At 31.6% G+C, this 61,027-nt stretch overlaps 1 protein-coding gene and 1 long non-coding RNA gene across 2 annotated transcripts; both read right to left on the bottom strand.

Annotated features, from left to right (window-relative positions):
• Positions 1 to 5,153: 5,153 nt before the first annotated feature.
• On the bottom strand, positions 5,154 to 18,645 carry LOC134243397 (uncharacterized). Its single transcript, XR_009987022.1, has 3 exons — positions 18,434 to 18,645; positions 9,337 to 9,493; positions 5,154 to 5,927 (listed from the first exon to the last, which is right to left on the bottom strand). It is a non-coding gene; the product is annotated as an uncharacterized LOC134243397 (long non-coding RNA).
• On the bottom strand, positions 12,288 to 15,496 carry LOC134243412 (silk gland factor 3-like). Its single transcript, XM_062725663.1, has one exon. The coding sequence runs from the start codon at positions 15,348 to 15,350 to the stop codon at positions 14,100 to 14,102; it is 1,251 nt and encodes a 416-aa protein (XP_062581647.1). The 5' UTR covers positions 15,351 to 15,496; the 3' UTR covers positions 12,288 to 14,099.
• Positions 18,646 to 61,027: the final 42,382 nt, after the last annotated feature.

Here is a 61,027-nt window from a genome sequence, read left to right as displayed (position 1 = left end):
AAATTATAATTCATATTTCGTGAAATATTTGTTGCAGTTATAAACCTCTTTATTTTAGTCTGCATGGTTGGCGTACACGACTCAAAACATTGTATAATTTTATGGATTTATGAAACCACTGATTTTGTAAAGGCTGATATTTAAAGTTATATTTTTTTCTGATTAATTATTGCTGTTTTGTCGAATCCATTGAGGATATTATTAGCACTTTCAGTTATCAGTAGATAGGTTTTTTCCGCAACGAAATACTATCAGTTGGTGCCATCTTTACAAATGCATAAATGAAGGCTACATTGCATTCAGTTCATTGTATAAGTTAAAGAAAAAATAAAAAAATTTCAAAAAAAAAAGTTTAGACCTTTAAATTATATTATGTCGATTGTATCAAAACAACCTGCTCAATCCAAAAATAATTATGTCATATCATTTTATTTTAATGTACATGTATGATGCATGTTTCAACTTGAAGCACAAGAGGGTTTTTTTTTTTAATTTCGCTATCAGCCTACACTAGATAACGTACAGAAAACACAAAGGTTTTCGTCACATTAAGATTACAGTTTGTTCCCCGATAATGAAGGGACCGTCGTTAATTTCTCGTCTGACATAATCGTTTAATTCGCTCAAAAACCCACTTAATAAAAATAAAAGTATTTATTTGATATCAACATCGAGAAATCATGCTCAAACAAGGAAATAAAACACACTGAAATAAATGGAAAGGGGGAAATTCCCTTCTTGATCATTTTACAGATCACCCAAATCAACGCTCTCTTTTAGATATTGCAAAGATATGTGCCACCTGCAAAGCTGAAGCAAAGAAACGAAGTGTTCATGGTGTTGCTTGCTCTCTCTCTCTCTCTCTCTCTCTCTCTCTCTCTCTCGTTTTAAGTGATAATCTGAAAAAAAATCTCAAGGTCGACGTAAACATTACGTATTTCGTTAATATTATTTTATACATGTAATAAAATCTAAAATAAGAATGATATACAATTTTATTTGATTTTGCGTTAGACACCTCTCTATTCCCCAACAACCTGATGTACGATCAAGACATGATTTTATGGACCGGTAAAAATTGAATTTATAAATAAACACATTTCTTATGATTGCGACCCAGATAATTGTCCTTTAAGATCCTTAAAGATGTAGTAACTTTGAAGTGATTTATACAATGTTTATTTTGCCTCCTCGTTACAAACTAGAATTGATGTATACTTTGAATTTGCATATCAAAATATCTTACGGTAAATTTAAAGGCTTGTATCAAAGAAGGCTCCTTTAGTTATGTTAATCTCACACTACCGAATAGCTTAATGATTATTTTAGCATTTTGAATCCCATGAAACTAACTAGGCTTGTTACGACTTAGCGCTATTGAAAATTTATCGATGTCAAAGAGTCTGTAAGATGAATAGGATATACAGAGAACATAAAGCAGTACAACTCAACTTCTAATTTGATTGTTTAATTGCAGGTCTGGAATACCATATGAAACGTAGATGCTCCAAAGCGCAACTTATATGTACAATGTACTTAATAAATTCATGTACATGAACAAAGATAGAGACTTGTACGTACCTCTGAAGATGCATATACATTACAAAGATATATAAACAATTAACATTACACATATCAAACATTCTAAAGAAATTAACATGGCAAACAAGACGTTTGATCACATGCAAACAAATATATAAAACTAACAAAAAACATACCAATGATTTTATATTTATCAATATCTTTATATTTATTAATAATGTATCAAAAATTCTCTGGGAAAAAATCAAGGTTAACTCTAGAATTATCGGTCTTTTAGATTATCATAAAATTTGTCATACACAGGTATCTAACATGTTTTTCACATACAATGAAACTTTTTTTTTCATAAAAAAAAATGTACACGAACATCCCTTATAGACACACCTCTGTGGTATGACAGGTCACCTATTGGGGGAAGGGGTATTTATTTATTTTTTCATTTTTTTTAAAGACGATACTCATTATATACATTAATCCGAGATTCCTCTGACTCTAACCCCCGCTTTTATATTATGACTTGTCCCCCGCACAAGTCATAATATAAAAGCGGGGGTTAGAGTCAGAGGAATCTCGGATTATATTATACATGATTGTATGAACACCCAACAACTACAAGTGCAAAAGATAAATCAAAAATAACGAAAAGCGATCTTTTTTTTCCAAAAATGCATTATGGTCCATTTTATAGTGTGACATATGAAGGGGTGGGGTTTGTAGGCGGATGTCCCCGCACGTTACAATTTTAAAAGCGCGGAAAAATTAGAGGAATTTCGGACTATATGAATATGTATGCTTATCAAATGGACAGATGCATTAGATATAATACTTAAAACGATATGTAATGTCTACTTACCTTCTGTTTTAATTATGTAATATATCTTTTCTTATTCTATACTGTAATTTTTAAGTCTTCGCCAATTTGAATAACATTTTCTGCAAACCATTTCATCTTCTATGTACATATCGTACCTTCAGGCTTTAGAGAGTATTACAAGGGAGATTACTGGGAAGCAAACTATGCTTCACTATGAAGCAAAAAATAAATATCATCTTTGAACTTCTGTTACACCTATCAAATGCCTTTTTAATGTTTAATGAATATATAATTCAAATTTTGCAAACTTTCACATTACATTACAAGCCCGTAAAACGCCGGGGAAGGGGGGGGGCATGCTAAATAGTACATGTAAATTTTCTTTTGGATGCTGGATGCCCCACCCACAATTTTTGTCGGAGTAAGATTAATTACTGGCATATTCAAGCTGAACAGGCCTGGGGGCCATAAAACTTAGACGAGCTCACATTTGAGCTCAATCTCACTTTTTCCAAAGGAATTTATAGCCTAAAAGTGAGACTGAGATCAAAAGTGAGCTCGTCTAAGTTTTATGGCCCCCAGGCCAGAGCTAACTGTATTTCTAAATTTGTGTTGCATTACACAACATATTAACTATTTGCAAGTGAGAAATAAAAAAAAAATGCATGTATATGTAGACATGGAAAGTACACTGGGGAAAGTCTGCATCCCGTTTTCATGTCAACCAAAGTTTTATGTCAAAAACTACTTTTATATTTTACAATCACTGATATAAGACCGCAGAACATTAACTGGCAAAATTGGAAATTTACAGATTAAGTCATTTCTATCTGTTACAATCAAAACATTCAGTGATAGACAATGAAATGGGCGGGTACAATTCGACGCGGACGTGGGGAAAACATCGGATTGAAATTGCAGATCGAAATTCATTTTCAATCCACCTGAGCTATTTTCAAAAGTGAATGTATGATCCAAAAGTTTTAGCTTATGATTTTAAGAACGCAAAAGATCATAGAAGACAAAGATTATTTTTCAGGAGATATTTGATTCTAGAAGGGGGGGGGTAAAAATTTTCGAGTCAAGTAATGGCTTAACATGACAATATATTTTATTTCTAAGATTATAAGAGTGCATGAGTTTTATACTTATTCTCACTGAAAACTGTTGAACAACTTTATAATATTTAAAAATCGTTCAGCCCCCCCCCCCCACCTCCAACACAAAGATATACATATATTTACCAAACAGAAATGAAATATTTGTCCCTTAAATATTAATTTATTTAAAACACTGGACAAAAAAATTCAAACTGTACCAAAATTGTAATTATTTGTCTTCTGGGTCAATCAGTAATAATGTGCCTGCTAGCGTAGCTGAGGTGGATTGAAAATGAATTTCGATCTGCAGTTTCAATCCGATATTTTCCCCACGTCCGTGTCGAATTGTACCCGCCCATTTCATTGTCTATCACTGAATGTTTTGATTGTAACAGATAGAAATGACGTAAGCTGTAGATTTCCAATTTTGCCAGTTAATGTTTCGCGGTCTTATCTGTATCAAATTATTAATAAAATAGTTGTATCATACATTGTTTTTGATATACATGCAAGAGATGACAAAAATGCAATATGCCTTTCTATTGAAATTATTCATTTATTCTAATAAGTTCTGGTAAAACGATATTTCCATTGAGCACCTTTTTATTTGTTGGCATTGTGTGTAGAATATAGCTGCAAAACATCAACAGCTAACACATTTATATTTTGGTTGTTTTATTAAATAGCTTAAACTTTTGAAGTATATCATTGAGAGAATTAAGAAAAATTTCATTTCTTCAAAATAAACCCTACTTCAGTTCCCCTAGAGCAAGTCTATTTCTCTTGGTTTTGCCGTAAATTACACATTGACCATTGATTCCTTACAATAAAAGTGCAGTACATATCGGTTTGTTTGAAGAGAAGTTTGAAAGTTCAATTTTGTGGGTAAATAGCGTCACCCAAAATGACGGATTTTCTTCTTCCGCTGAAGTGTTCTCTCTGTCACTTTAGTAAGACTTCTTTTCCCTACAATGACAGCTCATTATCTGTTTGAACTACGAAGACAATACATCACCTCACCAAAACAAAAAACCTCCAGCAAGCTTCATCTCAAACAGAAGGCAATGGCTCTCTGATTTGGATAGGGCCACATTCCACAACAAAAACGCTGTCTTCTGATCGGGTTTGTATAAGCAGAGAAAGCAAATATTGGCTGTTTAGCTAACGTTCTAAACGAAAGCATACTGAAATCCTGACCTGTGATGTTATCCTTGCACATACAACTAACGACAGGATAACTTGAGAATTGATTGATTAACAAACAATAGTATGGGAGACTTGTTTGATTTGACGACAAAACGTTTGTTTAGTATCGGGGGTAAATGTTATTAGGGGCGTCTCCCCGATCAAAATATCATCACTGTACATCATCAGCTATAGTTCGCACTGCTGACCCGACATGCTTCTATTGCTGACAAGAGCATCATCAATGGTGGTATCGAACGTACTTAAGGTTAATTACTTTCAAACAATATGAAATCTTTATGTCTTGCTCTAGTTGGATTTTGCAACCGTTGCTGAAAACATTGTTTTTGCATGTTATTATTGTACTGTTATGAAAGTACCAAAAGCACGACTGATTCTTTTTACCAAATTGATAAATGTTTACTTTGCATGCTTTCAAGATGAAACAATCAAGTAACATTATACTAAAGTACCGATACAACTTTACGATAAAAAAGAAAAAAAACCTGTGGTGTTTATTAAATTTTAATGTAGAATACCAGAACATTTTAGCTGCACAATTATTGGTTAGAATAAAAGCTTCGTATGAAGTCATTTTTTTCTTAAATTGTAGACCGACATGCATGAAGCATTGCAAAGCCTCACAGTAACCATATATTGCTTGTGACAGAAAAGAACGAGTACTCTTTTTTTCTAACATGCTGCTTTCCCCGCCTTCTTATCTACAACAGAGTAATTTCGCAGGAAGATGGTTCCATGTTCATAATGTCTTTATTGTGGTTTCTAAGTAAATACTTGGTTATAATCGCGCTTTAATTCATAGCTCTTCGCAAACTTTTGATGTGCATCCCAACCAAAACAAGGGACAATAAACAACCAACTCTGAAGAACATCTTAAAGAGGGTGAAAAAAGTGATACCCTTTAGGTCAATTTTCAAAAAATTAATGACCAATGATTTCGTTAAGTTGACGATCAGATGAGTTTTGCTCCTACCAATAAACTTCCTATATGTATAGAACTGATTCACAGAATATATGCATATGTATTCTTAAACATCCTTCCCAATGTAGACTGTGATTTTATTGAGCTACGATGTCTTCTTTAAGAGGGCCTGGTTTTTGAAATTGGAGTCCTTCTTGCTTCAATAAATAGACATGCATTTTACATGAAATCTAGTGTTGAGTTGATGATAGACCCGCTGAGGTCTTCACTTTATCTGATTTCGCTATCAAATCCAGTGTCATTTTCTTTCCCTCTTCCTCCTTTTTTCCATCTTTTTTGTGTGCTATAAAGGAAAAAAACCACAAAGTTAAATGAACGTCGTATCTACAGACCATGGACCATAAAATGATACGACTCGTGAAATATTGTTACACAGGAAGTGAGCCGTGAATTCTATCCTTAACCGTCAAACGTCTCGCTCTAAAAACAAAACTGCAATTTCGGTACAAATCTCTTTTTTCCGTTGATTTTAAAATATATTGTCGTATCGTACCAAATTCAAGTAAGAAAAAAGTCCTTTAAACGTTTGTTCAAAGCAGCCTAGACCTATCAGAAACATTGATTTCTATGTCTAGCACGATATTTGGTCCTAATTCTGATCGGTCCGTTCCGATCCGGAGGAGATTGTTTATTTCTCTCGGGACTCGTCGGGTCAATTTCTAAACGAGTCGGTTGGCAGATCAAGGAATTTGTATGTCGCTAGTTCTTGCTAGTTGATCTGGACAAGTTAGATTAACGTGATACAGTTTCACTCATTAATTGGATATTAAACCCTCTTCTCTGAAATTTATGTTCTAAAATGTGTTCAGGAGTTTTGAAGCTAAATAAAAAGTTCTCTGCACAAACCGTTATTTATAATAACCTCCATTTTCGGCTCCTAAATACTGAAAAGTGAATTGGATTTGAGGGTAAATGGGTATTTTAATTTGATTTTGCATCCGATAAGGTGTGAAAATAGATTCTTATCGGGCATCAGTGTGTATTGAATGGATTCGGCAAAGAGAAATGTTGACTTTGTTTCACTTGGAAGAAAACGATAGTCTGATAACATTTGTGATTGTGGCTTAATGGCGATAATTAACGTGAATTAAAGGTTTAAGCCTTAATGAAAAATACAATTTAATCAACTGAATCTGTTTTTTCATGTGCATTTCCCTAATCTCGCCTAAAATAAACACAATTGTGTAACAACTAGCATTAAATAATGAAACACATTAGGATTAATAGTTTTTCATGTAAATAAGCAATTATTAACAATATCATTTTAATACAAACATATATCTTCATTAAAAAAAAAACTGCAGATGTATCATTTCAATGTCAAATAAATTTCATTGACTTACAATAAAATTAACAAAATTCAGTCATAAAAACAGCTTGCACGGGCACTGATCCGTTACCATGTAAACAAGGTAAAATACGGTAATTCAATTGCATTTATAATCAGAAAACAATTATGAATTCACATCAATTTACTTAAAGGGCAAAACACGCGGAAAGCGCCATTGGGTCATTCAAAAAGTGTAAACAAACACACGTGCTTGCCGGCGAAACCATGAAACATCACACGCTGAGAAATTTTACGCTATGAGCTATTTTGCATATATTTCTTTCAAAAATTGCATGTCATTTGCATGTTGTTAAGCTACGGATTATTATATTTAATTGTTACATATCTCACATTTATGATATATATTTGTTAAGATGTTTAAATGCAATTTTTGCTTTTTATGACTCACAAAAGTTGATAGCATAGATTAATGTTTTAATTATTTTTTCAAATAAGAAATGCTGAATTCTGAAAAATGAACAAAAGTATGAATTAATCAATAAAAATTGATTTCAATTCACTGCTAATTAATTTCATATTAACGGAAATCTAAAAATTGTATGTATTTCAATAAAAAAAACAAGCATTTTGTATATCTTCAATTCAAATACAATGTATCATATATTTGCATCAAAAATAGTTTCCTAACATTTTAATAACAATTAAATCACGGACTTATACGATTTTCACCGTCAAATTCAACTGAATTTGGAATAAAAGTTCTGTGTGTTCTCACGCAATAAATGTCTATAAATTTACTAGTATACTAAAAATATGCATGATCATTGTTCTCTAAGTCTCTCGCGTGTCCATCTTTGGAAAGTTTATTAATAAATCTTTTTTTTCTTATACTAGAAGCAGTAAAATTCAATATATTTTTGTTTCAAGTGTATTTTGATTTTTTTTTAAATTCCAGTAAAGGTAACAAAAATTTTATTTTTACATTTATTACTGAAACATGTAGATTTTAAATTGATTTGAAAATATTATACATGTCATATTTTAATGTATTATTTGCATAACATATTGTTATATTTATGGAGAGGAACTTGTAAGTTGCAAGAACTTGTTTCCAATCCATTTGACTCGTTCAATAAAATATGTTCCAAAATTTTTTTTTTTTACATAAGAACAATTCAAGGATTAATTTTTTGTATCAAGATTACAAAATCAATCTGTTTTTCACTTTTACTGCACTCATCTTACAGCAGTATTTTTTTTCTTTGAAAAAAAAAACATATACGTATTTTAGGGCATGATAAATTATAGGTATTTTATCTTAAGATCACTGTTAAGCCTGAGAAAATTATCTGCATTTGGTAATTTTACCCCGATCACGCCGTACTCAGTAAATTTGCAGAAGATGTTATGATCACTTGAAAAAACATATCACGGCTTCCGCTATACCAATGGAGAACTTCGATCAAAGCAGTTCTAGAGCTCTTCAGTTTTATTAGATTTTCAAATACGGTAAACAATAATAAAATTCCAAATAAACCCCCCGTCTGAAGAGCAGCCACCCCTTTCTTTCTTAATACTCTGCAAAAACACTCGGCTAAAAATTTTATTGTTTTTGTTGTAAAATTTCTGGGACAGTTTTCGGCAGTCGTTAGCAATGGGGACCGAGATCGAGAGGAAAAATCAAAGGCCTCTAGTCAAATATTTTTATGATTTCTCGCATTGTAAAAATCTGTGATGTTATAGTTTTCTCTCGGGACGGCGGAGAGTTTCTAACTCACCTTCGATATATAACAGCTAATAAGACTGTTGTTTTTCTTTCTTTGATGTTCAGATAAAATATTTCCATTAGAATTTTAGCGAGATAGAGATGCGATTAGACTAAGTGCATCCGATAGTTATGGAAGAAGTGCTATAAATATTTGATACCTTTTTTTGCATTGAATGCATAATTTTTTTTTCTCTCAATTTGATGCATATTGGCCTCAAGATTTCTAAACTTTTAATTTTATTTTTTTCATGGATTGGATGATAAAAAAGAATTCCTATACGCGTTTCCTATCTTTTAGTCTATAGTTTTTCAGCAACACCTGCATCTATCACGTGAGTTTAATTTTGGACCCTGGTCCAGTTTTTATCGACAGTTTTTAAAAAATCTCTATTTGAACTCGATATAAGGTGAGGGAGGAACAAGGTTCATGTTTACAAAAGCATCTTGTCAATTTTCACAGATTTCCAACAGCGATAAATGATTAGCTTCCGAACCCGAGGATTGGAGGCAGGTCCAGTCACGGCTATCTATACTACTACTGACAATCGCGAGCCCGAGGCGATAGACGGACGACCATAAACATCCTATAACTTGTGACCCAAATTAACGACACATTCATTGGTTTCAACTGACCTGATATGGCCTGAAATAGCCTTGTGGTTATTGATAGTTTGCTTGTAGGTGACCAACACAATCAGTACCCCAATAATTCACATTTCAAAGTAGGCAATTTTGTCTTCAACCTCATTGGCAAAACCACTAGCTGGACTTAGCTGGTGCTAAAGTGTTTCTGAGGAAAGAGAAAAGAAACTTTACTGAATGTTGAAAACAGAAAATTTAGGTTTTCATGCAGGATACCATATGGTAACTTAAAATGTCGAAAATGTTTTTGCAGAACAGTATACATGTATTTTCATGCTATACTTCATTGTAAACTTCATCTGTTGAATATTTCATTCGTATTATTCTTTTCTCTCTCTTTTTTTTCCCCTCAACTTTGGGGATGAAAACTTATTAAACCTTTTTTTCCGTGAAAATATCCTACATTCGTTGGGATGAACTAAAAATTAAACGCAGTAATAACCACAAACAAGATATGTTTTGCCTGGAGAGCCTTGTTCCTGGTCGATTGGTATAAGACCCGGGGTACAGCACACCTTTCTCCGTGTTATATAACATATGACAGGGGGTAAGAACCCGTATGAAACATTACACGACAAACCATTGAACTCTTTGTACGTGTAAAGCATGTTAATTGGTTCTCTGTCATTACAAATTAAGGGCATAATGTCAATTGGCACAAATATGTATACATGTATCATATTGATGTATATAACTTAAGTTTTCCTAAGTGCAATTAATGCATGTTTTATTTGTAGTGGGTGATTTCTGCACGTTGAAGGTGAAATACATGCATATGATTATTTTATTACTATATAATAAGTACAACTGTAGAGTATAACTTAGTCATAGTATTTAACAAGTCGGTATACCATGATAACGCAGTAAATTCAGGTAAATATATTTTTTATTGAAAGACACGTTTACTTTTATTTCTATTTCACCGTCAGATCATATACTATATATACAGATATTTTTATTCCGGTGCAGCTTTTTTTCTGGAAAAAAAATAAATTTCTACATAAGTATGAAATTCTATATGAGAAATCTTAATTGCAATTAGAGCATTAAAAATCTTCAAATATAAAAGCATCGGTGCAGGTTAAAATTGATTTAACATACATCATTTAGTTTATAATAAATTATATATGATTCACTTGTGGACATAATATTACATAGCGCTAGCCAATCGGAGCACAGTGAGCAATCCATCGTAAGATGAAGCTAAGCTAGAAGTGGGGTATTGATCTTTCGTATTTACGTAGTACAGACTATGGTAATCTATCTGCGTACTGTTTTATTACTATTTTGCAGATCAGAAAAAAGAAATATATAGTGAAATTTTCTTTGCTTGGAAATTGTTAGTCAATAGATATTAGTTTCTGATGAATGGAACTAAAATTTTGCATTGATATTTTGTATAATGTATTTTTGTTTTAACTGGCAACAAAAATATAAAATAAATCTTTCAAATTACTTAAAAGATTTAAAATGAAATGCATTTAAGAATTTAACTCATCCAATTCTTAGTGGATTTTAGAAAATGTAATTGCAATCATGCATAAGTAATAAAAATACGTAATATGTGGGTATTTGTTCCCTAATACATTAATAATTCGATAACATGTGTGCACTTTAAAACATTTTAAAATCTTGGTCAACTTGAAAAAAATATATTGATAAAAAAAAAGTAATTTATTGCAATTTTGTAACTAATTAGGTGGAACAGAACTAATTGCACATTAGGTAGATCGTCGTTGATATATCAACTGGATGGGGAAAATACAATTTCAAAATATATTAATTTTGTAATAGAAAGATATCCGTTTATTCGATTTTCTTCATTAAAGCACGCTAGTAATTGATACGAAACGAGAGTTAATAATATGTCATCAAACTCTAAATCTTTGCAATTAAGATTTTAAAAATATTTATTAATGTTAAAGTAGGTGAACAAAATCGGATTTAATTTAAAACTTACTTAGTAAATGCTTTGTCATTTTGCATGCATCAATGTGATATTGTGAAGGGGGAAATTAAACAAAATTACATCAATGATATACATTTGAAAAAGGAAGAATTTAAAAAGATTATAGGGGTTTGTAAAATAATCTTGGAGAAAATATGACACTTAAGCTTACCATAAAAATAAAATAAATTTTCAGAAAAAAAGTTTTAAATAACTTTATAGATGCATTACGTAATGTGTACTTTTAGTAGTTATCTATCCGTTATGTCAAGTCAAAACTCGAAAAAACAAAAAGAAATATCGTTTTGACATTAAAATAATCTGTTTTAGGATTTGTTCCCTAAATACACACAATATATATTTGAGAGAATACAGCAGAATTAGCGAGTGACTGATTCTACGGTGACTTGCTTGAATGCTAGACGTATCACCAAATTCATCTTTTGTAAATATCTATGAAGCAGATAGTGTGAAGGTGTGATAGTTCATCGTTAACTCCACGACTTTCCGGCTTGTTAACTTTGAGACATATAATATGTTTTCAGTAGAAGAGGGAAACTTTTTTCCCTGTGGTTTGCTCATGCTGATATATCAATCGGAGTCTCCAGAAAGTTTGATATACCTAATTACGAAAACCGTCATCCTGTGGAGGGTAACCGGATTAATTCCGGCGGAGATTAGCAGTGTGGAAAATACATTATCGGAACTTAGAATAAAATAGATAATTTAGAAAAGAATGAAGAGGAATCATGGTTCTTGAACGATTTAAAATTTAACCATGTGCATCGAAAAATGTCGACGCCATTAGAGACTAGATTTATACTTCACAAAAATTTGTGACGTTCTGATAAAACGAGACTTGAATTTAACCACATTAATCTTGGATTTGCCCGACAATGTATTTTCGTTTTTTTCTTAAAAAAAAAAAACACATGGTGATATTTTTCTCAATCAACCACATCCTTGCTGTGCTCGTCACAAAATTAAAAAAATATTATTTTGCATTTGTAAAAATATTTATTATACTGGCAAAAAACTCCATTGTATAGTACATATCTCTCAAACAAATCATCACAATTTTCCAGTTTTGTTCTCTTGCACTCATAAGGGTCATTTATTAGAAAGGAAAAATATATATACACACGGCACATCGGAAAACGAGAAGGGCTAATCTTCATTGAAAATTATTATTAATTTTTATCAATTTCTCGCTCTAATTGACAGACCATTCTAGGGGTAAAAATAAAGATTGATTTTGTTTCTATTGAGGCGATTATCGTGTGCTGGTTCGAGGACTATTCGCGCTTTTTTCCAGTGATGGTTTAATCAGTTCTCATATCGCTCTCATTAAGGCCTATCTGTATCAGCAATGCACGCATAATTTGCCACAAATTTACAAATATCAACATTAAATTAACTGGGTTGATAATGCACTTTGAAAAGTGATTATGAAATGTTTCAGAAATTACAGACCCCGAGTACAATATTTTAACTCACCACTTCTAACGTAAACAATAACAATGAAAGTTCATAACAAATAAATATTTATAGGAGCCATTTTGTTGTTTTAAAAAAGAAAATCGCCCTTAAAACGTAAACAGTAAATAATATTGAATGCATGTATAATTTTACATTTAAAAAATGTCCATCAAGAATTAATGAACAAAGTTATAAAATCAAAATGTTAAAAACTATTCGAGACATTTTCTGATTAAATATTAGGACAGCTTATCTTTTTAATCCTATTTAAGATGTACACCCGCTATTATGAACGAGCGAGACTTAAGACTAACACTCTAGTCAATTTCAATATTTACTCAACGAATTATATCTTTAGTAAACCATGACTTCTCTTCCCAAAACCATTTTCCTCCAAAGCAATGTTGTGTAAATGTTTAATGATGTTAAATAAAGACTGCCATAAGGAAAACTACACCATAGACCGATATCTTCCCCTATAATTTTCCAAAATATTTATGCAATTATGTTTGATGGGGTCCAAAATAAACGAGAAAAAAATTGATGTTTTTTATGTACCTTTTTGAATTTAAAAGAAATTAAAGCACAAAAATATTTTCCTTGAAGAACAAAATGAAAAAAAGAGTTACTTACTTTTTGTATTTTATGTTTGGAAAAAAAAAACAAAACTGGAAATAAATCATTTTTAGTAATTACCCTATGATCTGCGTTATATTACATGGACATCAATCCGTTTTAAGAAACAGAGGGTGAATGTTTATAAATTGGCACTTTTAACAAATTATCCAGTTTATGTATATAAAACACAAGTCCTGACATAGTCACACAACGCTCTGTTTTTTCTTCGAAACATAACAATGATATTTTATATAGAATACTCAAAACACTCAAACACGGAAATACACACACACATACAAAGTTAGAATCAAATTCTGCTTCTGTTTCGCATATAAATATGAATACACAAACGGTCTGCAACACACAAAATATGGCATAAATATTTCTCCAATATTAGGTCATTTCGCACTTTTGACCAGGCTAAGTATCGGGCTATCACTGAATTAACGACCCAATAAAGATCCGTCGCTCCACACATTTAAAACGCGATCTGTTTGTCATCTCCTTTCGAAGAACGGAGGACATTCGCTGCTATTTTGGCCATCACGGACAATGAGAGTTCGAGAGATCGCCACGCTTTTGTCCCTCGGTCCAGATCAAGTCCTTTTTGCATTTCAAAGGGGGTGGGGGTAAAATGAGATCTCTGGACGATTTCTGGAATGGTGGCGGCGAGTTGAACTTCAGAAGAAACCGGAATTTAGAATTCTAGTCAGTGCGTTGGTGAATGGTTTTGTGTGTTAAAATGCGGGTGTCCCCCTGACTGTGGGTTATGAGCATTCAATAACTGTCCCACGGAATGGTAATTCGGTGACATTAAAGTCTGGGCTGAAGAAACAGCCATATTAAGTCCAGCATGCTCAGAACCGTTCATGGCACCGTTAGGTCGTGATTGTAAGGGGCTATCCGCCCTAGAATTTCCGTCCTCACTGTCGGGCATGATGAGTTCCCCATTGGCCCCTAACTGGCCCGGAGGAGTCATTCGTTTTTCCTTTTGTCTCCTATTACAAAACCAAACTCGGACGACTTCCTTCTCCAGTTGTAATTGGTCTGCTAGTTGAGATATTTCCTGTGCAGCAGGTTTAGGTTGTTTCATAAAGTGATTTTCTAATGCACCTTTCACTGTCACTTCTATGCTTGTCCTCTTCTTCCGTTTTCTGCCCTGTGCTGCTATTTTGTCTATACTAGTAGTTGAGCCTGTGGTAGAATCTGCTTCCTCCAACCATTTTTGAAGCAACGGCTTTAACTTGCACATGTTCTTAAAACTTAACTGAAGAGCTTCAAAACGACAAATTGTTGTTTGACTAAATACATTACCATACAATGTACCAAGTGCAAGTCCAACATCAGCCTGAGTAAATCCCAATTTTATTCTCCTTTGCTTGAACTGTTTTGCGAATGCCTCCAGGTCATCCGATGAGGGAGCATCATCGTCTGAAGGGGTATGTTGGTCCAAATCATGTTCTGGGTCCCTCATCACGTGGGGGAGTTGATGAGGGGATAGCATGCCGTTCAGGGGGACACCGTACCCGTGGTGCTGAAGTTGACCCCCGCCATTTAAGTGTCCACCGGGTATGGGGGCGTTCCATCCGTGAGGGGCATGAATTTGCTGCGGACCCCGGTGATGGAGGGTGACTTGGTGGCCCATCTCGTTACCTTGACCCGGTTTAATGTCCCTAGTATCCCGGACAAAATTGTCTCTCAGATCGCGCATATCATGTAACTGAGGCATCCCCGTATTCCAGGACTCACCACTGGTCGGGATACCCCAATGACTGTTAAAATGTCCATTCTGTACCTGGGGAGGCATATATTTAAGTTCCTGAATATCAGTCCTATGGATATATTGAGGCTGCTGGCCCACTGAACACTGCATTCCATGTACAGGGTCTCCTAAGGGCGAATTTAACGAGGGAGGGGTGCCGGGCATGTAAAGTCCAGCGCTAGTTGCCATGGTCATCATGAATTCAGGTCTTGTAGAAGCTCCACATTAAATTGTTGTAAGAAGTCGTTCTACATAAGTTAATACTGATCTGAATTGCAAAACGCTGCGGCCTGGTGCTTTACGTTATGTTAATGCGAATCAACAACTATCTGGGCCCTATACACGGCTGGTGATATTAACTATGGTGTGACGGATGTCGCCCTCTGACGCGATTTGATTGGCTGAAAATTCCTTGATTGACAAAAAGGCACAACTTATATGACTTCGTGAATTTTTGATTGGACGGGCTATTACACAGTGGGTGGGGCTGCTGAACACGAGGACTGTGTTATGGCCATGTGCGACTCGATAATTAAATTGTCCCTAAACAAACATTTTCTATTGTTTGAATTTGAAATAAATAAAATTAGAATAAACGAAATTAGAGCTTCTTCAGATTTCCGCGTGATGTTTGGCAAATATGGCAAGATCGTGAAAGTTTTTGAGAGATGGGTTTGTGTAAATTATGTGCAATAATTGTCGAAACGTAAACATGTGTCTCGATACGAGGATTAATAATAAAAATGAGACGGCAAGTATATCATATATTTTGATTCAATCGCTTGGATGAACATCAAAGCAGTCGCACCGATAGTTAGGAAAGTTTAACTCAGGTAAACGAGAGAGAGAGAAAGCGAGAGAGAAAGAGAGATAGATGGAAAGAAAAAGTACATTCTGTGAATAGATACATTACGGATGTAAAATACACACAAAAAATCTTTTTCTTTTTTATTATAAGAATTTGATTTTACAAACATATCTCCTTTCTTAGTAATAATCGAACAGCAAAAAATAAATGTCGGGAGTATCAATACAGGTTTCATATTTTTAGTGCAGTGAAGCGAAATCTTTCAACAATGTACATAGTTTATTTCTTATCAAACCTCACATTTTCCCCATTTTATTCCTATCGGCATATACACGGCCAGTACGTGTCAGGATGGATGGTACTTATCTAGATAATTTTTTCTATATTTTAAAAGAATTTTGCCTGTGTACTCTAAAACTTGTAAGTTTATAATGGATGTTGTCACAGTTATTTCTTGGTGATTTTTTTTAAAACTCTTGTTGAATTTTATGCTTTATTGTTTTTAATTTGTCTGGAGGAAATGCATTTATATTTTGAACCTACAATAAAAAAAGGTCAGTCAAAAACAAAAGACAATAAAATGTAATATATATATTTTTTGAATTAATCTATTTTTCTTCTTGAGAACAATTCTTCTTTTAGTTATATACTTATATTTAAAAGCTCGTAATTCTTTTGCAACGCAAAGAAAAAAAAAGTTACATTTCAACCCCCAAAGTCTATAAAAATTTGATACATTTAAAAGAACTATAATTTGGCTGGCTATATAATTTCCAATCTTCGCCCGTAATCCGCCCATGTCATTCAGCAATTTAAGACGATGTGATATATAATTTGATTCGCGCTGCAAGAGATCCAATTTTTTTTTTACCTTAGTTAAAAAACAAACAAACAAATAACTAACATTAATAGATACCTATAGAATTAAGCGAATCACTCAATACTGCATTCGTATCATCTGAAGAAACAGATCTCATTATGCACCATTATTTTCACCAAGAAACCGTGATTTTAGGCGAAGGGAGGAAAAAAAACCCGCGATCCTATTTTATGAGTTGGAGACCGTGGGTAGGTAGAATTACCAGAGGTGTTTAATATCCCCATGATTAAAAAACATCTCCCCTTACATTTTATATGAAAAATCGCAGCAAATCGCTCGGTTAGAGTAAGGTTTTGGAAGCAGAATGGTTTGTCTCGGAGCGTCGTTCAAAAGCCGTCATTTAGGATTTAAAAGACCTAGAAACATTTGATATGTATCCACACAGATGAGGAACAAATCTTTTTGTGCAGTGTGCAGCATAAGGTCGAATTTTGATCCATTTTTTAAACAATATTTTATTGCTGACACCATATTGAATTCACCAGACACACACTTAATTCATAATCTCTATCATTATAAAACCTGCACCTTGATGCAATAGCCCTTCCTCTTGTTTTTTTTTTCTTAATCTTTTGTTGAATTACATTCTACATCTCTTTGATATGCAAAGTTATCAAATTAGTTATTAAAATTTTAGCCAATCAAAGGCTGTATAAATCTTAATATACACCGCTTTTGAAAAAGGTAAAAAAAAAGAAGAAGAATGTATCATGATTTGATCTCTCTCTCTCTCTCTCTCTCCGAGGCACATTACAGAAGTAAAACATTGTGAATTTTATGTCAATAACAAAAAACCAAACTATAATGCAAATTTTAACCTCTCTTAATTATGCAAATGTCGTTCACAGCCTCTCAGCGGGCACAGGAAGAAAACGAGTAAAAAAAGAAACATGTATTTCTTTTACTAATATCGCCCTCAAACTGGAATATCAAATAAGGGGAAAAATCAATTGATTCGATTCATTAACGCTTTGAGCAGCCATCCGTAAAACTACCGCGAAAGGGACAGGTCGCGTACTCGTGCCTTTGTGTGGCATGTCGAGTCTGTCCAATGCTGAGATAGGAAATGCCGGGATTTGGTGAGCTTTATCTTTGGTAAATTAGGTTGTTACAGCGGACTCGCCTTTGACATAAGTCTTCATTTACATCACCCGATCAGAGGAAAATCGTATTGACACTTGTGTCTGCTCGTCTGCTGCCCATCAGAACCCGCGAAAAAGCCCTTTCTTTCTTCGGAGAGTTTGATGACAAATTTGGAAAGATGCCACTGAGAAAAAGTCCTATTTTATAGGCTTATTCTAAAATTGAATGTGTATGACACCATGCAAAAATACTAATATTTGTGTTTTAAATTTAAAACCAATACCTGTTTTTTTTTCTTTTGATAAAGAAGAAATTGTGTAAATTTTAATTAGAATCTTAAAACTTGTTTTCCTAGAAAAATCTTAACTTAAAACAAAGAAAATCAAAAAATATAATTATTTAAATTCTTTGCCACGTTTTCAGATTCTGAGGGAAACGTAGATGGACCTTTCCATCTTTTGCTGGCCTATTTGTAGTTATATAATAACGCTACAATGTAATATTACTTACGGAAGCTTTAACAAACATTTATTGGACCCTTGGCACGTGACAGCGGAGGTCGCCCTGCCAATTTCTACAAAGACGGAATCCTCGTGTAGTGGAAGATGTCAAAGAATATTCCATGGAATTTGCAGATAACAGATAATGGTTCCCCCGCTGTGAATTGTCGTCTGTGTCAAAACGCGGTTTCCAACCCAGCGCAAGTTGTGGGAGGGGGCACCGGGGCATATTAACTCGTTCTCAGTTCAAGATCGCTATCATTTTCTCCAATGATTCATAATCCTTGCTTTATAACCATTGTTCTCATTTTTCTGTCTCAAGGGAATCTAATAAATTATTTTTTTCTATTTTCTGAATATTGTATAAATGTACATTCCATAAAAACCTTTCCATTTCTAATCATTTTCCCCCCTTTTCATAAGAAAAAATTACTTGACTTCATTTATTAATATATAAAAATGTGATTTTCATAAGCAGAAAATCTGATCTTTCCGATCGTTTAGACATATTTTTTACCGTTAAGGCAAGTATTTAGTGGTTGATTTTTCACATAATCAAGCATGACGTTTATGAAATCGTTAGAAGTTTTTCCAATTACAAAAGGCCATGCCTAAAGATACGGAACAGCTTTGAACCTGGCTGCATTATCGAAATTTAGGCCAGCTTCCGAGCAAAAAACGCTGATTTATTGTGAAATAAATTCGCTCGGGAGGGGGGCACAAACCAAAGAAAAAGGTGTAGCGATTGGAAATTTCATTCTTGAAGTATTATTCCTCGTGTCATTGAGTTCCCTTTGTTTTTAAAGCTACTTAATTTGGTGTGAAATAAGATGATTAAGAACCCTGTAAAATTTGGACCACAACAACACTGTATTACACCTTTAAATTTTTTCAATTAAGTAGATCGTTTGATACGCAGAAAGATGAAAGGCATGCTTCAGGTTCTTCGATGGAAATGCAATTTGCCATGCACGTGCGTAGTACATTCATGTGATTAATTTGGGCATTCAATAAAAAATAAATAAATAAATTTTTACTATGTATATACACCTTGAAGATACACTATATTAAGGTTTAAGATAATAAAACCATTCTGACAAAATGCATTGCATTTTCTGAGATCAAAAAGCATTTTACAATCACATTTTTCTTTTAATTGGATTATGAAATTAATGTACATTTCTTGTATTTGCATATCATACATCAAAAATCCACATCTTGTGATAGAAAAAAAGGTACAAGGTGTAATATTAATTAATGCATCTAATGCGATCTAATTCAACCAGTCGTTAAGCACTTAAAAACGCTTTAGCAGATATTTAAAATCAATTACATGCATCATGAATATTCATAATTGTTAATGATATACACCTCGATATAACGGTTTATCAAGCTATAAAAATTAACTGCATGGTCTGATAATATTGATTTTCTTTATCAACATGTAGTGTCTATATAACTGTGATATTTCATTAGGAACTCTTCCATACCTATTAATTCTGAAAATTATTGTCTTAGTAACTGGAGAATACAAATTAAAGCTGTGTAGATATTTGTAAAGCTAAAAAAAATGATATTTTTGCAGTTAATAAACCAGCATTTTCTTTCATTATAAGGCTATTTTATTAGAGGACTAAATAACATTAATCTTAGATATTCAAACGTTTGCTTTTTTATTTTTAAGATATGTAAAAATATCATTTTCATTAAAATAATATCATGTTGTAAATTTTGAATTTACTAGGGGGAGATAAATGCAAAATTTATATCATGTTGTAAATTTTGCATTTACACCCCCCCCCCCCCTAGTAAATTCAAAATTTACAACATGATAATAATTTGAAACTTTTGCATTATCCCCCAGTGCTCAGATAAATGAGTAATTCGAGTTGTTTTAAAAGGTACTGATATTTGGGAAATCAGAATAAACATTGAATTGTTTTTAAGCCCCAGAGAGAGTCTAAAAGAATAAGCTTTTGTACAAAGTTTGCATATAGTTTCAATATTTTGTCGAAAACTAGAATGGACACTGACTCTGAGAAAATATTAAAAACAAAGTAAAGAGCGATCTGATTCAAGTCTAAAGATTTAGATTCCAGAGAAATCAAGGGAGCAACAAAATTAATGCAAATACTCACCACTAAAATACACAGATCACCGGGAAAATTTAAAGAAGAGGTCAAAATTTTATTATTGGACTAATTCGGCCATGTCAATGTGTAAAGCATATTTCAAGTCAGATGATGCTCACTGTACCTAGCTTCTCAGAGGAATTTTTATAACAATCACGAAATCTTCCCCAAAATAAAAAAAAGGAAACCGATTTTTTTTTTCAATTTTTTTTCCTTCATTTTTATTTGATAAAAATATTTCTTCGATTTGATTTAAACATGAATAATATTATTCGGGCATGATAACTTTCTGGAACTTGTGCCCGATTCATAAAATGCAATAATCATGATAATAAAAATGTTCCATTCACAAAAATGTAGAACAAAATATGAATAAATGGAAGTAGAGAAAATATAAATAATTCTTCATTGATGAACCTTTGTTTAGTGAATGATTACAATTTGCACTTTAAAGACTTCAAAATGTGATTTTGTAGAGCAACTTAATTTTAAACTCTTTTAAACTATTTCACAATAAACATCAAAATTAGACCTTTTTCTTTTGTCTTGCGTGTACGAAGTTTGCAGTGTCACGGCATTCTTACATAACTGTTGAATTCACTACCACTGGAGTTATGAATTTATCATGAGGCGAACAATACATGTACACAACGGGACTGATTTGACACGTGTGGCGCATGCGTGTGGACTGTACCCCGGTGACGGAGTTTGACATGCAATGCGAGTATATCATACACAAGAAGATAAGGATGTATATTAGTAATTAACTAATTGCGGGCAAGTGTCGAGACGCATTGTGTCCACATTGTAGGTTATCAAAAAATGTAGTGGAAAAAGGAAATGAAACGATTAATTATAAATTGAGCTGGGGTAGTTTTCTTATCCCCAAATTCCCATTAGAGATATTTTTAGTCAAATTTTAAAGAACAAAAGAAACCCCTAATTGTCATTTGGGTTTTTTGTTAATGTTATAAGAACATCAAAATTGTAACAGAATCCTTTTTTTTCATCACATTGTTTCTGTGCACACAACATTCTTTGTTTAAGCAAATAAATATTTAAATATCCTTTTATGAAATATCGAAGTTTTAAATAAACGTTCAAAACAGAAGGTACACTTCAAAGTGTTTTTAAATTTCACTCATGAAACGCAATGAACAAATTTTGATCGAGTGGATATCAAATTTGTTAAAACAAGAAAACATGTGTTCAAAACATAAAAAATAAATATTACTTTTTTATTTTGATGAAATATTTGAAAAAAAAAAAAATAACCAATGTTTATCTCTGAAATTTGACAAGCGTTAATGACATTTATCTGACCAAAGCTGATTTAAAATGATAATATATTCATTAAGAACAAATACAGTGAGTTAAAATACAAACTAAAGGAGGTAAAATGTGTTAAGTTTTGATGTAACTTACTGAGCGATTTATGACCAGCTTTATTTCGATAATTTTCACTACTGAATAATTCATTATTTACGCAAGCCTTTTAATAATCCCTTCGTGTTTTATTATATTACAGAAGTGAAGAAGATCTAGCGACTAAAGTTTAAAAAAGAAATAAATATGTTAAAAATTGAAAAATCACAATTGATTTTCTTTCATTCTACAAACACAACTTTAGAAGACAGAGTTAAACGACCTTAAAATTTTAAGAATTAAACAGATATGAAATAAGTTCCTTTGATATAACCTATAATCAGGACTTTCCAATCTTAAAACTTGGAATATACTGATTTTAATTTCCTTGTTATCCTAATGTTATTTGTGAAATCTTGGAAATTCTTCAGCGGCATTTCCCTCTAAAAAATTTTTTTTACGGAATATCCATGCAACTTCATTAAATTACATTCTGTAATTCTTCAAAGGAAACTAACTTTAAAATACATTTTTAATTACAAAAAGGCTATATATTGTCAACAAAATGCACAACATTGATAAACAATTTGTAATTTAAGATCAATAAGGTGAGTATTTGATTTGTTTTATCTTTGACTTTAGCATAAAAAGAAGCGGGTGTAATAAAGCTCCTTTGCGTACATCTGTAATTTTCAATGTACAAATGTATCTAATAGTATGAAGGATCAGATTCTTGTCAAAATTTAAAGAAAAAAATAGGATTTCTTTTATAATAGTATACATATTTCACTCATGGAGAAAAAAGAATATGCTTGCAATTGGATTTAATATATGGTGTAAATATCAGTTTTATTGATTATATATAAGATACATAATAAAACGATTTTTATAAGCTCTCTAAAACATTTTGTTTTTAAATCGTGCCCCTATTAGTTACAATTTTATACCTGAACCGCCACCCCACAACCAAAGTACATGTATATCCAGATTCAGTGAAAAAAAATTGTCCAACTCGAAAATCCTATTTTGCTTTTTCAAAAACTTCTTCATCAATACCTAAATTTATCCATACATTTAGATCATTTATATAAAGTGGGAGGGGCCAACCAGTCTCTCAATATACATTTACTATAGTAATCGTTCTGTTTGGAAAAAAAGGGGGAGGGGCTTGCATTAGAGATTTAAAACAGTGCATTTGATTGATTCAGTCTCCACTTTCCTTCATTGGAAGGCATTTAAAGTATATTTAAAAATTTTATTTTAGTGTAACAATATAGTAATGCAATAACAATAGTATTATAAGTATATTAGACCCTTTTCCTATGACATATTTTGCTTAGGAGTTATTCCCATTAGCCGCCATATTGTAGGGCAACATTTCCATATCCCTTCATTATTCAACCAAGTTCAATTTGTTATACTGGTTACTGAGGTAAAGATAACACTGTATTTACGTTTTTTATAGCCTCTATTAATTCATGCTTATAAGATTGTAAATATTTTCCCCCATATATTTCTTGCATGCATGTTTAAAATTGGTTCCTCAAAGAGGCAAATTCACTACTTTGCCCTACAAGATGGCGGCTAAGGGGAATAACTCCTAGGCAAAATAAGTCATAGAAAAAGCGTCTATTGGAACCTTAAAGGTTATTCTATATAAATATCTAAAAATGTTTTAGGGAAAAAACAGTTTTTAAAAATTAAGACAAAAAATAGAGATTTCGACAGTATTTTGGCAAAAGATTTGAGCCTGGCCCGTTTAAATCATTAAAGCAGACAATTCATTACAGATCATGACATGTTGTTTATGATACGAGTGTCTTTGAATAACATTAAAATAAATATAATTTTTTTGCATTAAAGGTTATTCAATGTAATTTCTTTAACTTGAAAATATTATTGCGTATTAAACTTAAAATTATATTTTTATGCGTTTGAAGTATCTCTCTCTCTCTCTCTCTCTCTCTCTCTCTCTCTCTCTCTCTCTCTTCAAAAAGAAAAAAACCCTAAGAGCAACTTTTAGGAAAAAGTGCATGGAAATGGCCCTCTTGGTCTTTATTCTTTTTCACACTTTTATAACTTCAATACATGTACTTATGAAATCACAGCGAATTGTACATGTGTAGTTTAAGAATTCATGTATATTACTAGTACCTGATTCCTAAAAGATTTTTAATGATTTTAAAACTATATATACAGAATCCATTTGTCGAACCAAAGGCATTTTTCTTTGCTTTTTTGTTCATGTTCTTTTTTTTTCAGAAGAATTAAAAAAATATTTGTTCTATATAAATTAATTTTTAGTTCTACCTAAATTTGGATTATCTTACTGAATATGACAAAGTATTACATTGCCTTTAAAAGAAAATAATAAAACAACGTATAGTACGGAAAACTCTATCGTGTGTGATATTCTTCCACCCCCTCCCCCAATGCATATACATGTAATTTTGTTGTACAGCAAACTCCAGCGTACGATGCAATGGTATTTATTCCTTAATAAAAGGAAAAAATCCCCACAAAAACATTTCTTTTTAAACAATGAATATGCATGAATAACGTAAAATAACCACCATACATGTTTATCCGTATGCATGTATCCATGTTTACTTTTTTTTTTTCAATGAAAATATTCATTTTGATTTAAAAATTAATTTATATGTATATTCTAACAGTATTTTTTCCCCTGTATAAACCTTTATAAATTATTTCATGATTATTTCATGATTTTGAAATTAATACAAATTTAAAGTTACAAAAAGGCCTACAAATATAGAAACAAGCTATTGTATAGCAGGTTATCTGCCCTTTACATATCCATGATTTAGGTTGCATGCATTATTCTACATCTATAAATATAAAAAAGCCGCGGATTATTTAACGTTGTTGTCTTTCTGACCTATAAAAAAACTCAAACTTATTGAACATGGCCGTAGGAACAGTAATTTTCATTTAAATTTAGAAATGATTATGGCAATATATAGAATACCATACAGAAAACTTCGATACTATTTGCTCTTGTCCTTTCACATTTGATGCCCCCCCCCTCTCCATTTTTTTTGCTGGTCAGTGGTCAAGGAAAAATAATGTCACTAGCCTTAACTGAAAATATTTGGTTTTGCCCCCTCAGACTGAAACTGGTTTCTACGGGCCTGTGAAGCAAATGAAGATTTGCCGAAAAGCAAATCAATTACGTGCTTAATTGATAACCCTAATGAATTGAGGTTTTCCTTAGAATCATTCGCCATCTATTCCCAAAATATAGTTTAGGGTATAAGGGATATACCCACCTCGTAGAAACGACCTTGTTTATTATTTTATTGTGTCAAGTTAGGAACAAGTGACTTTGAAATTAAAAACACGTAGAATAAAAACGGACTTTCATGTGATTTTGCCTTCTGATTCATAAAAAACCAGACAGTGGCTCATATTCATGGGAAAAATACCGATATATGTATTTGCATTCCATGTAACTTACATATTTGTACATGAATCAGACTTGTCTCTTCGAAACTTCACATCAGAGAATAAATTTTATTCCGCGTCATACTTGAAGATCAACTCGTATTTATTAAAAAAGTAAATATTGATCTTATAAACACAAACTGCTTTCATTAATATTTTCCCGAAACATATAAAATAAAGTGCAACTTTTAAAATAATTTTCGACAATAAAGAAATCAAAAACAAGTTTAAAAATTATCTCATTATGCATGGGACTGTGCATTTTTCATAGTATACTAGTGCGTATTTATACTTAAATTGTATTCAAGGTGTCACATTCTAAATGCAATTTTATAAAGTGTTTTGACATAAGGATAAAAAAGAATGAAAAAATTCTACACAAATCACATAGTGATTTAATTGCATTAGCATAAATCTGACCGATACGCATCGATAAGAATTTATATGTGATCGGAAAATTTAATTACCTTTGTTTCGAACTCTGTGGTGGTATGAAAATTTCCATTCTTTGGCAATTTTATTTTGATAGAGTTTTATTAGAAAAATATTTGCTTTATTACTACAACTTAATGATTTTATGCACCCATTTTCAATAAGACCTAAATACATGTATTCACTCCTGGAATTGGATAAATATTATAACTTTCAGAAACACTCAAGGAACATACTAAAATGACTCTGATATTAAAAGTAGGGGCAGATAGAATTCACTTTTCCGCCAGACGCAATCGGCATACATGAATATACACAAAAATCATCTATTTATTTATTATATGAAAAAAACTTTTTAATTAACAACTAAAAATGAAAGGAAATTATTTTTTTTTCCTAGGTTTGACTCACATTTGTTTTGCGTGCTAAGGATTTTATTTGTTTATTTTAGTTGCGTTATTGGCTTAGATAAAGTGCATTCCAAATTACATTATTTCCACGAAATGTCTCATTTAAGAATCAGAGTTAATTCTTACTGATTTAAGAAGATTTTTTTTTTAACACAGAAAGAAGCGCACTTAATTAAAATGATTAATTCTTTTTTAATTCATCTTCTACGGCAGAAATATCAAAAATAAATACAATGTGAAATATGTCTGCGTACGATGAAAAATTCGGTAATTATAAATTCAGCGAATCACAACTTTTAAAATTGAATTTAGCATATTTATTTAAAGAGGTTAAAATTAAGACACCTTAGAAAAGATGAATGATTACCCTTTTAGATTTAACATTTATCATTTTTAGATATAACTATTCATATATAATTTACTCCACAATTCTTCGTCGAATTATCAAGCAAAACGAGAAAATGTTTCAGATAAACGTGTAATGAGTTAAATATCTATTGCTGCATAAATTAGAATTCACTATAAATATTTATTTGATTCATTATATCGACTTTGAGTAGAGTCTGCAAAGAAAACAAATTAATCGTTGAATTAAAATGAAATAAAATTGAATATATAAGCATTCATACTCTTTCTAGTTTACACAGAAATAAACACATCATAGACTTCGTTACACTGCAATTAAATGCAGTGTATCTGAGAGAAAACCCGTGGGTTCCTACGATGCATCATAGAAAGTATCTTTTAAAATTAACTTGACTTTAAACGATCACCTCAAACAGTAGTCTGGACTTAATATCAAACTCTCAGATCTCCATTTCTAGAATTTTTTTTATTGCTGAAAACGTAAATCTTGTTTATTTTTTTTAGTATGGGTGAGGGTTTACACTTAAATTAATTGTCATTTACTCATTTATCATATCAACAATCTTTGTGTCTTTTAAGTTGTAATATACAAATGTATATATGAATTTCAAATGTACAGCCTTGGTTTTTAATAACATGTAGCAGAAATATATTTAATAGTTTTTTTTTCGCGACATAAATATCAAGATTATCAATCAGTAATTGTGGAAAGAAAGAATATATAATTGTATGTATTGTGCTATAGATAAGAACAACATAAGTTGAGATTGTGTTTGTGGTACATATCTTCTAGAAATATGTTCTTCCCTTCCCTTCCAGAGTTGATTGATTATAGATATAAATCATAATTTTTCATACCCCCGAGATAATAAATTTTAATTCAACTACGACACCTGAACTCTACGACTTGAACAAAGATCTTTCAAGTTGTGAGAATTTTGACATCGACATATTTTATTTTGACGCATAATAAAGCAGACAGCGACAAGAAAACCGGTTTTGGATTCCTTCATGTAAAATTTAAAACCTATAACTGTCAACAACAAAACCCCCGACTTCGACGCATCTGCAAGAACGAAGCAACCCTTCTTATTTATTTCCGTATTCTTGTGGTTTATTGTTCTGATTTTTTAAAGAGTGTTTCAGTCATGCCTACTTCATTATTTGTATCCGGAAATATTTTTTTTTGATACAATATTTAATATTGAATCCAAATGTTGGTCTACCGTTTTATTGGATACCATGAAGATGCCTTTATAGATGTAGATGCCGAAATTTACAGCAAATACACTGTATTGGGAAATTTTTTCTTTCGTAAGCTGATACAAGTATACATACAGTGTTTGGAAGAGTTATGCATATGCATGCAGACTTGAATTTGTTAAGTTGAATTATTTTATTTTAATCATTACGCACACGTAACGAGATGCGACGTGCCTGCGATTCTTCGCCATAATGAAAGCATAAAAAAAAGTATTTAAAGTATAACTGCACCACATACCATGTACAAAAGATTCTTAGATATGAATTGTTACATTATCATACCTTAGAAGTATAACTCATTGTTTAGACTGCATGTTTCAGGGTGACAAAGAAATATTATTTCATAATTCTAACTTAAAGTTCAATTCGTTCTTCCTTCAAAATTAACAGAGGTAGGTAGAACCGTGCACGTTTTGGTACAACGATCTCTACGCGCAGCCAGATCGGTCAAACCGTACCTTGTCACGCGGTGCTGCGGCCGGAACATTCCGAGAGAGAAATGTGTGATGAAATCTGTCAAAATGGTTGTTCAAGTGACCGATAAACTTTGAAAAATCTCACCTGACTTTGTGTCACAGACTGACACGCGCAACGGACCTCATTGTTTTAAAATCCCGACATCCAGCGAATTCCAGAACACACAGCAAGAAAGAGAGACGTTACAACCAAACACACAGACGGCTTAACGGATAATCTGTCAGAAAATCCACTCAGTTTCAGCTTCTAAATCCTGTTTCGGCATAGATTTGGTCGTTAGATTTAAGCGAATGAAAACACAAGTAGAGAGATGAAACAGCAAGATACATTTATTTTCATGCTAAGTATATTTAAATTAATCGCGTATATGCAACCACTTTAGTGGAAATTATAAAGTAAAATGCAGTACCAATAAATTTGAAACGACACTTTAACACGCTTAATCGCATTTCATCTGAATACAAACAAACCTTTATGGAAATTGTTTTATTCAAATCAATGAAATTTTATTTGCAAATCCCTTTTCTGAGACAAGGATTGAATAGAAATTGCATTTTATTCAATGTTTCGATTAAGCTGTCGATAATAGAAATCGTATGTTAAGTTATTCACTTCGGTTTCTCATTAATAAAATCCTATAGCTTTCCCTGAGTAAGATTTATCTAACCCTAGATTTAATCAACTCTGTGCTATACCACATCTTTAAAAATACATTAGCAAATGCTACACAAGGTGACGTCATTGATTATTGTGCACAAGTTATTGATATCTGCAATTCCATCGAATGTTTCGTATACGCGATATTATTTTTCGGAGTTATCTAAAAATGATTTCAAAATTACATTTTTTTTGCCACAAAAATGCAAAAGTTTACAAAGGTGGAGTGTTTTAAATTGCATTTTCCGCCGTGTGATTACAATGAATTATCATATTTATCACGGTCCTGTTGGACAGTTTTAGGAGTGTATTTCTGTGGTATACAGAAAAGATAAATCGGGGATTTAAAAAAAATAAGATTTAAAAAAGAAATGAATTTAGGAAAAATCAAGAACTGACTCCATATATATTGAAGATAATTTTATTTTTTTCACCTGAAATCTATCCAGAAAACAAGAGCTTTTGCATATGTCAGTGTAAAGTAGAACTTTTAAAAAACAATTATTCTGAAAGAAAATGCTATATAGAATCACCAGAAGTTTGAAGTGAATTTATGTTCAAGTATACTGTGTTGCATTTTAACTTTACAAATGGCAATAACGCAGTTTCATTACTAATTTCTTTTTTTTTTCATTGCAAATTTACATGCATTTTTCACAAACACGATTGCTAATTACATTGCTTTTGCTTAGGTATAAAAATTGCAATTTTCAAACGCCATCATTATTGGTTGTTAAGGCGAAAAATCTTAATTGAAATGCATACTTGAATTTGAACTACAATATATATACCGGTATATATATATATATATATATATATATATATATATATATATATATATATATTATATATATATATATATATATTGGATTCCGAAACTTCATATTAAGAATCCTTACAAACAAAGACACATAGCGGGTTCCAGTAAATGTTCAACCAAGCCTCTTTCTTTACTCCTCACTAAGATATTAACAGTAATGAAAGAGCAAATTCAAGAGTACTTTGCAACAATATATTCAAGAAGTGGTGTAAATCAGATGTGGATACTTAAAAATTCCAAGAAACTTTTTGAAAATCAACAGCTTAAAAACCTATGACTTTTCAACTTAATACACAACAATTCCCCACGATAAATTATAGTCCAGGCTTTTTGATATCATTGACAGCTGCCTTTTCAATAAAGATGGAACTCGTAAATTTACTTACCTTGTCATTGGTCATTTGCAAAATTATTTTGTTAAAAACATTCTGATTGTACACACAAGAACTCTGAAGTTGACAACAAAAAGATGCTTGAGTTTCTGATTGACAATATCTATGTGGTTTTTGGAGACCAGGTCTTCCAACAATCTATTGGAATTCGCATGGGTGCCAACTGCGCCCCGTTATTAGCAGACCTATTTTTGTATTCATACAACGCAGAATTTGTGCAAAATCTGATGCATGAAAAGAAAAAAACACTTGCGGTGGTCTTCAACTCGATATTTAGATACATGTATATCGACGATGTATTGTCAATTAACAATGGTAATTTTCACTCTTATGTCGATACGATATATCCTGCTGAGTTTGAAATAAAAGATACCGCAGAGTCTGACACATCTGTTTCATATTTGGATATTTTACTTGAAAAAGACGTAGAGGTAATCTAACAACCAAGCTCTGTGATAAACGTGATGATTTGAACTTTTCTATTGTCAACTTACCTTACTTATGCAGCAATATGCCTTCATCACCTGCATATGAAGTTTATATATCTCAGCTGATTCGATACGCAAGAGCATTCTCTATATGAACAATTTCTAAAACGAGGTAAATTATTGACAAACAAACTGATGAAACAAGTATTTCAACAGTCTCGTTTTAAGTCATCATTTCAAAAGTTGACATTGTCAGCAAATACAATTTATCAGTGAGTTAAATACTGACGTTGTTCATACTAATTGTTAGTCCATTATTTATACACTGTATTAACAACGGATTTTCCCGTTAATTCCCATTCATGACAAGGAGCACACGGCGGATGAGACCGGTCGGCAGGAGATGCTCACTCCACCATGGCACCTGATCCCACCTCTGATGTTTGGAGGTCCGTGCTGATCCTTACGTTCGAATCCACTGCTGGACATGGCGACCGGTCCTTCGGATGGAACCGTATTAACTGATGTCCCCTGTCACAGTTGGTGTTGGCATGAAAAGATACTTTCACTGCTCAATGGCCCTGGTTGCCGAGTATAGGTAGAAGTTTGCAGCCCTCCACCGGCAAGTGGTGTCTTCTCCATATGACTGAAAAATTCTCGAGAGGGACGTTAAACAATAACTAATAAACCTCGGTTTCCAATATTTTTCAACATAATTACAATATCATTTCTTAAAAAGTTAATGCATTAGATTGTTTCAAACATGATGGATTTTTATTCTGTAATGTTTTACGATGTCACCTTAGGGGCGAGCGCAGTTGTACCATCAAAACACACAATAATCAGTTGCTTCAAACATCAAGTCGCAAGAGACATCTCGACTATATCTGTGACGTCACACGACGACAGGGAACTCGTCTGAGCGTAAGGAGAAAACTGAGCGTCTGCTTGATTGATTGTATTGTTGTTTAATGTCCCTCTCGATAATTTTTCACTCATATGGAGACACCAGCAGTTGTCGGTGGAGAGCTGCAAAATTTGTCCTTTACTTGGCATTCAGGGCCATTTAGCAGGGAGGGATCTTTTTCGTGCCAGCACATACTGCGATACGGGACCTCGGTTTATACGCTCTCATCCGCAGGACCGGTCTCCATGCCCACACTGGGATTCGAACCCGCGACGGAAGGATCAGCTCTTTACTTAATTCTCGACTTTAGAGCAGTCTCTCTAACCACTGTGTTATGCGAGCGACAGCGTCTGGTTGAAACTGTTTCTTTTAGGATTTCTACAAACAAAAAGCCTTTTGTTTTATTTCTTGTCATTATAGCATCTTATCTTGGTAGCAAACCTGGTAGCAAATGAATTCTGGGAAAGTTTCACACTGTACAGATTTCATTACGAATTTCCTCTGTTCTTACACGTTAGTCTATTGATCTCGCTTCACGCTGCTCTCGCTAGAAAGCGAACACGACAAAATATATAGAATGAACGAAATAAGAAATGAAAGCTGTACATTTGTCAAGAAACGCAACCATCAATTTAACTTGATCAGCCCGATCCCGTTTATTCGAATGTGTTAGCCGAGTGAAATTCACCTGCCATCCCTACTTTACATGTACACAGTGTATTAAACGTGAAAGTATTCAAATGATTCTAAGGGTATATTCAAGCAATCGTAAAGAACAATATTCTTAAATATGTACATTATTGTGAAACACTTTGCTTCTACACGCATTGCAATCCCAGACGCCTTTAAAATTAAATATAGACATTCCGTAGCGATCGCTATTAGAGTTAAATCCCTTGTATCATTTTCACTAATGTGCCATCAAACGGAAGCAAGATCAACTCTTACAAAAATATGTGAGCTAGCTATCATTTGAATTTTTAATTTCTGAGTAAAGATTAATGCTCGAGTAGGATTCGGCTACTGAGTCACTGTGTTTTCAATACTTAAAAGTGAAAAATACAATAATTTTAAGATATCGGTAAAGTTTTTAAAAAGTTAAAAATATTCTAGAGTGGTAAGTTTTGTGCATCTTTTCAAAAAACTCGTGAGTTAATAGCTAGTTTATCATGAGAACTAAATGATCATTGCAGTTTTGACATATTCGGGTTTTTTTTTTTTGTTCATAGATATAACGACAAAACAGGAAAATCCAGATAACATACACGTATTTTCAAATGATGCATCTATTAAGAAACCCAAATAATTATTCTTCCAGAATGTCCTGTCGTGAATTTGAGAAGGGATCCAGTAAAAGCAGACCAAGGTATGTGCGTTTACAAAGTCGCCAGCGCTTGAGATTGCTAACAAAATACTTAACGTAGTATTTTTAAGAGATCATTGGAACTAGCTGCAATAATGTAGCCCTCTCCCTTTGCAATCCCAGACGACTTTAAAATTAAGAGGGCTATAACTCCTTAGGATCTCCATAATGGTGCAGCTGCGGGAGTGATTTGCTCCCGCACGGATATCGGCTCAAATTAACAGTAAATGGCTATTTTATTAACATTTCTTACCTTGACTCCAAATAAGTTTTAATCCAAGACGTAAACCAATGCAAAAATATACAGAACGATCCCTATATCGCTTATTTTTCGTGTATGTCAACATCACAAATATACGAATTTATCCGCCATGTTTACTGACCTTGATAGATTGTATTAAAAAGTTAAAAATAGGTTCTATAGGAGCGGTAAGTTTTGGAATCCCTTATTTTAAACATAAATATCGCTGCTTGCATAAAAATAACACTGGTTTTATATACCTATGTTTTTGTGATGAAATTCAGCACATACATTTATAAACACCGATAATTGCTTTGTTCAGTTGCTCTAAATTTCAAGCGAAAGTCTCATTACGTCACGCGTGAACTGTCATGGCTGCTGAAGTAAACTACCAGGAAACATGCAGAGTTATTTTACAAGTTTTTCGCATTTAACGGGGTCTACTGTTGACAGTGAATAAAAAATTCGTCTTATTAGAAGTAAGTTGAATGTTGAAATAATTTATTTTGCCTGCAGTCACTCCTATTAAAAAAAAATATTTGCACCATTACGGAGATGCGATGGAATTGTAGCCCTCTCCAGAAAACATCAGATTAAAAAAATCGGAGAGGGCTACATTATTGCAGCTACATTGGAACCAATGAACACCTTAGTTTCAAATATTATGCAGAGTGGTGTTTTGCAATTGCATCTTCTCTGGCCTGATGTTAAAGATTGCGTACTTATTGAATTGTTTTCTATCAACGAAATATATGGGGATAACGAGCAATATTCAAGCTCGAAAGTCCATTAAAGAATACAAATCGGAGCAGAGCAAACAAGGACCTTAAAAAACTCACAGGTTGGATCAGTTGATACGGAGGGGTGAGAATCCCCTGACAACTGGTTACATCCATCGTGTGCTTCTCGTAATAACGGGAAAATTCTGTCGACAATTTAGTTTGTAAATAATGGCCCAACAATTAAGTGAAAAAAACGTCCGTCAGCATTTGATTGAATGATAAATTGTATTTTGCTGACAAGGTCATTGTATCTACCATAGAACTTACGAAATGATGACTTTAAATAAAACTGCTGATATTCCTGTTTCAGCAATTTATCAGTCAATAATTTACCTCTTTTGAAATTTCTTCATATGTAGAACATGCTCTTATCGCTCTTATCGTATCGATTCAACTGAGAGAGATAAACCTATATGCAGATGATGAAGGTATATGTATATTGCTGCATATGTAAGAAATTGATTGTCAAGATTGTTTTCAGTTTTAGGTCCCATTCGAGAATGTTTCATTCATATACAGACGTCGCCATATACCGGCGAAGGGCTTCAAATTTTGACCTTTTCTCGGCACTCAGGGCCAGCGAGCAGTGAGAGATCTTTATCATGCCAACGCCTGCCGTGACACAGGGCCTCTGTTTTTAAGGTCTCTTTTGAAGGACCGCAACTTTCATTTCCAGGCCAAGCCCTTGGCAAAGGAACAGTTGCTACCCTATTTTTTATCGACTTAGGTCAGTCGCGGAGCGAGCGCTAAGGGGAGTTGAAAATTGAAAAGGTTACAAAAATCATCATGTTTATCATATAGCTTAGTGTTATTAAAGAACTGGCAAGATAAATTTCTGTAGTATATTTGTTTCTTGGAATGTTGCCCTCAATAAACATAAGTCTGTTTGCTAAGACTTTAAGATGAGACGATTTAAGCAATATTTATTCAGAATACTGAACAGATTGGGCATCAGGCAAATTGCCTATAAATACCCTCTCTATGCAAGGTCATGGGTAAGAAATACAATGAACTGAGTTAATATGAATTAATAATACAACGCAGGTAGACACACTCTCTCGCACACGCCCTTTCACACACCCTCCCTCACGCACTCAAGCACAACTGACTTTAACAGTCTCAAAAACAGTCTCAAAAATGAGACCTTACATTAATTTCAATATTTTTCAAACTGCACATATACGATCGACAGGGAACACGCCTTATTACATCCATTATATATTTAAAAAAGAATTATTCATATCTATATATTAAGTTAAATTGTCTGGTAAACCAATTTAAATTTTCTAAAAAGACAGGAAATCAAAGAAACAGAATGACTAAAGTTAAACCAAATGCACTAACCATATACTCACAAGACACTTTTGCTCTACACTGTAGTGCACATGTACCAAAGAACATGTGCACCTTGTCTTGGGGGATTATTTTTGACAGATCGTTATTTTAAAAAGAAATTAGTGCTGAAAAAATAAACGACGCAAAGCATTGCAGAATATATATTTTAATATGAAAAAAAAAATGTTCAAAAATATAAATCATCCACATAGGTATTAGCTTATTGGTTTATATATGTATAAAAATGCACTTGTAATCCTTTTTTTTGAGCTTTTCAAAGGTCCTATTTACGTCTTCCTTGTTTGTAATAGCTTGATTCTTGGTTGTGTAAATTATCGTCTTCATTTAGCTAAAGAGGATATGATTAAGATATTTATAACTCACACCCACAGATGGTGTGAACAGACTCTCAAAGTTGAGCAATCCTCCAACGAAAATGTGACGGGACCAAGACAATTGTGTGTGTAAGATATGTAATTACCCTGTGAACTAAAATGATTTTACTTATCAGGATAATTCATTTTTCTTGTTCGTTTCCTTGTTTCTGGTTTGTTTTCTTTTGTTAGTTTTTTTTTCTGTAATATATTTTATTCATGTATAAATGTGGTTTAAATGTGGCAAAGTACATGTTATCTATTTTTAATTGAAATTCAACATGTTCAAGTAAGAGTATTTAATTTGCATTTTGAACATTGATTTTACAATTTAATTGTTCAATATTCCAGTGTTTATTGAATTACTGAAAAATCTTTTTGATGAACTCTGTTGTCATCAGAAAAGAGGTTTGCTTAAATATAACTCTTTCAGGTAGTCATTATCTTGTCACTATTGAAATATAGAGGTATCCTTTAGGTCACAGGACAAATAATAAGAAAACTCCGGAAAAGTTAACACATGTTGTAGTTTTTCCCTATTTTTGATGTACAGCGAAATAAAATATAATTTATAAACAAAACAAAATGGAAACATTATTTCGACAGAGTCAGAGGTATATGCATGCATGTAAAGAATTTAAAAAAATAGTTTTTCAAACGTTTACTATTCGATACAATTTCTAAAAACCTTTACGAGCTTCATATTCTTTTAGTTTTTTTTTTCGGAGTTACCACACCTAAGATCAAAGTCTGATAAGAGATTTAGAATCGTAATTTTAAGTCATGCGTAACGAACCATTGGGATTGGGGTTTTCCAAATGCCATGATTTCAAATAATTTGATTTCGCTCATACTTCCGTAAGATAGCCCTTCCTCGCCCCTATTTACACAGAGAAGGAAAGGAAAAGAGGAAAACATCCACCAATACTCTTAATATTCTTGCCCCAAATCCCAAGACAAAACAATAAAAAATAATAAGTAATTTCATAAGAACAACTCATATCAAATCAGGATATTCATAAATTGTGTTTGTCATTGTTCAGCAATAAACTTCCATTCAGCTGTATTTTTTTGTAAAGTAAATCCATTTAGGATTTTCAGTAGTATTTTACATTTCTTCTAAGTTCTTAGAAAGAGGATGTGACTAAAATGTTTATCAATATTTTTTCTTAATTGAGGTCGGTACATCAGTATATAGCACGCGACAACATCCTTTTTTAACTTTCTCTTAGATTTTTGCTTTTTTTAAAAAGGGACATTCATAACTCACACCAACCACTGAGGAAAAAAAATGTAAACCTGCGAAGGAAATTTGAGAAATCATCTGACATAGAATGGACCAGTATTCTGATGTAAGAAGTTTTCCTTATCGTAATTAGTTGCATGATTTTTTAAAAAAGAAAAATAACACAGCGTATAAAATCCCCAATATGCCTTTTACTGTATGTGTATCTGTGATTTGTGAAAATATATATGCCCATTAGACATCTAACTGCATTACTCCCTTTTTATTAATAATTATTGATTTAAACTTATCGCAAACATCATTTGAAAAGTTTACATGCAAAGTTACCGATTTTTTCGTTCTCTATGAATTTTAATTAACGATACTTATTTCAGAAAAAAATAAAATAAAAGCTGGTCAGGTGCATATTTTATGCATTAGTATCAGACACATTTATGGATGGAAGTCTCAGATTTACGTTGTTGTCAACAATTTTAAAAAAAATTTTTTTTTTAAATTTACTAGCATTCGTATTATTGTGTACACTTCGATTTGAAATCTGTACCCAGCAGTATATGGGTTTCTTAACTGCAAGATTCATAAAACATGACATATATTTTTCTAATTTTCTCACAAATTTTACTGCTACTGTACCATAGCTTATCCCAAGGCAAGGCCAATGCAAAAAAAAATATATTACCTTCTTGCAAATATTAAGTTCAATAAGTTGCATGACTTCAGACCTTAAAACTTCTACCATAATTGCTTGACTCAGCACAAAAATTTCTTTATTTCACTACTCCGTGTATGCTTGTACATGTACAGAAAAACATTGACAAGTTACAATGGTCTCAGGACTTAACATGTTATATATAAGCTTTTGGTTAGGCGAAGGTGTACGATGAAAAAGACCTCCGAGGTTTCCTTTCTGAATTCTGGTCTCATCCTATTATATTTTATTTAAATTAATTACTTTTAACCCTTGAAACAACTATTTCTTTAAAAAAAATCCAGGCTTCTTTACATCATATTCAGCTGCTTTTTAAATACTAGTATAACTCGTAAATTACATTTGGCATTTGCAAAATTACTCTGTTGAATAATTGTTATTGTACACACACGCATATATTCTACGAAACTATTATTATAAAGAATCCAGAGTTTTTTTTATTGAAAATATCTAGTATAATTAAATAATTTGGACATCAGGTCTTCAAACAACATGTCGAAAATTCCGCGGGTTCCAATTGCACCCTGTTAATAGCAGAGATATTTTTGTATTTATATGTTGCATTATTTATTCTAAAACTTGGAATACATGGGAAGAAGAAAACACTTGCTGTGGTCTTTAACTTCTCAGTAACTCCACATTTAGATATAAATGCATCAACGATGTACATGTATATCAATGAGTAATAATTGCTTCCCTTCTTTTGTCGACTCGATATTCACGTTAACTTAAAATAAAAGATACAGTGGAGTCGGACACATCTGTTTTTACTATAAATAGATATTAATGATATTAAAAACGACAAAATTTTATGATAAACGTGATGAAATCAATTTGTAATCGTTACTTGTGTTGCAATATACCCTTATCACCTGCATATAGGGTTTATGTCTCCCAGTTGAATCGATAAGTGAGAACATGTTATACACACCAACAATTCTAAAACGAGACAAACTATTGAAATACAAGTTGACGAAGCAAGGATGTCAACAGTTTTGTTTAAAGTCATCATTTTGAAAGTTCTGTGGACGGTACAATGACCTTATCAGCAAATGCTAGCTGACATCAAGTCGAATGCTAACTGACACTTCTCTCATGTCAATGGTTAGGTCTTCAGTTACACACTGGATTGTTTTAGAAAATGTCTTTTTGTCCCATCACGTCAGGTGTGACCAGTCGACCTCCTTCATGGTACCTGATCCCATCTCTGATGTTTTAGAGGTCCATATTGCTCTACTCCTGATTTGTATTGTTAACTTTGAGCTTGAATACTGTTTTTTATTTCAAAGATTGCCATTATTTCAGTACTTTCATGAATGATTGACATGTTTTTATTTTTTGCAATGGTCCCTAAATTTTTAAATTTTTTTCAAAGTTGTAAATTAAATGAAAAATCACCCTCCCCTATATATTCTTTTCAAAAACAATTTTGCAATCGGTGGTCATATTCTTTTTACATGTGATATCTCATTTTCAATACTGCAGATGCATAAAAAAATCTTGGTTAGCCGGAGTTACTAATACATGGAACACATGACATGGTATTCGCAAAGTATTGTTAATGAAAAACTGATTTTTTTTGCACAGAATAGAAATAAATTAACATTTAAACATGTAAGAGATACAGCTGCACAGTTTTTGCGGGGCAGGACGTGTGAAAACTTTTTGACAACAGCTTTTTTGTACCAAAATCTGTTTGCGGTAACAAAGCATTTTCATGCGGTATTTTTCTGAATAATTTTGAATATTAATTTTTTTGGCTCTTTATTTTTCTTTTATCAGTTTGTAAAAGGTCTAATTTTGTTTGTATTATAAATCACAATTGCTTACTATTGAAATTAGAAGATTATTTTGTTAACGCTTGAAATTTTTACATAATGCAAGCATTAGTGATGTTAAAGATTACTGAAGTGATACTAATAATGGTACAAAATTTCAAGCAATTTCTTTATGATAACATTGAAAAAGATTAATTTACATTTACTAATTTAGAAAGAGAACACAAATGAAATTATTTTATCTAGATTTCAAGTTTATAATTAGGTGTTGTATATTAGGAAGATGCATGTTATGTGGTTACGACATTTAAATTTTACAAAATGCGGTTAGGATTGAAAATTTCCAACATTTACCTAAAAGTTAGACTATGACTCTCACTCTTCGCATGTTGGATTCATCTTAAAGAAAGGTTCAAGCTTAATATTTATGTTTTGTTGAAATCTTAATGTGAATTTCGAGCAAAGTAGACTAAAAATATATATTTAACAAAGACACAGGGAGTAATTCATTGAGTCGAATGACGTTTTTAATTGCAAGTCCAATTTTGGCAAACTGAATTGTCTACGTGTTTTCCCCATTTTTGACAAAAAGCACTGGTTGGAAGGGGGCGCTCACTCCTCACAAATTCCGCTTCTAAAAATTCGGGGTCTGTATTTCTTCTGCTCCTGATTTGTGTGTGTGTGTATTTTTTTTAATAACGTTTGAACTTTGGTACTGTTCCTTTTCTCCATATATCAAATGAAACAGAAAGTATTTTTGTTCTTGCTTAATGTATTCAACGTTTTTGCTAGCCAAGTGTCCGGGAAATGAAGGGAGAGGATGTAAATCAGAGGGCTACCAAAAGTGTATTTTGAATGAACGTAAAAAGCACAAATAACGAAGGGCATTTCACCTAAAAAGAACTTTTTTGGTACGTATAATCTACAAGTAAATACTTTATTGGATAGATCAAAGGCAAGCAAATTTTATATAATATAATTTAATTTTATGTAACAAGAAACAAGGATAAAGCACTCAAACTTTACATATAGCGTATATCATTTAATTCAAAGCCAAAAATATGACCCTACAATATAGGCAAACTTTAAATGTTACCATGTCCTTTCAGAACAAAGTCGGACCAGACGGTACCTGAATCTTTACGTAAATTGTAAAGAGCGCCTGTCAATCTACCAATGATGATGTTTTTATTTTTCTTTTTTGTTATTTACTCAACTGTACTCAAGACAAAAGAACATGATTTTCACTGAAGACAGTCCTTATATTTTAATAAGCATACAAGATATTGCAGGATTTATTTCCTTTTCTTGGGCTAAACAATCAAACTTGAAATGGAAGAATAAATAAAAAATTCTGTACTTTCTTCATAAATATAGTTTCACAACGTAACTTTTTATCAAATATAATATGTCAAAAAAAAAGAAGATCAGTATAAATAACATGACTACCGGGGGATGCGGTATGACATTACGTACAATTTGATTTTTTATTAGCTGTAAAAGAGTGAAAAACAATCCGATTGACAACTTGTACGTACTGCCGTTGTATCTATTAATGTTAATATCATATGACGTTTTTTTTTTTAAAAATTTATATCTATTTAATACTTAGGAATAATACTGAAGTTACATACTTTAATATGTACTCCCAGTATACTGGCAATTTTGATAATTCTACAAACTTTCGAATCAGATGCTTTTCCACAATACACTTTTTAAAAAGTTTTCAAGATAAAATCTATGTTGTGGAAAAGTTTGAATCTTACTGAATAATCTTTCTCAATAATACAGTTTACAGCAGATAAAAATTTATTGGATACCAACAAATTAAAGACATTTGACTTATTCCTTCGGCATACTATCTGGTGAGATGGAATGTTTGGAATTTAAGTATCAAACGGTGTTTAATTTTGCACCAAAAGAGTGCAAAAATTATATATGAGAATGTCTGGAAAATTCATTCATATTTTCGTTCAAGGTCACTTTAAGACAAACAAATTAGATTTAAAAGATTTTGTGGGAGCAGACTTGTATGTAATAATTATTTTCCTATATAACATGTCTGATGATTTGTACTTTTGCTTAAATACTCTGTTTTTTCTGTGGTGAGTTGCGTTCCTTAAGGGCGGGGAGTTGGAATTTTATCGCAGGTACCATTGTTTGTTGGTTACAGTCTCATGGTTATCTCTAAAGAGAATCCAAATTATCTTCTGGAAAAAATATTCACAAAATGGATAAACATTACTGGTCATTTCCCTCCTTATTTCTCATTGCATAATCCATATTATCATAAAAAGATTAAGATTTTGGGGGGAAATAAACTTACAATCACCTTGCACAAATTAACCGATATAAAAACCTTCGAAAAATATCGTCTCCGACATGTATTTTCACAAGCCAAAAAATAAGTGTGCATGTGTTTCAGCACCACTGACTTTTCTCCATGCAAAACATGTTTTCCCGAAATTTTTAAGTCTGAAAGTAAATTATATGAGTGGGAGTCCAAGATGTATAGCCACTAACATAACTTCCTAATATACAGCACCTAATTATAAAGTATAAAAGCCTGTTGTTGCCTTATTGCTGTAAATTGAAAATTGGTAGATACACCAAAAGTACATGTTCAATGACGATAAATTATTCTTATACTTAAATGTCAGATTTTTACTGTTTATTCCTTTACTTTGATACTATCATCAGGCTAAAAAGAATGTCTTAGATAAAACAATTGTTCTTTTTGTAAAACTCAAACAATTTAGTTATTTACTATTTTAGAAAAACAATACATCGTGTAAAAGAAATAGTAACGATAACAGTTATTATATCGGTAAATGATTTTTATTTCCACAATAGAAACCTCAATAATGTACTTACACGCTAATTCAAACGATGATAAATATAAACCTAAACATCTGGCAACTTAAGTGAATGTAAAATTGAGGCTTCCTGATTATTGAAAATAATTTTGCAGAAAATTTGCAATAATTGATATTTGTATTCATTTTCCCCCTAATACTTGCAAAATTCTCAAAATATTTCACAGATGTTGAAGAGAGCATGGGAAACTCCAGTCATCATGTGCGATATAAACAACTGTTCAAAATCTTTTTAAAAAATATTGAAATTTGCAACAAAATCACACCAGCAATAATTTTCACAATATTATTTGAAGTAAAATTATTCATTTATCAAAATGGATTCATTAAATTTGTCTTTAATTGAATATAATGAAATTGATTTCTAAATATACTCTGCTTCTTCGTTGGCGGAATGTAAAGTTTTAAAAGATGGCTTTAACAGATTTGAATTGAATATTTAGCCCTCTAGTTGATTTTTATTTTAAATTTTGTGGAACCTCTTTGAACATAGTCTTAAGTTATATGACCAATTAATTTCAACTAATGTGACGAAATACTCTTTAGTAAGTATTTAGTAAGACACAAAATGACTGTAGTTCTCATTCAAATATATATTTGATATCTAACACACAATAAATGTTTGTATTTGTTTTGATTATAAAATATCACTATTAAAGGGAATCTGCAAAACAAATTCTTTTCTGTTTCATGTAAAATATATGGAGAGATACAATTTAAAGAAAAAGTATTTGAAAAGTGTAACCTAAATAACCCCTGACATTGCATCTTTCCAGCATGCCTTTTTCATTAGAAAGTTAAAAAATTATGAAAGATTACCATAATCTGTTGTTTGTTTTTTAATGGATGCCTGTATTTTGGTCATTATGAATAGGTAGCCATTAAACACCTTGTGCTCCATCTTAATTTATTACAGAAGACGAAGTAAGGCGCTGGTGTGATGGTCATGGCTTGATGGAGAATTATTGGGCAGATCTTCGTTTACCATGTACTGCAAATGCACCAGCAGTTGATTAAAAACATGTTTTTCTTTATTTAAACTGCTTTAATTTTTTATAATTTCAGTTTTTAAAATGAAATTTTCAAAAATAAAATTGTTTGAAATCATTTTTTCTTTAAAAAAGTTAATATTATTTTTTCTCTTGAATTTTTAGAGAAACGATCTAAGCACCAACCTTTACAACGTCGAAGACATTGATATAGAAGACAAGACAAATATGACGTGGATACTGAAGACGATAAATTTCACGACAAAATGGTATCGATTGTTTTACATCAGCCTTTGATTGTAATAAGGTTAAATTAATTAAATTTTTCTTATTCTCAATCTCACAACGATTTAAATTAAGAAAACGTGAATTACTTTATTACTTTGAACATGTGTTGGAATAATGATTACAAACATGAATACGACTCAAATAGTTTAAGATCATAATTTATGATATATTATCATATTAAATGAGGAAAACAAGTCGAAGAAAGATTAATTCTTCCACGTGTGTTCCTCAAATAGGAAAGGATTAAAACAGGAAATTAAAAATATGACAGCTAACGAAACAATGAATATCAAGATAAATATGCAATTATGCACAACAATCTGTTGTTTGTTAATATTAGATATTTGCAATTCAATTACAAACCGATGTATGGTAATATTTGACACTGCAATTATTTTCAATGATACTAATAGCCAGCAATGTCGCAAAAATAAAAATTGATTGTGAACTTCCTCAAAATGGTCATGTACTGCAATATGTGTCTGCACTTGTAAATTTTTGTTAGTATATCTTTAGGCCTGCAATATACTTACAAGATTCTACTTAAGAGCAAAGTGTATGAAGAAAACACAACTGTTGCTCCGTATTAGGGACATCAGTTGGTACACCAAGCTTTTGCATTCTTTTCAGCCTAAAGAAAAGTACAATTTTGCATACATTGCCCATTTAAGTTGTCTGTTTTTGCATCATATTCTCTGACTCACTTTATATTTGTTAGAACTTTATTTTTGCGTAATTACGTAAGTTTGTAAAGGTGTAATGTAAAAACCAATATATAACAACATTTAAAGCTCGCAAAAAATCTGTATCACTCAAAATGACGAATACATACTTCGTGTAAATAATAATGAACCAAAATTCAAAGAGCTGTTGTGGTATAAATATAATTTTGCCCCCATTAAAGTCCAAAAAATTGAAACTTTCTTGAAACTTGAATTATATGTGTTGAAAAATCGAAATTAACAAAAGAATGAAATATATATAATTTCGAAGATGGTTATTGGCAATTTTTATAACAATAACGTCATAAACTATTTAGATTTTGCGCTATAGTTTGGAAAAAAAGGCATAAAAGGGACAACATTTATTTTTTACTTGATATTTTGTAGAACGCAAACCTGCTCCAGAACGATATTCACATTTTTCATAGATACTACAATTCTACACATTATATCAAAACACTGAACTGTAACAGAAATACATGAGATAACCTTTGCCAAAATTATCGACGTACTATACGCTTTTTCTCTATGAATTATATATTTTGTATTTTCGTCATTTTCCTGACGTCATATCTTCAATATGGCATCATGGTTGATGACAAAATGTAATGCACTGACGTCTGCAGATATTCATCTGATTTAGAAGGTACTATTAGACTTCTCCGTTAGAGTTTGATTGCTCCGTCAAAATTTGATTTGTGGGACAAATATTGGTCAATACCGAATATAGTCCTTTGACAATTGAAATCAGGCAGACAGCGAAATTACAAATTGCAAGCTGGCATTTTTTCATTCACAAATGTAATGTGGGTAAAGCTTCACTGTACAGTATATATGTGAAGAAAAAAATGTTTTCAAATACTCCATAAAAGTTTTCAAATGTTGGCATGGTGTCTTGTTGTCCTATACAATGAAAAATACGTAATGATAAATATGAAAATTGACGATGAAAAAGCTAAAGTGAACAATTGCAAACCTGTCATACAAGGTCAGCAAATTCTTCTTTACTGCTATGTACTCATTTTTTGTGAAAATTAAAATAAAGCCAGGAGCTTTGTGGAACATTTCCTGGTTCTATATATCTCTGTAAGGAATTTTTTTTTTATTTTTGGACTACTATATATAGGTACTTTGAAATAAGTTTACATTATTTGACTAGAAATGGAAAGTATTTAAATTGAAACGTGTTTCATCTAACTTATTTTGTTAAGGTTTATGCCAATATTTCAGTAATTTTCATCCTTTGACTTTGCCTTAATTTTATCAATTTTACATCTTAATTAAGAATTTCAAAATAAGAAATTTCCAATTTATTATCATATATCAGCTTTGAGAAAGGTTTTGAAAGGATGTTTATTTTCATACCCGGAAGTGGAAGTTTTCAAACATGAAGACTTTCATTAGAAAATGAATTTGAAATATTATTACATATAAATATTTGTTATGTACCTACACATATTACTCTCACGTAAAACACCTCACAATTAATCAAATATTTAAAGATTAAGTATTTTAACTATTGAAGTATTTATGAATTGAAACATCCGAACAGGAAACCATTGAATCATTAAATATTGCAAAAACTTAGACCAGTGTTTTCATTGACTTTACTAAATTTATCATATAAAATTTCAAACAAGCTATTAAAAAGAATATAGTTTCTTTACAAATTATTTCATATTTTTTCAAATACATCAACAAAAGCTTTCAAATGGAATGAATTTGTCGGTATGCTGTTCTTTTTCAATTACAACTAACAAGATAAAAAATTGAACGAGGGTGTCGATATAAATGGGTAATTGCGTACGTCCCTGTACATGTTACAACAGGAACGAGGAGCGGACCAAACAACAAGCTAAAACGTCGTACATGTCATTTTTTCTTTAAAATGAAATCCATCAATTCTTTAATATATCTCAGCAAAAGATCACTCGGATCTCAAATTTACAAGGGTAGAAGACATAGCACTGCGGGTTTGATAATCATCTTTCAGGTTCAAAATCCCATCCTGTGCAGTTGATGGGTTCAATTTATTAACTTTGGTTCAAAGTTGGCACCCTATAAAACAAAACAAAAAAAACTGTCGTCGGATCCTTTTTGTTCCAAAGACTGATCAGCTGAGACAAGTGTCATTTTAACGGTATTTATTACACTACGAATCCTTGAGTTACATAAAAAATTAAATAAAACTTGCTCCTTATACTTGAAGTCATTTAGGGGGTTCATAAAGTATAAACGTGCCATTTAACACCTCTGAAATTTTGTCGACAAGGGTGTGAAGAAGAGTAAGGTGATAAACAAAAATATTTACCCAATGTTCCTTGAAGTTCTAGATGTCGTAAAATGTCTGCCGCCATGTTTAGTTAGATAGATATCTCGTTTTTCTTTTTAGTAGAAGTTAATGTAATAATTTGATACATAACATAGACAAATGTTGAAGACTCGTTCAGCCTTCTTTGATATTTCGTTGCGATAAAAAGTTAATTAAAAATTATAAGCACTAACTTTAAGTCATAAAAATTAACGAAAGAAATAGCGAATAAGTAGCTAGCTGAGAAGAATAAAAAAAATTTCACATATTTTCCTTTCTTTGAACCAAAAAAAAAAAAAACGAACAATCTTGTCATTAAATCCTGTTAATCTGAACACAATTATAAAAGAATCTCTGTGTCTCTCAATACATCATTTCATTAATGATGCTACATTGTAGTAGGTTTATATCTACATCTGTTAGCTGATTTGGGGTGTTTTCTTATAAAGTTTAAGTGGTTCATAAGCAAAACATTTTAACTTTCCTGTTACAAAATGAATATTGATTTGGATCGATTAATAGCATGAAATATGTCACATGGGGGTTACCAAATTTGTCCATTTCAAAAATATTCGTATTTATTTGATTTTAATCAGTTTGGGCATGTAAATATTGCATACTGAGTATACTGTAATCTATCAATGTAAGAAATCTTTCTTGTTTGTAATTCAAGCAAATTCAATGAAATGAATATGATAATCTTCTAACAAAATCAGATATCAAGTTAAAATTGTTAAAGACATATAAATACGTGTTGGTCATGTGATCGGTCGTATGATCGAAACCTATTAAGCCCGAAAAGCTAAATGGTAGATTTGATCACGTACTAACCAGTTTAACGTCCCTATTAATGTTTAAAAATGAAAGTGCATTACTTTTATTTATATTTATGTCTAAAGTTTAATAATTTTCGTGTGCTATAATTTTCCACTACGAAATGTAGGAAAAAGAAAAATTTTACCTCAAATATGATATTAAACAAATTTAAATATAATGTTAAGCGGATTGATACATTTCAAACGCAAGTTATTGTGACGTAGACAACCCAGTTTATACAATATTTCTAATTTTTCAGCCAATCAAAAAATGTTTAACAACCAGAATTGATTTACTTTCCTAACAATATACAGATGGAACACGTTTGTAGAACCACTAAAAATAGATCTTAAAAAAGAGCTGTTACCCGTGATTCACAAGATTCTGATATATATTGACGCGATCAACTGGACCTTCGATTTTGCCATTCGGAAGCAAACTATTAATAGCATATTGTTTATCCTTTCGTCCAGAAGGAATTAGCAGGGATGTCGACTTCTTGATTGTTTTATATTTGACGAAAACATGTCAACGAAAAGTCGTCATTGTCCCTAATACGCTTGAAATACGAAACTAACAAGAAAGTTTTGACGATAACAACAAAAGACATCTGCGAAGCCCCCTAAAGTAATTACATTGTATCCTCTATCAGCTCCATCTAGGGGAAATGTCATAACATTGATTACTGTGGCCTTTCTCTCTTAAAACTCAATTTCCTTGGACCACAAGATTCCCAGCGAGAATAATTTAGTGTACCATTCTGGTGCGAGTTGTAATCCACTATTACCATGATTACCATATTTCGAAGAAGCAATACAATAGTTTTCTTAGAAAAATAATTGTTCTTATGTGTTATGCTGACTGGTCTTGGTTGCATTTTTGTTTCGTTTATGGATTAAGATCACATTTATTGAGTAAACATTGTTGTTTCAAATATAGGTTAATTAGGAGAAAGGACATGATACAGCAAAGACAATATATTCAAAATTTATGAACAAATGAGTTTTGATTGTTTTGACCATATTTTAAGGTTTCGATTGAATTTATTCCACTTGTCTTCCTTAAATTAGAAATAATAAAAATCCCGAAATTTGACAAATTATCCGATAAATAATTAATCAATTATACACATTTATTTCATATTTTGATATTTTACTTTTAAAAGACAGTTTATGCAAATTCACACTTTAATTTTGATAGAAACATAACCTTGACTTTTCTTTCGTCACCTTTTATACATATTTTTATCCTGCAACTACCCATTGCTTTGACCTGATAAAGGTAACATAATAAACCAAAGCTTTATTCGGCTACTGCACTAATAAATACGGAAAGTATAACCGCCTCGTGTTGTTGTATAAGAACACGATATTATGGTATAAAAATGTCGTCAAATACAATAAATTCTAGGTTTGGCGATTTAATTATGACGACAATCTCTGGTGAATAATACTTTTCTGATATGTTTCAAACGACTTATACATTTTGATATTTCCAAGTTGAATTCCTAAATGTCGCACATAAAATAATGTGTAAACATTATCATGCCGCTTAAATTAAATATCGCAGACAATAATGCAATATAACATACTAGTCTAGTATATGAAGACTACGCTTAGACGACTCGATTTAATCAAAGAGAAAAATTTAACAAAATTCGAACGACTTGTAACATCAGATTTATACCAGATACAAAATTTTATCTGTCCAATTTGGGTCACTGGAGGAGAAAAAAAAGATTTACAAACAAAACAAGGAAGGGGATCCAATTGATAGAACAAAGATGATCTTACATAATATAATGAGACTCAGAGCAGTTGATAAAAACGAATATAAGAGATATACTGAATATACATGTATATTCAGGATATGTTATAATTATATTATACATGTAGTCAAGGGTAAGCAACTGGGGAAAAAGTACATATATGCATATCAAAATATCTTCAATTAAGGTAGATTACGAAGGAATCTAGCAAGTGATCTAAGGATGTCAGGGTCTTCATTAGTCATGAGCCAATGAAATTGATTATCATAAGATAGAGACTTAACAATTTTACATTTAATTTTACAAACATTTATGAGTTCAAGTCTTTGTACATTAAGATGAGGACAAAAAAAAAATGAATTTCATCCTAAATATAACGTATTGCACTGAATTGATGTCTGATTTAAATAAGATAATTCAAATAGTTATAGGATATCTTGCAGGCTCTTCCCTAAGTAATAAATTTTAAGAATGCTGCTTCAATGGACAGTCACTGTATCTGGTAATACTTGTCCACTATTCAATACAAACTATGAAAACGATATCTTTAATAATGTTCTTAGCTTGGAGAACATATACAGACATATAAGCATCAACTATTTTCGTCTGATGTGATGCCATGCATTAAATATGACCTCAAAATATTTCATTTCGGAGAATGAAAATCAGGCACGTAGTTACGGTTTTCAATAGAAAAGCACACACTCAGAAAAAGAAGAAAGCATTGTCTAGACATGCACAACGGGCCTGCAAGTAGTGCTATAACAATTTGAATTATTTTATTTAAATCAGACATCGATGCAATGCAATATTATATTAATTAATCTGATGTTACAAGTCGTTCGACTTCTGCTGAATTTCCTCTTTGATTAAATCTTCTCGTCTTGAAGTCTTCAAATATGTTATATTGCACTAATGTCTGCGATATTTAATTTTAGCAGCTAAATTTTTACACATTATTTAAGTGCGACATTTAGGAATTCAACTTGGATATATCAAAGTGTATAAGTCGTCTAAAGCATAGCAGAAAAGTATTATCCATCAAAGAAAGTCGTCATAATTAAATCGCCAAACCTTGAAGTATTTGTATTTGACAAGATTTTTATAACATAATATCGCGTTCTAAAACAACAACACGAGGCGGTTACACGTTTCCGTAAATAAAGCCTCATGCATATATTCTGACGTTCTAAAAGCATTGTGACATCACGTATATTGCAATGTTTACGCCATGGCGTCATAGGTTCAACTGCAAAGACGTTTCTAAATCTGTCGAAAATAGCTAGTTTTGGACGTTCAAATGTAGAACATATGTTGCAGGATAAACAAAATACACGATAACTGTCTTGAAATATAAGCGATATTTGGGCTCGGGTCGAAAACGTAAGAGGGCTCGGCAAGCGTCGCCCTCTATCATGATTTCTTACCCTCGCCAAAATATCGCTTATATTTCAAGACAGTAACCATGTATTTTATATATATAGAATAATATATGAATATATATGTACCGTTTATTACCTGTCTATGGCGCTTATGCCTCATAGTTCTTTCGATACAGAAACAACAACAACAAAGCGAGGCTGGATACTCACATTTCAAGAAAAATTCTCTTTAATGAAATATTTCGAAGTAACGAGCAATTTTCAAGCTCAAACATCCTTTAAACAATGCAAATTTTGAATAGCGCAATTAGGAACCTCTAAAGTATCAGAGGTGGAATCAGGTGCCCTGGAGAAGTGGGCATCCAATGCCGATCGGTTATACCCGTTGTGTGCTCCTTGCCATGCTCGGGAAATAATGGGAAAATCCGTTGACAATTCTGTGTGTAATTAATAACCTAACAATTAGCATGAAAAACGTCAGTCAGCATTTGACTTAATGAACATTTGTATTTTCTGACAAGGTCGTTGTATCGACCATACAATGTACGAAATGGTGACTTTAAAGGAGACTGCTGATATTCTTGTTTCATCAGTTGTTTGTTAATAGCTTACCTTATTAGAAATTGTTCATACCTAGCGCATGCTCCTGTATATCGAATAAACTGAGGGATATGAACCTGTTATGCAGATGATACAGGTATACAACTGCATAAGTAAGGGAAGTTGACGATTGAAAAATTAAAGTCATTACGTTTATTGAGAAGTTTTGTTGTTAGATGACTTTTTCAAGTAAAATACCTAAGTATCCTCTGATGTTTTGGAGGTCCGTGTCTGCTCTGCTCCTATATTGTTTAATTGACTTTTGATCTTGAATACTGTTCGTTATCTCCATGTTTCATTTTCATGAAACAGATGTGACTGAATCTGTGATATCTTTTAATTCAAGCTCATTAGAATAGAAATAACCATTGTTAAATCAAAATACGTTGTATCTAAATGTTTAGTTGAAATCCATAACAAGTGGTTTCTTCTTTTCACGTATGAGATTTTGGACAAATTCTGTTTTATATGAATACAAAATAGGTCTGTCAATAACGGATAAAAATTGGTACCCATTGGAATGCCAATATAGATAGTTAGAAGACCTGGTTCCCAATAAGCAGATAAATATGTTAATCAGAAACTCGAATATCTTTTTGATATCAACTTCAGAGCACTTGTTTGTACAATCAGAATCATAAACAGGTCATTTGTTTTTCTTACTCATTCAGGTTAGCTATTGCAAAATTATTTCTTATTTATAATTCATTGGTTAAAAATATGATAGATTACTCACAAATAAAGATATTAGAAAATGTTTAATTTTTTATATGTCTAAATTTAGAAACAATCGTGTATAAACTAAAGGAATGACAGAATATACTTTATCCGTACATTGTATTGCAATTCAGCAATTTGATGTCATTCATCAAGTACACAAACGTTATGTATATGGGGATGATACATTTAATTTAGTTCTTAAAGTTTTGTCAAAATACAGTTTTGGGTGGTATATGATTCTCCTTTATCTCTCCAGATTTTAAAGAATTACATTTGGTAATATGTCTTGTGCCTGCCCAGAAAGAAGAAAACCACATGGAGTTTAAAAATAAGATACCTTAATTTACGTTTTAATGCAACTACTGTTTCATTTAACGGAGCATTACAATTTGACAATTTAAAGAGTAAAATGTTGCAAAAATGTTTTTATTCTCCCTAAAAATTTCATCGGATAGATATTTGATTTTACGATGCTACCAAAATTTCACACTTTGTGTTGTCATCCCACGACCCAGCGCCTTCGGACAATGACCCTCGTGTTTATAATCATATGCTTTGAACTTGTTGTAACGGTATTTTATGTTGCGAACATTCATATTCTTTGAAAGTCTCTAGATCAAACATCGGTTTGGTTATTATCAAGCAGGAACTATATATTTCAAAGTACAGTATATACCAGTGTACAAGCAACGAGAATATTTCTATCTATGAAAAAGGTTCTTCCCCAAATATATATGGTATTGATTTTGAATTCTGTTAACAAAGAAAAGAAGATAACTTTTTTGTTTTATATATAGCAATACTATTAAAGGCTTTAATACGAGTATTAAGTAAAGCTAGGTTTTTAATAATTTATTTTTAATGATGTACCGATTATCAATTCATTAAACATATTAACTTAACATGCAACAACCAAAGAAAAAAAAACAAAATAAAAAAGTCTACATATGCTTTAGTAAAGTATAAAGGGAGATTCAATTATCTTTTCAATTTTCGTCGTTAGACCGAGATGCCATTATGAAATAACATGGAAATGTAATAAAAATCACAGAATAGATGAAATCAGATGAGGAAATAGACCACCCAAGCCCACGTGACAGTTCACGCCAATGAACATCGGATTTTTTGTTACCCAAGTCCTAATTGACTCCAATCAGATCAAAGACCTCTATGTTGTTTATCAGGCGAAATGATCCTCTTGATCTATTAAGGTGGTGTTAATTAAGTGATAATTAAGTAAAACACCCAGCAACAGTTATGTCAGAGGACATGCACATATTTTGACATTGTACAGGTATATGGTACACAATAACTCCGTAAGAAGTTTAATATGCTGAGATGTAATCAAAAGAAATACACAACTAAATAGTTTCAAGTTAGAAGGCCTATCACCGTTAACTATAGTACTGCAGAAATCAGGAAATAAACATGTAGATTTTAACATCTTGTAAGTAATGATGTTGAAAACTCAACAAACGTAAGTGTCGTTTAACAAACGAGAATGCATTTGCAAGGACAAGAAAATATATCATACTTATTTTTGAAAAAAGTAGGATTTTGTCAGTTTTTAAAGAATGATGATAAAATAACCCACACGTGAACATAAAGTAAATCTTCATTTATCACTCCTGTTGTGGTAGATTTCGTGTTTTAACGAATGCTCGAGTGAAACTGTAATCAATTGCATTAAACCACTTTTATTCTGATATGGGATCTAAGTGTATAAACCCAAAATTGTGTCACTTTTTGTGGTTTCTAATCCTATAAGAAAACAAGTTGTCTGGCAGGTCAATTCATTTGGGTTACCCATTGTCATTGATATTTAAAACAAACATTTCGTATTATAAATTTATTAAGACACTTTGCTCAAAATCAAAGCAAAAGAGCTTATATGATTGATTTTTATAGGATGTTTAATTTATTACTGTTTAATTGTGTGATTTGTTTTGACTATTATAAAAGTATTTTGTAGGCTGCTCAACAAGAGTAATTATATCTAAGCATTTGAATTTTATCTTTATTATACTTGTTCACATCAATGAATGTAGGTCTCATAACATTTTTTAAAAATTAATCAAATTTGTATCTTTTTTTCATAAGTTCAATTATATTGTTTTCTCAAAACGCAAACTGTTGGTCCTATATCAAAAATTATCTTATAATAAAGTGAAATGAGTTCATTTTTCAGTTTTTTTTTAAAATAACAACCATTATCTTTAAATTCAAATATTCTTACTTTGTTATCCAGGTGAATTTTTCATTTTGTTAGAGTATACGATTTTATCCATTTTTGATAATTTAACATAAACACGTAATATTTCGCCAAAAATTAGACATTTTTGAATTATGTGGTATTTTGTCAAAATGTTCTATTTTAAGAACATTATATGTTATCTTTATAAATAAGTTCCATTTTTTTTATTTCGGTGATATTTCTTCTGTGTTGTCTGACGCAAAAACGTAGGTAAAATATGTAATTAATAATAAACATTTCAAAATGTAAAACATTAATAAAACATAATCTATATGAAATATGTAATAAATTCTGTATTATGGTTTTTAAACATTTTAGGAATAGTTAATGGAAATTAAACCTCCCAAGATGCAACATGCTAGTTTATACATTGTACTCAAGTTTAAAATCTACTGAGTTTGTTTCATTTTGGATTTTTGTGAAGAATATTACGGATCAGGTGGTGATTAACGAAAAACCGGCATCCCAGCTGTCCCCGCATCAAACATCGGACATTTTGATTTGAAAGTTACGGACCTTAAGACCTAGCTAGATTCATTGTCAAGAAGGCGTTGGTACGGTTTAAGAACTTCTATTCCCGATGGTCTTGGTTTCAATTAGTGGTTGTATTAATAAGAAGATCTACTTTAGTGACGTTTCATATCACTGAAGTAAAGTTTCTAGCGACTTAAAACATCAATTAATCTATCCATCAGTATAAAGTGCAGATGTAAGAAGGAGCCACACAAACAAAGGCTACATAATTAAAACCCTTTTTTTTACTTCCAGGTATGTTAGTTGTTTAACATCTCTATCGAGAACATTTCACTCATATAGAGACGCCAAAACTTGCCCATGGGTTGCAAATTTTAATACCTATACTCGGCACTCAGAATATATAATCTGAAATTTTTTTTCGAGATGGCAATCTCTTGCATTGTTCATATACATCTTTAAAAACTCTTAATTACTTAACCACTGCGCCACGCAAGTCAATATTTCCGGTTAATTGATTACAAAAAAGTTAAAGTAGACAATTAAAGAAATACTAGTAATCAGTTCCAATATTGACAGGAGAAGAAAACATATGTCGTGAATATACCGTATATCAGGTTTTTTCCGCGTCATGTTTTTTCCGCGAATCAGAACCTAAATCAGTATATTAAATTTACGCGAATCAAATTTTCACTATTTCAAAGTCCCAGTTATTATATTATTAACAATTGTTTAAGCCTATAAAGGAATTGGATGTAAATTGTAAAGTACGAATGAGAAATAGATCTTTCGACCTTCACCTCGTCAATTCCGGAAGACCCGCTCGCCTGATTACACACCTGTGTTGCGTACTAACTCTCAAATCCACTGTGCACAGATATTATTTTTTAAGATTTAAGCAATTATAGTTCATTTACTGTTCCAAACTGACTTGCAGCTCAGGTATAATTAGTTTTAATAGCTTTTCGCAAGAAACGTGACCCATATAATTAGCTGGCTTGTCAATTAGTAAACAAACAATAAGGGCTTGTACCTATTACCGGTATCTTGCGCTTGTCTTCTGATCCCACTATTTCTACCCCCTACGATATAAGCATTAAGAAATAATTCTTCTACAAGAAGAAAACTTTGTATTATTAAATTTATGCTGTTTTATTTTCCATGATTCAGAACTTGTCACGAACAAAGCGGAAATTGGATGCACGTGGAAAAATCCTGATATACGGTAATTCGAAAATTAAATGTCCATTATTTCTAAAGATATTCATTTTTTTCAATTATATTCCATTTCGATATAACCCAGTGCACATGTATATAAGACGGCCAGATTCTTACACAGCTTATTCATTTTAATGTTTTACTGATTATTTACATTGTGATTAACTAACATTTAACAGTCTTTTCAAAAACGAGATGACTTAACTTTTCAAATTTTAGCTTCCTATATTTAAGAAATAAAGGCCCTGAGTGCCGAGTAACCTCCGAGGTCAAACTGTTGTAGATAAAAGCCGAGGCGTTAGCCGAGGCTTTTATATTTTAAACGCATTTCGAGTGGTGGTTATTCGTCTTCCATTTATGAGTGAAATAACTACAATCGCTAAATTACGGATAATCGTTTCCTCTATAGAGAAACAATAAACGCTGTTTCATTTAACACCAGAAGTAAAATTTGTTTGCTCTTTTCAGTGAAAATTAAAAATAGCCTTTTTAAATTACAAATTTTTATATGTACGTTAGAATGAATATACAATGACAAAATCATGTTCCTGTTTTTTACTGCTAAAATCACGTTGTTGAATGTGTAGGGAGGTGATATTTAAGGGCTTTACAGTGTTTATACTGCAAAAGACATTTTGCAGTAAACAAGTATTTCATAAAAACATGCAAATTGTTCAAACGTCTTTGTTATAATTTTTTGATGACGTTCGTGATTTATTGAAAACATTTATTTTTCAATAATTGTGGTAGAATTTGTAATAACATTTAACTATAAGTATCACTTTCATATGATATCTCAACAAATTGAATTGGTATTTAAGGGTCTCTGAGCGCTCAATTTTATGTAATTAAGGCAGGATACTGAGGTATGAGTTGATATTGCGGGGCTCAGTCAGCATTTCGTTAAGTTATGAAATTAAATTAAATTTCTTTGTCATACTCAGGAAAACCTAAATTAGTTTTTTAAAGTTTTAGGTCAATTCTAAAACTTCAGTAAGAAAAAACTGGAAGGATATATTTTCGAACTATGAATTTCTTCTTTTGTGTAAAAGTAAGAATTGAGATAAATTAAGACTATAAAGTAGATTTACAATAACTGTTACAGAAAACTCATAGACACTTGGTCACTAGGTATAAATATACACAGAATACACAAATATAGGAATATTTTCCATGGTAAAGATATTGGCCATCAAACCCTTTACAATGTATACCTTACAAAATCTCTAAAATTCATTTGTATCATCGTTATTATCTTTGGACAAAAAATTATTTTGCAGACATTAAAACCCATTTTTACAGCAAAAGTATGAAACAACTCAATAAAAAAAGGAAAGAGATAGAGTTCACTATCAGTAAACTGATTAAAGTGCAAAAAGAGGTTGAACATATAAAAGCACCAAACATTACAGATTTTATCGAACTTGAAAAACATCTCTCAAAAACATATTAAAGTCTTATTTATTGCACAGTCATTCTTAAGAGTCAAACTGAAACATAATTCATACCGACATACTGCTGACGCAGTACCATTTTAAATGATTTAAATTTACTTAAACTCCACTAATACTCATAGGAATTAAAAAAAAAACTCTTATCAGATGGTGCATATTTCATCTCTTTAATGTTTTAATCGTTTGTTGGCCTGCTATTTCACAGCTATGTCATTGATGGCGACACACTCTTATTTGTGTCCCATTAAGTAACTACACACTCTAGGTTAAAACAGTTCATCCTCATGCCCATTTGGAGGTTCCACAACAACAGTAATGGAGCCAAACTAAAAGACTTGGATCATTTTTCGTCTTGCCATATATCAATGTTAATACGTCCAGGGTACTTTGCTGAGGGTTTGTTCACAAAAGTATCATGTTTCCAACGAAGATTCATTCATTTTTTTTACTTCTTTAGGTAGAAGTATGAAAATATAGCACCTGTTTTTCTCTCCGCAGTTACCGTTCAGTTCTGTATCGAAATTTTACACCTTTGTTTGGAACAGACTTGATGGACCTGCTTATACAGAGTCTAATTCATTCGATACCTAATACTTACAAGATGCTTGGAAAGATAGTGGGAAGAGTTCCATGTTAGCATATACACATGGTCTTTAGGATGATAGTTAGTTAGAATACAAATTTGTCGACACCACTAAATAAAGGTTACATTGAAATCTTATTTAAAATACAACAATACCATGCGAAGAGCGTCAGTAATTTATAGAAAGAAACCTTGATTTGATATATTTTACAAGGAAAAAATGAATGAATCATGTCTTAATATCACACATTGCTAGGAGATATTGTGATATAACATATGTTATAGTATAATAAGTGAAATTAAACTATCAAAAGAAACTGCACATATATTTGTTAGTAGCATTGAAAAGATATGTATGAAGTATTATAATTATGTATGTAATTCCTTTTTGATGGTGATGGCTACAGATTGATGTGTGTCTTTTTAAATTATCAGATATTGAAAGCAATACTTGTAATAACACTTAAGATTAATATTTATATTAATTTAATACTGATGTTAACGTGAATAGGGTAAAGACAAGGGGCAGTGATATGCCGAAAAAACTTAAAACAATACATCTATTGAGGGCATAAAAACCGAAACCTTGAAATTCCATAGGTAGTATTAGGTTCCAAGGGGAAGATGAAACGTCTAAATGTGACAGACTTTGTTGTGTCTCTTACTTTCAGTTCACTGTGATATATCAATAGAAATAACTGAAAGACACAATTAGTACCCATAGACATTTCAACTGAAAACATACAGTAAAACTCGTTTAGTACGGATACAGATATTGCGAATTCATGAATATAGCAAAGTTATCTTGGATCCCCAATTTAACGAATTCCTTATACGTATATAATGAATTATGGATATAGCGAAGTAATTTAATAGGCCCCAGTGACTTTCTTATTACCGGTTTTACTGTAGATACTGTTAATCATAATCTGGCATCATAGAAATATCAAATTAGAGAAGATTAATGTAGAATCAGGGTGATTTATAACTACAAAATGACTTTGTTAAGTTCAACCAACAGAGATCCAAAATCCATTTTTATTGAAGAAGCGGTCGTCAGTGTTATCAAAAACCCTAATGAATAATTTCTTAGCAACCTATTAACAAATAAGTTGATGGTACAAAGGTTCAAAATTCTAAATCTAATAATGTACACATTGTAAATTTTAAATAATAGATTAATCATTATGTATATTTCGATGATAGAATAACTCTTATCTTTTTTTCTGTTTTACATAATTCAGAAAGCACAAACCGTCCTAAACTGTCATTCATAAGCAAATGGTCTGCTATAGCCTTTAGTATATTAACACGTTGTATATACATGTATTTACAATATTTAGTTTTTCTTATTTTCTTTTGATATATTCCATTAAAGCAAAATAAATTAAAATGTCTAACACATCTGCTTCATGTTTGATTTTACTACAGAGAGATTTTGAAGACTCACTTTCTCCTAAATTTTAAAATATCATGAAAAATGATGTCTATCTGTTTTATTCGATGTAAATAATTTCTAAAATGGAAGTTAATGAAAATATCAGCAATCTCATTTTATATGGAATAGACTGTAGATTTTTCCGTTTAATTTATATACGTAAAACAGAAAGTTCTGCTTACTCTTGCAGATTGTTTAAGTATATTGTTAAAATGGGCTTTTGAAAATGCTTGCATTTTTTTTATTATTAATCTATATGCGTAAAACAGAAAGTCAAAAAAAGTAAAAAAAAAAAAAGTTGTTATAGATATATATATTTACCTTATTAAAAGTAAGATTTTGCCATTCGATTATTTTTTTTGAATTTCAAAAACAAGACGTTTCAAAGATAAAATTAATTTTAAATTGAATGACATATAAATTTGATTTTAAGGAGACCTATTTATAAGTTTTAACTCTATTTTTAGGCAATTGCTGGAATTTTTTGTATCCCATTTTAAATGAAAACTATTTCAAATGATGTATTATTTTATTCGGATGATAAAAAAATAAATAGAAATTTAATCTTTGTAAGACTCTCAAATAAAAAAAAATAATTGCTGAAAAAAATGACTTTTAAAAGGAATGATTTTTAATGAGAAAGCTGTTTAAGAATCGCTTTTATCGCTATTCATAAAGGCGGTTAATATGTCTCATATCAAAAATAAGGAAAACCTTTTTAAATGATTTTTGATTGTCTTTCAAACATTCTTTTACCATATGGCCTTGAATAATAAAATAAGAACACATGTCCTTTCTTAGATTTGGTTAATTGTACATCATGCAAGTGGAATTACTAATTATTTCCTTTGGTAGTCTCCTTCTTGAGGTTTTCTTGCTCGAAATTACCTTTACCAAATAATTATCTTATCATTTTTTATATTAAAAAATATATTTTGAAAACAATAAGTTCAATAAAATGAAAAAACGAATGTATGGCAATATTTTGCTTTCTTTTCTAATTACGTTTGTAAATACCTATTGTATGTTTCTTTACTGATTGGCAATGTTATTTTATCTGCCTTGTAGAGGTTATTTTGATGTATTTTTGAATCCCAGATGGTTGAAAAGGAAACTTGGACATACCTGCTTTTTCTGTTAACATATGACTTATAAATTTGTTCTCGTATATCTCTTATGTTTCTTTATACTAACAATGAACAAAAATGATTAAAAAGAAAGCTTTTCCTATTTGTATTTCGGAAGACGTCTTTTTAATAACTCAGATATTTGAAGATTAAGATCATGCACCGAATGATGATTGAAAAAGTGAAGTAAAATTGCTGTATTCAGGTTGAAGTTCTCCAAGACACACACTCTGGTAAATAAAAAGGTTAATTAAGATAGAATTTTTGGTATGGGTTTGCAAAATACACAATATTAATCATTTTTTTTGTATGAATGCTTTTTGGACTTTTAGAAGATACGAGTAACTGTTTTGAACAAATTCGTCAATTTTATGCAAGAACTTTTTGACAACATATAATGTTCTCAGTATTTAACTTACATGCTCTAGGTCTTCATCAATAATTCAATGTTTTCTTCGGGCAGAAAAGAAACAATTATAATTTTGTGACATTTTGATTAACCTTTGAAAACATTCAATATAACAAAATCTTATCTTGACACATACACTTAACGAAATGTTCAAATAAGGCGACCTAAATTCCAGTTATGATATATTAAACCCGTCAACGTATAATGAGTAATAAGATTATCTAATTCTCAAA

The sequence above is a fragment of the Saccostrea cucullata genome, unplaced genomic scaffold (assembly GCF_032062105.1).
Source record: "Saccostrea cucullata isolate Sc308-1 unplaced genomic scaffold, CSIRO_AGI_Scuc_v1 ctg26, whole genome shotgun sequence".
Taxonomy (NCBI): domain Eukaryota; kingdom Metazoa; phylum Mollusca; class Bivalvia; order Ostreida; family Ostreidae; genus Saccostrea; species Saccostrea cuccullata.
This window is presented reverse-complemented; position numbering and strand designations above follow the sequence as displayed.

Coding starts and splice junctions, on each gene's coding strand:
- LOC134243412 (XM_062725663.1), bottom strand. CDS start 15,350: ATGATGACCATGGCAACTAGCGCTGGACTTTACATGCCCGGCACCCCT.